The sequence below is a fragment of the Vicia villosa genome, linkage group LG1 (genome assembly GCF_029867415.1).
Source record: "Vicia villosa cultivar HV-30 ecotype Madison, WI linkage group LG1, Vvil1.0, whole genome shotgun sequence".
NCBI classification, from domain to species: Eukaryota; Viridiplantae; Streptophyta; class Magnoliopsida; order Fabales; family Fabaceae; genus Vicia; species Vicia villosa.
In genome coordinates, this window is record NC_081180.1 from 128,214,650 (window position 1) to 128,286,738 (window position 72,089).

A 72,089-nucleotide genomic window follows, 5' to 3' on the forward strand; every position below is an offset into this window, starting at 1 on the left:
TGTCGAGCAGTAAGCTACGACTAAATGTCATCGAGCATTTAGCCCCCACTGATGACCTCTTGCCACTCGGGCAAATACACCTTTTTACCGAGCATTAAGCCCCCACTGGTAATAATTGCCAATTCAGGCCACCTGTTAATAGCATTCCGCCATTAACGTAATGAAATGTTATGCTGTGCAAATATATGACTCTATTACACGACAACAACATCATCAACAATATAACACGGTCACATACTCACGTTACACCGTTTATATTCTATCCAAAAGGATACATCACCAATTAATAACATCGTTATCAATTATATCACACCATAATTACCACACAGGCATTAATAAGCACACATCACACATTCACCGTCAAAACATACTAGCCACATCGGCATAAATGATCGCATAATTGCATCACATCAATTAATATTGGCCATTGGCCCACAACTCCATCAATACATCATCAACAAGTTGTAATAACAACATTTCAACAATGATAATACATCGTTTTCATAACAACAATTACTTGCCATAAGGCCACACATCATGTTAATAACAAACAACCAAACATCGTCACATATCAAGAATGAACATTCATTAATACATAACACATATGAACATGATCTCATGTTATCGACAACTAATCACATACCTCGTACCAATACGATAACATTCACACAACACATCATCATGATTATCATGCACTAGTTCACAAAACCATTTATGAAAATCAACCACCCACTATTACATCCTACATCATTAACAATTACCACCAAGCACTAGGATTATTTACCAATCATATCGCGTATATAAACAATTATGTGTTTTTCATCAACAACACCTCATAACTAATTAATAACAAGCTAACCAAGCCTATACTATCATATAGAACATCCAACTAGCTTCCTAACACTTCGAACGGCGTACGAAACGGAGCTACGAATCAAAAGTTACAAGGTTTCAAAGTTTGGATAATTGAACATACTACACAACTCATCACTTGATCCTAATAAAAATAATGGGATACTACATACTATTAATCATTTAATTAGATAATAATATAGTTCATTGCGTTAGCTTTCCAACGCTTCGAACAGCGACAAAATCGGAGTTACGGTTCAAGAGTTACGAAGTTTCAAAGTTTTGGAAAAACAGAAAATGCTGTTGTCCGCTTCAGCTCCGCTCAGCGGACCTTCACAGAGATTTTTCTGCAAAAGAACCTCCGCTCAGTGGACCTGCGTAAACCCAGAAAAAACCAGAACGAACCAGAACGGTTCCAACCCTCTTATACCCACCAAAACCACTCCAAAACATCATTATAACACCAATACAACACATACAAACCATAGAAACAACCTAACATCAAACTTTTCATGGTTGATTCATCAATCTATCTCAAAACCTAACATTTTATCCACACTCAATCAAGCCATAGAAATGGAAAACAAACATGATCAATCACCATAACACAACAAGGATATCATTTAATCATCATACAATCATTCTCAAACAAACTTAGATCAAACAAAGACCACACAAGAAAATTGTGGAAATTGGAACAAGAAGAACAAGATTAAGAACAAGAACAAAAACAAAACTATAAGAATCATACATCCAAGATAAATTAGATTCACCCCCTTACCTTGCTATTGTGACGATCGGCAATCGATTCGGTTGAGAATCCTCCACTTTCTCTTGTTTTTCCTCTTTGCTCTTATTCTTCCTCTCTTCCCTTTCTTTCTCTTCTTTTTCTTTCCATCCCTTTCCCTTCTCACAATATTTCTTTCTTATAAAGAAAATATCTATCCCGCGGAAATGACCAAAATGCCCCTACGCTCAAATATCGTTCAAACGCCCCAAAACGCGGAATATTACCTTAATGATATTTCTAGTACCAAAAATATGAAAACCTTCAATTAAATATTAGTCCGCCATCCCGAACTAATACCGACTGAAACGACTCCAAAAACGGTAAAATTCCAATAAACGTCACAAACTTCCAAATTAAGCATATACTTATTTTTCCGAGTGTTACAACTCTCCCCCACTTAGAAGATTTCCGTCCTCGGAAATATCCCAAACACAAACGAACTTGGATACGCTCTCGCCTCCGACTAACCAACTATCAAGCCACGAAAGCAACGACACAATCAGCACCAACAACGAATCACTCTCGCTAAAAGCAAAACAACCAAAACACAACAACGATAACAAGATGCAATGCCCATACAATGCACTCATCGACTAACACCAAAACACAAGAAATAATCAAGACACAGACAACAACCCGGTCGCACAACATCCAAATAACCATGCCAAGACATAGTAGTCAAACATGTAACCAAAACATCTGGTGGTCTTATAATTCCTACCACATCCACTGTCCATAATTTGAACTCTAACAATTCATACACGCACATACGAACCGCGTCATTTCACGCTTCCGATGCGCACTCTGATTTCCCACAACAAACAGATTCACCAATTTCATAACCAACTTCCCACTCCTTCTAGTATTCACCAGAAACTCATTGTTCTCTCTTATCATACTCAACCTCTTAATATGTTGTGTCAGCTTGCACACCAGACAAAAGTCTTTGTATTATCCAATTCAAAGGTAAAAAGCTAATCCAAACACATCCTTGTTTCACAACACAAGCCCTCATAGATCCTTAAGTGACTAAATCGTCCTCTCAGTCTGACCATCCGTTTGAGGATGATACGCCAAACTCAAACGCAACTTCGTACCCAAAGTACCTTAAGAACCTTCTCAAAATTTCCGAAATAAACCTCGGATCTCAATCTAAACAATACCTTTTGAAACATCATGCAAACAAACAAACCAACAAACAATTTTATCAACATACCACTCGCCAGTACTTCCATCGGTTAATCCATTCTTATCGAAATAACGTAAGTAGATTTCGTCAATATATCCACAATGACCCAAATCGCCTCACAATTACTCGACGTCCTCGGCAAACCAGAAACAAAATCCATAGAAATGCTATTCCACTTCTACTCAGGAATGGATAACAGTTACATGAAACCAGACGACTCCTGACAAGTCAAACACAAATAAACAAATCCCTTCATATCCTTCTTCATTACTTTGCCACTAAAAATGACGTTCTCAAATCTTGATACATCTTAGTAGCATCAGGATGAATACTCAAATCACCACGACGCACCTCATCCCAAGTCCTCTTTTCAAATCCGAACATTAGGAATACAAACTTGATCATGACATCCCATGACATTGCTCTTATCAATCCGAAGATCACCATCTTTATCTTTGACTAATAAATGTCATCTTATCAACCCATTCAAATCCAATTTCCGACCTTTTCTAATCTCATCAAGAATACCATAAGTAAGCTTTCACATATAAAGCTCAACACTTGAAGAAGTCACTTTACGAACCAAACTCAAATCTCACAACTGTTTCAACAATCACAATACTCGAATCATCGACATAGACGTATGCAATGGTTTCTCATATTCAACTCGTTCTAATCAAATGAATACTTCAAACTCTTGTAGTCACTTACACACACAAATCTCGATCCGAATAATTAGCGCCTTCAAATTTCCCAAACAGAAATAACAACTGCCAACTCTAAATTTTGTGACAGATAAATTCTTTCAAAAATCTTAACTCGCATAAAAGCATAAACCTCCACTTACCCCTTGAACATTCACTTCACTCAACCAAAAACTCACATAAGGAAACTTTGCAAACAACTTCTTCTTCCCAGCACGGACAAAACAATTCTCAAATACTTAGCATGATCATCTTCACACTGATGATACCTATACCTCAAGTCAAACTTGCAAAACAAACAAGATCCAACCAACTTGATCCGTCAAAATATCAATCCTCGAAAGTGGATACTTTTCCTTAACTGTCACTTTTCTCAATTGTCTAAAATCGACACAAAGCCTCATAGAACCTTCCTTCTTAACCAACAAAACACGTGCACCCTACGGCAACACGCTCGAACGAACAAACCTCTTCTCAGGAAATCCTTAAGTCGACTCCTCAACTCTTTCAACTCAAAAGATGGCATCCGATACGAAACCCTCGACACAACAATAGTTCTAGGAACTAAATCCGTCAAAACAGAACTCCAAGACAGAATTCCTCCTTTCGACGATGAATCACTTAAACCTTCAAGAAACACTTATACGAATGCATAACTATCCGCAATTCCCACAATTGCTCTTTCTCAAGAACATCTAAAATCGTCGACAACATAAACAACGTCGTACCACCTTGCACTGACTCATTCACTTCCAATATTATCAAACTAGCCAGATAAGCCTATCACATCCAATACGATTTCGTCTACTATCAACAAGAGATTAAGGGTGATCAAGTCCTCAATTTGTCAATAGGTAGCCGACAATCATAATAGAGTATAAACTATCAGTACTAACATTAATAATATTCTTTTCCAACTTTTGCTCATAGCACAGAAGCACTATGATTCCATAATTCACAAATCTCTCAAGATCATCTGAACCAGCTAACACCGACGTCCGGTAGCTACGTACCAAAACACTTCTAACAAATCCCAAGAATAAAATTCCCGAGATCCTACTCAACTCTTCATACTCCTAATTCTCACTCGAGTTCCAAAACGTTTCCAACAACGTCAATAACTCCTACAACAAAGTCTACCACAATAATTTCCTTAATCATTGATCCAACAACGACACCTCACACAAGGCTACTCAAACAACAACTTCATAGTCCATCAGTAGCGTTAGAGCATCACAACTCTCTAAATTCCATTCCTTAGAAATAACCAAAATCTACTCCGAGACACTCCAACTCGATTAACAACCGAAGTCTTAAGTCCAAGTCGCCTTTACTTCAGAAAACAACAAATTCCAACAACACTAGTACTGCTGCCCTCAATAGCATACTAACATCTTGCAACTGGAACATATCCGAGAAGCATATGTTCTCCCCCACTTAGCTTCAAACCATTCCTGCATACAACTGACTAGAGGCACAATAAGTACTGACAGTGCTCCACACACTTATCACATACTGAGGAATTAAACAACATTAGACAACACTGGCCGGACAGACCGACCTGCTCTGATACCACTAATGTAACACCCCAATTCTACCCAAAGCATTTAGGCAAGAAAATATCAGAGTATTAAAATTTCATACAACACAATTAGGATGTTACACTAAGTAACCAAACAAACACCTAGAAAACAAACGGACATCAACGATGCCAAAAGCATACACACCTGCCAATAAAATGATACATAACACACGGAAGATATGAACATATATATATATATATATATATATATATATATATATATACGTATAGCTCTCACTCTCAAAGAGGAGTTTTCCAAAATAAAGTGTTTACAATATACAATGGCACGTTATCACATATACATGTTCAAAAGAGTCATATATAAATAAATAACAACAGACTCCCGACTACCCAGTGTTACATATCAGAGCGACCGACAAGACCAACTGGAGAACTACCTCTTCCAAAAGACTCCCAAAGCGGCTAATCTGCAGGATGCCACTCAAGCATCAAATCAGCAGAAGGGTGAGAATATAATTCATAATGAAAGCATGACAATTATAGTAATGCCAACAAGTATCATCAAGAATCATACAACAAAGTAATCCACTCATTCAACCACAATTAATATATAAGTAATGTGACACATGAATGATAACATAAAATATACAGACAGACAATGATGAATGAGACTCGACTATGCATATGCATGTGGTACCAAATCCGGAGTAAAACTCCTCCTTGTCATTATGACAAATACACCTTTGCCGAGCATTATGCTGGGACTTCTTTCCATCAGGAAAATACACCTTTGTCGAGCAGTAAGCTACGACTAAATGTCATCGAGCATTTAGCCCCTACTGATGACCTCTTGCCACTCGGGCAAATACACCTTTTTACCGAGCATTAAGCCCCCACTGGTAATAATTGCCAATTCAGGCCACCTGTTAATAGCATTCCGCCATTAACGTAATGAAATGTTATGCTGTGCAAATATATGACTCTATTACACGACAACAACATCATCAACAATATAACACGGTCACATGCTCACGTTACACCGTTTATATTCTATCCAAAAGGATACATCACCAATTAATAACATCGTTATCAATTATATCACACCATAATTATCACACAGGCATTAATAAGCACACAACACACATTCACTGTCAAAACATACTAGCCACATCGGCATAAATGATCGCATAATTGCATCACATCAATTAATATTGGCCATTGGCCCACAACTCCATCAATACATCATCAACAAGTTGTAATAACAACATTTCAACAATGATAATACATCGTTTTCATAACAACAATTACTTGCCATAAGGCCACACATCATGTTAATAACAAACAACCAAACATCGTCACATATCAAGAATGAACGTTCATTAATACATAACACATATGAACATGATCTCATGTTATCGACAACTAATCACATACCTCGTACCAATACGATAACATTCACACAACACATCATCATGATTATCATGCACTAGTTCACAAAACCATTTATGAAAATCAACCACCCACTACTACATCCTACATCATTAACAATTACCACCAAGCACTAGGATTATTTACCAATCATATCGCGTATATAAACAATTATGTGTTTTTCATCAACAACACCTCATAACTAATTAATAACAAGCTAACCAAGCCTATACTATCATATAGAACATCCAACTAGCTTCCTAACACTTCGAACGGTGTACGAAACGGAGCTACGAATCAAAAGTTACAAGGTTTCAAAGTTTGGATAATTGAACATACTACACAACTCATCACTTGATCCTAATAAAAATAATGGGATACTACATACTATTAATAATTTAATTAGATAATAATATAGTTCATTGCGTTAGCTTTCTAACGCTTCGAACGGCGACAAAATCGGAGTTACGGTTCAAGAGTTACGAAGTTTCAAAGTTTTGGAAAAACAGAAAATGCTGTTGTCCGCTTCAGCTCCGCTCAGCGGACCTTCGCAGAGATTTTTCTGCAAAAGAACCTCCGCTCAGCGGACCCACCTCCGCTCAGCGGACCTTCGCAGAGATTTTTCTGCAAAAGAACCTCCGCTCAGCGGACCTGCGTAAACCCAGAAAAAAACCAGAACGAACCAGAACGGTTCCAACCCTCTTATACCCACCGAAACCACTCCAAAACATCATTATAACACCAATACAACACATACAAACCATAGAAACAACCTAACATCAAACTTTTCATGGTTGATTCATCAATCTATCTCAAAACCTAACATTTTATCCACACTCAATCAAGCCATAGAAATGGAAAACAAACATGATCAATCACCATAACACAACAAGGATATCATTTAATCATCATACAATCATTCTCAAACAAACTTAGATCAAACAAAGACCACACAAGAAAATTGTGGAAATTGGAACAAGAAGAACAAGAACAAGAACAAGAACAAAAACAAAACTATAAGAATCATACATCCAAGATAAATTAGATTCACCCCCTTACCTTGCTATTGTGACGATCGGCAATCGATTCGGTTGAGAATCCTCCACTTTCTCTTGTTTTTCCTCTTTGCTCTTCTTCTTCCTCTCTTCCCTTTCTTTCTCTTCTTTTTCTTTCCATCCCTTTCCCTTCTCACAATATTTCTTTCTTATAAAGAAAATATCTATCCCGCGGAAATGACCAAAATGCCCCTACGCTCAAATATCGTTCAAACGCCCCAAAACGCGGAATATTACCTTAATGATATTTCTAGTACCAAAAATATGAAAACCTTCAATTAAATATTAGTCTGCCATCCCAAACTAATACCGACTGAAACGACTCCAAAAACGGTAAAATTCCAATAAACGTCACAAACGTCCAAATTAAGCATATACTTATTTTTCCGAGCGTTACAGGTCCTATTTATCATAGTGGCCAAAGAATCTATGAGAAATTGGATAGGGCCCTCAGCAATGATGATTGGAGAATTCAATTTCCGGAAGCCTGTGTTAAGGTGTTGGTTAGAGTGGAGTTCTCTGATCATCATCCTATTCTTATTAATCTTAAAGAGGATAATTTTGATCATGCTCCAAAGCCGTTTAGATTCGAGAATGCTTGGTTGCTGAATGTCTCGTACAACAATATACTTCACCAATCCTGGACGAAAGATACTCCTATTAGAATTAATCTCCAAAATGTTGTTGAAGGCATTCATAGGTGGAAATTTGATACCTTTGACAAGATTAAAAGAAAGAAGAAGGAAATTCTTAGAAGGTTGGAAGGTACGCAAAAAAAGCTTCAACTCCAAGACAATTATGGCGGGATGAGGAAGCTGGAAGCTAACTTACAAGAGGAGCTAAGTGGTATCCTTAATCAGGAGGAGCTTATGTGGCATCAAAGGTCGAGGACTATGTGGGTAGCTGACGGAGATCGGAATACCAAATATTATCACATGAAAATTATTGCTAGAAGGAAAAGAAACAAAATTCTTATGTTGAAGAATGATAATGGTGTATGGTTGGAAGACCAAATCAGCTTGCAGGAGCATGTCACAACTTTTTATAAAAGGTTATTTGATAGCTCTAACTCATTGAGTCCATGGAAGAAATCTACAGTGGGGTATCCGACTCTTAGCAGGGATAGTGTGAATGAGATGAAGGCTGATATTGGATATGCTGAAGTTAAAAGGGCTGTGTTTTCCATGAAGCCATGGAAGGCTCCAGGACCAGACGGATTTCCAGCAGGATTTTACCAAAAGTCCTGGGATGTTGTTGGTTCTGATGTTTATAAGTTTGTGAAGGAAGTGTGGAAGTGCCCTATGTAACACCCTTCTAAACCCCCGCGGAAATATAATATAATCAGAGTAAATAAACAGCAAGGATGCTACAATTATTAAATAAATAAAAACATCAGGACGATTGTCATGCTTTATTAGAAATTAACCAATATCAAAAAGGTGTTTAGCACAGCGGAACTTAATTCAGCAGTATTAGGAAACATCCCACACAAATACTCAATACATAAATCCATAGCCAAAATGGCAACAATGTACAACAAGTAACGCTAAGACTAGTCGATCCCAGTGTTACAATATCAGAGCATGACCGACACGACTCCACATAACCGGATAAACTCTACGAGTCATCCTCACCGATCGCTTAAATCGCTACTTCAATCTGAAATCATCAAAGTAAGGGTGAGACTACATCATAATTAAATAGCATTATAAATCATCAGATATAGAATTTCATAAGCAATTATCCACCCTACTTAGCATATTCAGATTTATCAATTCATACCAATCACAAGCACAAATCATTAGTATGCACCAATAACACAACACAATCATAACACCGGATTTCATCCTGACATGTCACAATTTATACAAAGACCATGCAGACTCTTATGCATGTGGTACCAAAATTCGTGAATCACATCACAGGACTTCTCTCTTTGATACTGCCCTCTAGTCGCTCACACCCCACATGGGCACACGACTACTGCCTCATCGCTCACACCCCACATGGGCACACGATGACTTCCCGCTAATCTCCGCACAATGGGAATTAGCCTTCCAATGCAAATGATTCATGAATGAATGCACACATGTCACATACTTATAACATCATATATCATCATCAATCCGATGCTTAACATCGCTTATCACATCTTACCAACAACGTCACGACAAGTATGCACATGTACATGCATCATTCAAAACAAATCAATCATCATCAATCATCAAAACACATGATAACAACATTTACCATGAATAACATCCATCTGCATCATCATTAATCAAAACACATGATAACCATATTTACCACGAACAACATCCATTTTCATAACAAGCAGAAGCAATCACATTATAACAACACACATCATTGCACATATTCAATTATGCAAACAACAATTCATTGCACCTCATCAACTATGCAAAACAAGAATAAACCACATTTTGAAGAAAACGATACTTTTCAAAATAAAATCAAGTTATTGTTGTTTTCTTTATTTCATATGGTAGAGCATTTAATTTAAGAAACAACGTCCAAAACGGCGTATAAAACGGACTTACGGTTTGAAAATTAGAAGCTTTTAAAGTTAGGACAGTTTTCAAAACGTGCTGCTGGAATTTGTACTGGAACCCGGTTCGTCCCACATGGGAACCGGTTCCTGGACCCAAAAATGCCATTTTTAACGTTCTAACACAGTGGAACCCGGTTCCTCCCACATGGGAACCGGTTCCCACGAACCCAGTAGCTGAAAAACATGGTTTTTAAGACTTTTATGCATCCCAAACACATACCAACTCATACCATTATAGAATTGATCATCGATAACATCAAAATACTCCAAATACATGATTCTAATGCACAAACAACATACCACAACACCATGTAACATTACTACATCATCAATTGCAGTCAATTCATCAAATCATACATGTCAGTGTTGGTATTTCACAAAACCTAACATCCCAAATAGAGATTCTAATCCCTTAATTCAATCCTATCATCGTCAAAATCATAATACTACATAATTAGAGTAATCACCCCTTACCTTAGCCAAAGATTTCTCGATTGGTCTTCTCCCTCTTTATTCCTCTTCACGTATCAGCTTCCCAATCTCTCGTCTCTTATGCTCTGCTTTTCACGTTCCTTTTTCCTTTCTCCCAATTCCTTATTTCCCTTATTTTATGAAAACTAAAATAGAGTATTATAATGGGCTTGCTTAGTTAACACCCCCTCTTCTGCTAACCACCACTCTAAGCCCAAAGCCAATATTTCAATAATTCTATAATAATTCAACCAAACACCAAAATAATTCTAATTAATAATTTAATTTCCAATTAAATTGAAATTAGAAAATATGGGGTGTTACAACTCTCTCCCACTAAAAGAGTTTTCGTCCTCGAAAACATACTTCTAGTGAAAAGTTCCAGATAGGAGTCCTTCATCTGACTCTCCCGTTCTCAGTTAACACTTTCTTAGTCGAACCTCAAAATTCATCTGACATAACCAACATAAGCATGCCTCATGCATTCAATCTCAGCTCTTACATCGCATTTGACCATCCCAAGGTGTACCACTCGCCATATCTCCCAAGGTTAACGACAATGGAGCATCAAGGTGCGACTCATACAATACGCCCAATAACTGAGTAATATAATTACACAACCATGGTATGACCACACCCGATCAATACTGCAGTAAAGCGTTCCATCTACCGAACGTACCAACCTTAGACACACTTTTCCATATGAGCGCTGAAATAGTACTTACACTCTTCACCAACTGCTTCCTTCAGGAAACTCGATAATGATATTCCTATACCATTGAATTTCAACTATCTGACTCCTCTCAAGTCATACCAGCAATTATCCAACATGTTACATTCCGCTTTTTCTGCATTATTTGATTACTCACTACAATCATCACTACTAATTAGATTTCTCAGTTTTATCCAATTCCAACTCTCTTTACTCATTCGTTCAAGAATCCTTCTTTATCATACATGGTATTAATCTACCACTTAGCAATACTTACACTCAAAACAAAGTCCTGATTTACTTCCTCTATGTAAACATTCCAACCATCAGAATGAGTACACACAAGTAATTATAATCACACTCATCATCCTTAATATACCATTGCTTGCAAAATAGCTCAAACTAAGTCCCACTTTTCTCTAAAAATTAAATCAACTCCGTCCTTCATAGAGTATAATTCCTCATTATATCTGGAAATCTACAATAACACTTTACAATAGTACAAAATTATTATAGCATCATATAGTATACACTCGTCGCCTTAACTTCGCTGAATACATACTCGTTAACTAACTACATCCACAATAACATACTCATCACCTCGGCAATTATTCAAAAGAGTACTAATTCTCCGAAATGACATCCTTTCATCCACTAGATTATAAATCCAACATATAGATCAATACACATCCTCTATGTAGGCTCCTGACATATTAATTCCTCACTGCCCACGAGTAATACTCATAACACTACTCCACATCACACTTTCGTTGCGCGATTATGATTACCCGTCTTAAATCATCATCCAATATATTGCACTCTTTCGTATTCACTTCTTCATAAGTTCACACAACATGGTCAGTGATTATTCTCACGGCTTAGTATCCATCATATCCTAAACCATTAAGGTAACAAACAAGCTCATCCTATCTATATGATTCCGTCTATTATAAACAAGAGATTAAGGGTGATCAAGTCCTCAATTTGTCAATAGATAGCCGACAATCATATTTAAGCATAAACCGTCGTTACTACATAATAGTGTCCTTTTCCGAGTTTGCACTCAAACTCATTAACATCGTCATAGCTCGATACTTCACCTTGAGCCTTTACAACTTGCACACTTCCCTTGCATTGGATCTTGTCGGTGAGACACCAACGTCCAAACGTTTTACACAACGCTTCATAGTCACTTAGCATCACACGCTTGTTAAGTACTTCCAAACTTCACAATCACTAATACACTCGTACATTACTATTTATCTCGTTCCAAATCAAAATCCTCATCTTAGCAAAAGACCGCGACAACAATCATACTCTTGGTTTCACTCTAAATCCCATGACATCTCTTGCGCCCAAGTATCATTCCACTCGGAATCTCAACAAATTATTCCTCACTCCAATAGGTGTAAGAAATCCTCTACAATTCTCCTTCTATACATGTCGTTGCTTTGGCATCATAAATACGACTTCAACCGTACTAAAACTTATTTCACCCTTTCTACTAATTCACTCATCACTAAAATCCATCGGTACTCAAATCATCTTTATTACCGAATATCTCATCAACTTATTCCTCAACAACACATCCTACTCAATTTTGTTTCAAACAATCACGGTAGTAGGCATTCCTATTCAACAAGTTTTGCGCTTCCTTAACCGACTTCAGAATATCTCCTCATAGGATCAAGAGTTATGGGTTTTTAAAGTAAAAACAATTTTCCAAAAACATACAGTAGAACCCGGTTCCTCCCACACAGGAACCGGTTCCTGGCTGCTTCCCATAACTCGTCTCTGATTTTTACTATGGGGAACCGGGTTGTCTCTCTCTGGGAACCGGTTCCCAACAACCCAAAATTCCCACGCCTCTGTTTTTATAATGGGAACACATTTCAAACAAGTTTTAAACATCAAATAACAACATATATCATGGTTATTAAGTCAGCTTCGCAATGCCCCAAACGGCACTTAAATCAGACACTCGAATCTCAAGATATGAATTTTCCAATCGTTGTCCGAAATTGCAACACTGACGCCATGCAGCGACACCTTAAATGATATTTCCAAAACTCCTCAAAAGGTATACTTAATTCCTAAAATTTCTTCTCAACAAACCTTTTAATTATTCCTTCAATCCGTTCAACTCTGACACTGACATCCGTGTCGTACCAACAGACAAGTCTACTTCTAAGAGCACGCGTAACCGCAACTTCACCTCTTTCCAACATCATACTGTCACAATTAAATATGTTACAGCTGCTGCAACCATTTTTATAACAAAGTTCATCTCTTTAGCTTTCCGACGCTTCAAACAGAACTCAAATCGGATGTCCAGAACTCCAGTTATGAATTTTCGAAGTTCTGCAGCTATTCAGCAATTTTCCTGCGTTTTGCTTACGAAAATTTCACTCCAAAACTCATTTCCTTCGACTCGATCACATTCCAAACAGCCCCTTATCATATCTCTTCACTTCCAAACATTCTTATAACTTGAGCAACACATCCCATTGCCGAAGTGCGATTTCAGAAACATTACGACAACAATCCTCTCTGCAAACTTGCAACTGAACCTCTTCCGAGACGCACAGCTACTCAACTGACAACTTCGCAGCCCATCAGCAGAGCTGATACATTACAACTTCGTAATTTCCCTCTCCTACAATAATCATCACTCACCTCTAATCATTTTCCTTCCAGATGTTCCAACTTAGCTACTAGTCAAGTCCTAATTTCAAGTCACCTTCGATTCGGAAAACAACAATTCCAACAACGCTCGCACGGTTGCCAACAACAGCCTACTGAATCAATCGTCTTACAACTGAAACATAACCGAGAAGCGAAGCTTCTCCCCCACTTGTTTCAAACCAACTTCCGCAACAAACAACCAAGTATCGACAGTGATTCACTCACATGTCGCGTACCAAGGGATAATATGCCGACAGTATTCAACTGTCGTGCAACTCAACTGACTCTACAATTGGCCGGACGGACCGACCTGCTCTGATACCACTATTGTAACACCCTTCTAAACCCCCGCGGAAATATAATATAATCAGAGTAAATAAACAGCAAGGATGCTACAATTATTAAATAAATAAAAACATCAGGACGATTGTCATGCTTTATTAGAAATTAACCAATATCAAAAAGGTGTTTAGCACAGCGGAACTTAATTCAGCAGTATTAGGAAACATCCCACACAAATACTCAATACATAAATCCATAGCCAAAATGGCAACAATGTACAACAAGTAACGCTAAGACTAGTCGATCCCAGTGTTACAATATCAGAGCATGACCGACACGACTCCACATAACCGGATAAACTCTACGAGTCATCCTCACCGATCGCTTAAATCGCTACTTCAATCTGAAATCATCAAAGTAAGGGTGAGACTACATCATAATTAAATAGCATTATAAATCATCAGATATAGAATTTCATAAGCAATTATCCACCCTACTTAGCATATTCAGATTTATCAATTCATACCAATCACAAGCACAAATCATTAGTATGCACCAATAACACAACACAATCATAACACCGGATTTCATCCTGACATGTCACAATTTATACAAAGACCATGCAGACTCTTATGCATGTGGTACCAAAATTCGTGAATCACATCACAGGACTTCTCTCTTTGATACTGCCCTCTAGTCGCTCACACCCCACATGGGCACACGACTACTGCCTCATCGCTCACACCCCACATGGGCACACGATGACTTCCCGCTAATCTCCGCACAATGGGAATTAGCCTTCCAATGCAAATGATTCATGAATGAATGCACACATGTCACATACTTATAACATCATATATCATCATCAATCCGATGCTTAACATCGCTTATCACATCTTACCAACAACGTCACGACAAGTATGCACATGTACATGCATCATTCAAAACAAATCAATCATCATCAATCATCAAAACACATGATAACAACATTTACCATGAATAACATCCATCTGCATCATCATTAATCAAAACACATGATAACCATATTTACCACGAACAACATCCATTTTCATAACAAGCAGAAGCAATCACATTATAACAACACACATCATTGCACATATTCAATTATGCAAACAACAATTCATTGCACCTCATCAACTATGCAAAACAAGAATAAACCACATTTTGAAGAAAACGATACTTTTCAAAATAAAATCAAGTTATTGTTGTTTTCTTTATTTCATATGGTAGAGCATTTAATTTAAGAAACAACGTCCAAAACGGCGTATAAAACGGACTTACGGTTTGAAAATTAGAAGCTTTTAAAGTTAGGACAGTTTTCAAAACGTGCTGCTGGAATTTGTACTGGAACCCGGTTCGTCCCACATGGGAACCGGTTCCTGGACCCAAAAATGCCATTTTTAACGTTCTAACACAGTGGAACCCGGTTCCTCCCACATGGGAACCGGTTCCCACGAACCCAGTAGCTGAAAAACATGGTTTTTAAGACTTTTATGCATCCCAAACACATACCAACTCATACCATTATAGAATTGATCATCGATAACATCAAAATACTCCAAATACATGATTCTAATGCACAAACAACATACCACAACACCATGTAACATTACTACATCATCAATTGCAGTCAATTCATCAAATCATACATGTCAGTGTTGGTATTTCACAAAACCTAACATCCCAAATAGAGATTCTAATCCCTTAATTCAATCCTATCATCGTCAAAATCATAATACTACATAATTAGAGTAATCACCCCTTACCTTAGCCAAAGATTTCTCGATTGGTCTTCTCCCTCTTTATTCCTCTTCACGTATCAGCTTCCCAATCTCTCGTCTCTTATGCTCTGCTTTTCACGTTCCTTTTTCCTTTCTCCCAATTCCTTATTTCCCTTATTTTATGAAAACTAAAATAGAGTATTATAATGGGCTTGCTTAGTTAACACCCCCTCTTCTGCTAACCACCACTCTAAGCCCAAAGCCAATATTTCAATAATTCTATAATAATTCAACCAAACACCAAAATAATTCTAATTAATAATTTAATTTCCAATTAAATTGAAATTAGAAAATATGGGGTGTTACACCCTAGCAAGATCAGTGAGATAAATAAGACGGACATTTGTCTTATCCCTAAGGTGGAGCATCCTCAAACTATCACTCAATTCCGTCCTATTTCATTGTGTAACACGATCTACAAAATTATTAGCAAGGTGGTAGTTAGTAGATTAAAAGATTCTATGGATTATCTTGTCTCCCCATATCAAACTGGATTTGTTCCTGGGCGCTCTATCCATGAGAATATCATCATAGCGAATGAGGTAGTGCACTGCATGAATAATAAGAAAGGAAAGAAGGGATTCTTTGCCATCAAAATTGACTTGGCTAAAGCTTATGACAAGCTTAATTGGGAGTTTATTTGGAGGATTATAAGTGAGGTTAGTATTCCAGAGGAAATGATCAATATCATTATGCATGGTGTTACTAGTGTTGAGACGAATGTCAACTGGAATGGTAATCGTAGTGAGTTCTTTAGACCTCATCGGGGTATTCGGTAGGGAGATCCGATATCCCCGTATCTCTTTATGCTTTGCATTGACAAGTTGTCCCATTTGATTGAGCATGAGGTTAATCAGAAATAGTGGAAGTCCTTTCATGTTGGTAGGAAAGGTGTGCATATTTCTCATTTAATGTTTGCAGACGACTTACTTTTATTCGGAGAAGCCTCTGAGAAAAAAATTCTTTGCATTAAACAAACTCTTGATACCTTCTGCAAGATGTCCGGTCAAGAAATTAGCAAGGAAAAATCCAGTATAGTGTTCTCCAAGAATGTGCCTAGAAGTTTGAGAAACAAGTTGGTGAGTGTTTATGGATTCAGGGAGACTAGCGGATTTGGAAAGTACCTAGGGGTTCCCTTAAATGGGAGAGCCCTCAGGAAGCAAGATTGTGATTATGTGACGGAACAAATTATGCATAAGTTAAATAATTGGAAGGCGCAGAATCTTTCTTTTGCGGGTAGAGTTACTCTCGCGAAGAGTGTAATGGAAGCCATGCTAGTGTATCCAATGATGACAAACCTTCTGCCGGCGACAACTATCAACCAGATTCAAAAGCTGCAGCGTGATTTTATATGGGGAGACACTGAGGATAAGAAGAAGTTCCATGCTGTTAGATGGGATACTGTTACTAAGCCAAAAGATATTGGTGGTTTAGGGTTACGGGATATGCACCTTATGAATGAGGTTTGTATTATGAAACTTGGTTGCAAGATTATTAATGGTGATAACGAGCTTTGGTGTAATATTATGAGATGAAAATACAAGGTTGATAGTAGCAGCACTCATCTTACAGCAAGAAGTACTGATTCAGCCCTATGGAAAGCCATTGTGAAAACTTCGGATAAGCTTCGAGAGCTTGGAGTTTGGAGGATTGGTGATGGTAAGATGGTTAAGGCGTGGGAAGATTGTTGGGTGGAAGCTGGTGTGTGTATTACAGACAGTATCGACCATATTCCCTTGGATGTTAATGAAGCTATGGTTTGTGATCTTATAGGAGAGGATGGTGATTGGAATTGGGGTATGATGGAGTGGATTCCGCCTCAAATTAAATTGAAGATAGCTGCTATTTTACCTCCTGGAGTTCATGAGATTCAGGATGCTTATCATGTTTCGAATGAAGATGATGGATCCTTTTCTATTGGCAAGATGTATCGGTTTCTTATTAATGAAGAAGTTGGCAATGTTAACAAGAATTGGGCTGAGATCTGGAAGCTCCAAGTTTCGGAAAGAGTGCGTAGTTTTATATGGCTTTTGTATCATGACAGGCTGCTCACTAATCTCAGGCTGAATGGTTTGGCTACGGGAACTCTAGCTGTAATCTTTGTGGACATGTTTGTGAATCCACCTTACATGTGTTTAGAGACTGCAAGTTCGCGAAGCGAGTTTGGGACACTGTTGTTCCCACTGATATTTCCCAGGAGTTTTTCACAGTGATCCTGAGTGATTGGGTGGAGCTGAACATGGGTGTGTGCAATAGTATGGCTAGCGATTGGAGGAAGTACTGGGCCTTTGGTTGTTATTTCATCTGGTTTTGGAGGAATAAGGAGACTCATAACCAAAGGTTTCTTAGACCGATGCATGAAAGAGAATTCATATTTGGTAGGATCAAAGCATACAAGGATGCTATCATGGTTAGCAAAAGCATTATGGACAGAAGATTGGAAGTTGAGAATATTAAGTGGTTCTGCCCAGAAGTTGGGTTTGTCAAGCTTAATGTGGATGGATCGACGGATGGCTCTGGTATCTCTGGTTGTAGAGGTATCATCAGAGATGCTTCGGGTACGTGGCGTGGTAGCTTTTCGAAGTTTATTGGCAAATGTGGTGCTCTCTTGGCAGAATACTGGGGAATCTATGAAGGTATTGTTTTGGCGATTGGTTATGGCTTTAGGAATGTTGAAGTTCACTCGGATTCTAAGGTTGTTGTGGATTCTATCCTTTGTAAACACCACAGTAACAATGGAGCATCCAGTATGGTGATTAGAATTAGAAGGCTTCTAGGGAATTTTGATGAGATTAAGCTTGTGCATGCTTACAGAGAATCGAATGTCTGTGCCAACTTGCTAGCAACGGTGGGTAGGAAGATGAATGGGGGTTTCATTAGTCATAATAATGTTCCCCTTTTTTTGAGTAAGGCTGTTGAGAATGATTTTAGAGGAGTCTCTGCTCCTAGGTGTTTGCTTGTGTAGTGTCTTTTGGGCTTAGGCCCTCCCTTATAGCAAAAAAAAAAAACTTGTACTTTATTTTTAAGCTTGTTGACTAATTCTAATATCACGGTCACTTGTAAATAATTCACAAACTTGTACATAATTCAATCAACAAAAATAAAAAATAAAAATATGTTTTAATCAGAATATTTAATTTATTAGTTTTAGAATTAGTCTAGTTGTATTATTTTTTAGTTAATTAATTTAGGCTATTTAAATTGGATTATTACAAATATAAAACACCAAAAATATTTTTATTCTTTTTTCTTTTAGAATTTAATATGTTTAATTTTATGTTTTCTTTTATTAATTGTAATTTATATTTGCAAGTATTTTCACCATCTTCTTGTACTTTAATTTATGTTTTATTACTAACACTTTGTCTTGATTGTGAGGTACGACGCTTGAGACTCTTGACTATTGTGGGCCTTCGCGAGTTTAATTAGGGCTGTTTACTTTCCGCACTTTATTTTTCCGTAAGGTTTTTATGATTATGTATCTGTCTCAAAGCCTTATAATAGTAATTAGGGTTTACTTTCCGCACTTTACTTTCTTTCTCTTATGACTGCTATTTAACTGTTAGATGTATGTTAATAGGATTGTATGGCAAGACTAAAACTGAACATAGCTAACCTAATTTCAAGATTAAATAATTGAATCAACTCACTCGTTTTACTCACTAGTACAAAAATGTTAATTTACACCCGTTTTTTATTAAATTTACACTCATTATTTTTAATAAAAATCGGGTGTATATCCACCGGGTGAGAAATGTCTAACGAATTTACACCCGTTTAAAACGGGTTTAAATACGTTCTAGTTTACACCCTATTTTAATTAAAATCGGGTGTAAATATGTTCTTAATTATTCCCAATTTTAAAAATATCAGGTGTAAATACGTTCTATATTACACCTTATTTTAACAAAAATCGGGTGTAATTGGGTGTAATTACGTTTTTAATTACACCCTGTTTTAATAAAAATCGGGTGTGAATACGTTCTTAATTACACCTTATTTTAATAAAAATCGGGTATAGATACGTTATTAATTACACCCTATTTTTATAAAAATCGGGTGTAAATACGTCATTTATGAATGAACAATTATATTATATTTAAATATATTTACACCCTATTTCATATACACCGTACACCATTTAGGTATATTTCATGTACAGTCATAATATTTCAAATACTATAAAAGCCTACACATAAAAATCATATTTTAACTAAGTCATAATATTTTTAATATTAACCAAAAAGTATACAAAATCATGTACAGTCATAATATTTCAAGTACTATAAAATCATAGACATAAAAATCATATTTTAACTATGTCATAACACTTTCTTCATATATAAGTTTTATTCTTCTTCTTCTTTGGCTTTTGTTTTGTCAACATTTCTATGTCTTTACCTCTTCAACCATTTGCATTTCTATGTTAGGATTCTGCTCTTTAAGATATTTCCGAGCACCAGTTATGGTACCACCAGTACCTATACCACTAACAAGTGCATCAACTTTCTCTCATTTGCCTTTCCATATCTCTGGGCCAGTGGTTTCATAATGCACCTATAGATACAATGATAAAACAAATGTGTCACCCAACGTTGTCAAGCATTAACTAGCAGAGTTGAAGAACAAATGAGTAGATACCTTTGGATTCGCAATGTTGTCAAATTGTTGAAGGATATATGCATTTGGAGTCTTGGCTAATATCTCTTCCGCTTTCTGAACTGCCCCTTTCATTCCCTTTGCAGGATCTGTGAGAACCAACTCAGCCCCAAAAGATAGAAGAATGGTTCTTCTTTCAAGACTCATTGTAGTAGGCATTGTAATGATAAGCTTGTAGCCTTTTGCTGCTGCTAGGAAGGCCAGTCCAATGCCCATGTTACCGCTTGTTGCCTCAATGAGGACACTCTTCATTAACACAAGACAATCAACATGAATCAAAATAAGTACCGCTGATAATATACATCAAATTAGTACTAGTAAGTGAATTTAAACAACTACTAATTTGTTACAAACGTCATTTTTAATGACCTATTTGATGAATTCTCATCTGTATCGAGTACCAACCTGGCCAGGCGTAATGAGCTCTTTCTCTTCCACATCAGTAATCATACTATAGCCAATCCTACATTTATAACATATATCGAGAGAAAGAATCAAAAGCCAACTCAAAAGCTTTATGCTCACAAAAGCAAGAACCAAAACTCAAAAAAACAGATACTAGCAGAACTATTGGAAAAAATCTAAACTGCAAAGTAAAAGCATATTCATGTAGGATATCAAAAGCTAGACCCGAAAAAGGTTAAAAGTACCGTTATTTTAACAAAATAGATAACATTAAAATGTAAGAATAATCACCTTGAACAATCATGGTTAGAGCAGCACCAAGAGAAGCATTTGGCCTTAGCATTGCGAGTGGCTATCCATTTGAATCCCCCAACTTTAGGCTCCCATGTACCCAAAGGTATTGAACCAATAGGAAGTTGGAGAATGGGCAAAGAACCAGCAGGGTGTTTAAAATGCCTGCATATACCTGAAAACGTATTCCAAACATCACTTCCAACTTCCAACCCATTTATCTATAGACAACATGCCTAGAAGCTTACATTTTAGAATTCTTGATAGGGAAGCAAGATGCAACAATTGGCGAAATGAACCATCCTATGAAGAAGAATGAATGATAGGAACCATTAATACATTGTTTTGCAAAACCTTCAAAGCCACGTCTTTTAGGCATTCATGGGGCCCAACCTGAAGATCAAAGACAAATAAAAAGTATAAACTCCAGTTCTTTTTTATAGAGGGGAAATCAAACAACAACGGAGTTAAGTACACAGCAAAAATGCATTTTCATCAACATTTAATGTTAAAAAAAACCAACTGCGAGCTGATATAACAAAAACTAACAGCATGTCAATCATTTGTAACAGTCATAGATCATTTCAGTTTAATGCAAATAATACTGCAACAACTCTAGGTTTTTCTCTAGTCTATATACCATGTGGCATTATAGATTAAGGCGCCTTCATCATGTGGCTTTGAAAGCTGCTGTCTTTTTGCAACGTTCCTTTACCACATGAATCAAATTTTGATTTTTGTAGTCCTTGTTGCTTGGATACACAGGCTCCTTAACTATGCATCAGAATCACACTACATTGCACATTTTGATTGATTTTTTGATGATATATGGGGTCGTGCTCCAATGATTTGTCGTTGTGGTTACAAATACACAATTGTGTTGATGCTTCTACAAAGTATACATAATTGTTGATAAACCCTGTACCAAGCACACCACACGTGTCTGGATCCATTTTCAATTCTTCGTGCCTTTCTTTAATACGTAACGGCGCTGCACGAGGGGATATGGGTTTTATGTGTGTGACTGTGACCAACCCTTACTATGCATGTCTTAATTCATTATTGTCTTACATCAGTAAGATCATAGAAATTCAACTCACCATAAGTAAGATTTTCTAGACTAAATCATTTCCTATTTTCAAAATTATATTTTGTTGACACTTAAAAAGTCTCAATGACCATTTTCGTTTCGGAGATTGCTCATTATTATTAACAACAAATTCTATCTTAACTAAATCCATTATCCAATGCTTATTACACTATCTTGTTTGTGCCAGTGTCTACTATACTTCATCATTGTTTATCTGTGCATAAAAAACTAATTCCCACACAACACTTGTGAAACACATTAATCATCCTAGTTCAAAACTCCAATTAGTATTAGAGTATAAAAACTATGCACGTAAATACAATTAGATCTCTCAATTTTGAAAAGTAATATATCAAATATCAAATATCATTATAAAAAAAATATAATTGGATGACAAGGTATTGAAAAGTTCATGAAAACAATTAAACTTCATTTTTTGTCTTTTTCATAAGGGTGGTACAAAAATTATAAAAATTAAAAAGAGAAACATATCATTGATTAATTTTGTAATAAAGACACCCTCCTCACGCGCCTCACAAACCATGATTTTCGTCTGCAAACAAACAAATCAACAAATAGCAAAATCCAAAAGCAAACCAGAATTTATAATTAAGTAAACAAATTAAGAAATCAAAGTAATTAATCAGTAATCACCTTCACGACGATATCGTTTTTCCTCGCTTTAAACGCAGCAGCAATGCGTTTCACAAGCGGATCATCATCGGAGGCTTCAACACGCGGAGGCCAAACGCGGTGATTCTTGTAGCAAAGAAACGCGTGGCGATCGTAGGGTTACACATAGGAATGACAATGAGCAATCTTAGATATAGGTATTATTATTTCAAAATTATAGGTTGTGCGTGCGATGAACGATCTATGTTTCAGAGATTTTGGTTTCAGAGATTTGTATCGTCTTTCCTCGCTTTAAACGCAGCAGCAATGCGTTTCACAAGCGGATCATCATCGGAGGCTTCAACACGCGGAGGCCAAATGCGATGATTCTTGTAGCAAAGAAACGCGTGGCGATCATAGGGTTACACATAGGAATGACAATAAGCAATCTTAGATATAGGTATTATTATTTCAAAATTATAGGTTGTGCGTGCGATGAACGATCTATGTTTCAGAGATTTTGGTTTCGGAGATTTGTGCGATGGAGATTTGGGTTTCAGAAAGGTTGTGCGTGCCATGAGAGTAGTGAAGAGAAAAGGTGTATGTTAATTTACACCCATTAATATCACAAAACTAGACAAATAACATTTAATAAAATAAAATATCAAATAGGTGGTTGGTTAATAGGTCAAGGATTAATATTTCAAATTATAAAATTAAATAATTTTTTTAATCTATTTATATTTACACCCGTTTTAAGTTTAACGGGAGTAATAGATATTTGATTATAATAATATTTTTAAATTACACCCGTTTTTTTTAAAAAAGAAGGTATATATTGTAAGGTGATAACACTTAAAAGGACACTTTATTTACAAAATTGCCACTGCAATTCTTATTTACACCCGTTTTTTATATATCGGGTGTAAATTTAAAAATTACATTGTTCTTTTTGCATTAGTGTTAAAACTAACATTTATTAAATAAAGGACTAAAGTGGAACTTTAAATTAAGTTAAGAGATCAAATGATTAAGTCTAAAATAGACGTTTTGTTCCAACGTTTGAATGAATCTTCCGATATAGCACCCATGTTAACAAGTGAGTTAGCCAACTCCATCGCGTCATTTCGCCATCCTCCAAAACCAATCCCTTTAATCAACAATAAGTAGGTTGTTTCATTTGGCAAGCATCCTCTCTGATTCATAGCAGCAAGCACCTCAATAGCATCAATGACTCTTTGCACCTTGCACAATCCAAGAATAACAGCATTGTAACTAGTAACAGTAGGCTGAAACTTGTGACTCTCCATCATGTCAACCAGCAACTCAATTGCCTGATCCACCAATCCATCTCTGCACAAGCAACAAATAAGTGAATTATAGGTGAACTCATCAGGATCAATGCCTTTGCTTAACATCTCCAGAATCATCCGTAACGCTCTAATTTTATTGTCGCTGCTCCACAATGCACCAAACAATGTATGATAAGAAATTACATTTGGATGACAACCCACTTTACCGAGCTTCTCAAAGATGTTCAAAGCCTTGCCAACATGTCCATTATTACACAGAGAAGCCAAGACTGAGTTATAGCAAACAATATCAGGCAAAAGACCATCTGATATCATGTTATCCAAATATTTTAAAGCCAAATTTATTTTTCCTTCTTTGCAAAAAGCATAAATCAACGTGTTGTATGTCACAGAATCCGGCTCACAACCTTTATCTGACATATCCGATATCAATCTCTTCCCCGCTTTCCATTTTCCTTCATTCAAAAGACTCTTCAACAGAATATTATAAGTATATGCATCAGGTCGAAGCCCTCTCGACAACATCCCAATAAAAATATTACAAGTAACAACATCAGGAGCCAAACCTCTCTTGTTCATTCTATCAAGCACCTTATTGGCAGCATCAACTCTATCAGCTTTACAAAAGCCGGTTATAACAGCATTATAAGCAAAAACATCAGGCTCACCGTGCTTCTCCAAAATCTCCAAAACCTGAATAGCTTTCTCGATTTTCTTAGAATTGAAAAAACCCTTAATCAATTTTGTGCAGAGAACAACATCAGGATTATAACCCCTATTAACCATTTGCTCAAGTAAGTAGAGAGACTCATCGTACTTACCTGATTTGCATGACCTGTCGAGAGCTTCCATTAAATTGGTGTCTCGAAAGTCATAATTTTGATCAAGTTTTGGCCTTGTTTCATTGACTCTGATTTGAGCTTGCTTGTTTCTTGTTCTTCGGTTATTAGTGTTGCCTTCGTTTAGAAGTGGGGTTGAGGAAGTGACGAAGTTGGGGTTTGAATGGCGAGAAGTGCGGTTTGAATGGGTTCTGAAATTGAGAGTGTGTGACCAGAATTCAGTTAAAAATGTTGTCATTGATAACGACGATGATGTTGTCGGTGGTTGTAGTCGGAGATTCATGGGATGAGATCGAGAGAAATTGCCGAGAGTTGTTGTTTCTATTCTGTAATCGTGAGATCGAGAGAGTGAGGCTGTGAGAGATTAGATCGAGAAGTCTTTTCTTTCTGTTTCACGATGAGAGAAACAGAGTTATTGTTGGAGAAGAGAGCAGAGTTTCAGAGAGAGATTGAGAGTGAGGCGAGGTATTGGTGTTTGTTGTTATGGTTCGAGCCAAGCAGAGCTTGAGAGAGAGGAAGACGCTGAGGAGGGCTGGAAGCAAAGAAGGGCGTATGGATAGAATCTAGAGCAGAGAGTGATAGCGATGAAGAGAGTGGCCGCTTTCCACTTAGCATCTAGGGTTTTTTTTTGTTGTTGTTGTTTCTTTTGTTCATCATGGGCTTAAGTGGGCATCAGGCCCACTTGTTTTTCTTTTCGCAACCCCCTTTGGTTGATTCATATGATTCTATTGGGCCAGCAATGGGCCCAGCGCCCAGCCTTTTAATTACACTATCATATTTCGGTTTTGAGCCCATCTTATTACTTTTATCTTAGTTTTTTTAGTTAGTTTCTTTTATTTGTTCTTATTTGTTTTAATTTCTTTGATGTCAGGTGAAAAATACAAAAACATGTTTTTTTTTTAGTTTAGATTTTATTTTCATATCAAAAATATTTTAATTAGCTTATTAAACTTGTTTGCTTGATTTTATTTTGCACATTTTTGCTTTTAATCAATTAATTAAATATTGTTGTAGTTAGTTGATTATTGTTAATTAAAATCGATTAGTTTACTAATTGATTTTTCTTAACTTTGGTTAATTATCTTAATCAATTTTTAATTAATTGATTAAATGATTAACTTGTTTATTTTCTTTTTAACTACTTGTTTGTATATATTCATCTTTTATATTTTCTTTTCCTTTTAAAATGTTTTGCTCGATTTTCTTTTCTTTTTAAGCACATGTTAACTCCGTTCCATGACAATTGTGTAAGTCTCCAAAGGATGAACAGCAGTGGAATGCGACATTTAACATCACACACACACACACACACAAAATCTTTTGAGCCGAACTACAACTGCTCTGATTCCTTAACAGGGATACGTAGGCATTGGGTCGCGGGGATATTTTCTTTCTTTTTCCCATGCTTCTTTTCTCTTCCTTTTTCGTGCGTTTCCTTTTAGCTTTAGGTTTTAGACTTTTAGATAACACCCTTAGATTTAGACTAACAAGAGCGGATCCCGTCGAGTACGACGGATGTGAGGAGTGCTAACCCCTTCTCCTTGTGTAACCGACACCCTTACCCTTTTCTTTGGGTCGTAAGACCTTTGTTTTTTTTTCCATATAGGTTTTACTCGATGTTTTACTTTCCCATTTTTGGGATAAATAAACAATCGACGGGGACTTCATTGATTTCATTTGATGATTTCGATCCAGTTGTTTCACTCTCCACGATGGCAACTGCGTCTGGACCGCCATGCGCAATGATACCTCGGTCCAATGCGTCCTGCCCAAGCATCTCTATTCGTTGGCATATCGGAAGGATATCAGTGGCACGATCATCCTTGGCCTACTGGTTCTCCAAGATCTCCTCGTGTGCTGGCCTAGGAGCTCCGGGAGCGTCGAGTGTCAGCAGAGGATGTAACACCCAATAGAACCATGTCACGTACCCCTCCACACAATGTCACTTCTTGGTTGCCTGCATACGCCGATACTCCTCCAGGACCAAATGATCTTCCCAGTCCTCAAATATAGCAGTGAGCTCCACTCGGGTAACTGTGTCGGGAGCATCCTCAAATGGTGACCTCGGTATCATCTACACACGTGCAAACTGCCTCATGCACCGCTCCGGTAGATACCTCACCATGGTGTTGGCCCCGCATGCCAACCATCCAGAGTATAATGCGATGCAGTCGAATGGGATAACAACACTGTAGTCGGTGAACGGCGTCCAACGGATGTCATTGTGAGTTGTGCGGTCGAGGTACACGCGATATGGTGGCACTGCGTTGTTCCCCCTTTAGATAATGTATCGGGAGGCCCTGGGCATGGCGTCAGTGTACGCAGGATCAATGGTGAAGCCGTGGATGCGGGGGAAGTAGGAAATGATCCAGCCCTGAAACACCAATACGATAATATGTTAAAAATAAATACGAACCGTGAATAAATGTGAAATAATTAAAAGGAAACTTACCATCAGGATTGTGGAAGATCCAGTCAACTGTCTGGTCCTCCAGTTGGAGGCTTCATTCGGCTTATAGTATAGGTATACCAGAATAGCTGACCCCTAGTTCTAGTGGTGAATGGTAGTCAGGTCCATGAAGTAGCAGAGATATGTCATGTCAATGTAGGTTGCACTCTTGTCCACAAAGAGTGCAGTGTCCACCAAGAACATGAACCAGCACCGCAGAGTGCAGGCACAATGATATTCTGTAAAAAGCTCGTCCTCCTTCTGCTTGGACTCAGTCGTCGCCACCAAGTGGCTCTCATACAGACCTCTCAAGCTGGAGAATCGGATATGGGCCCCACTCGTCGCCTGACACTCATAGTCATCCATGTTTGGGTCCACTCAATCGCCTCGACCCTCTGTATCCGAGAATGGTGCAGCAGCCTCCCTTTGACCGGCAAGTGGAGCAGGCATTAAACATCGTGCAAGGTGATCGTCAACTCCCCAACAGGAAAGTGGAAAGAAGACGTCTCCTTGTGCCACCTGTCATACCCCGAAATTTTCCTTCCATATTTTCATACTCAAGCTCCGCTGTAATCAATGGCTCAAGACATCTCATGAATTGATTGTATGCTCTCCCTCATAATCAAAGACCTTCAAGCTAGGGTTTTGGATTTATCAAAGAAGATGATTGAATCAAGGTCTCAAATGGGATTCATATCACCTCTTATGATTTAAATTACCTCCATGACAAAATTCAAGCTTCAATCCCAAAATTTGCTCGGTCAAATGCTCACATAGTCAACAGTTGACTAGTTTGACCTAAAAGTTAATTATGGTCAACATACAGTCCAAATTCCAAATTTTTGGTCAACATCCATATTTTGAAGTAACATTCATCATTTGATCAAGGTTTGATCATGATTCATCAAGGAAAGTTCAAAAATCAACAAAACACAAAGTTTCTAAATTAGGGTTTTTTGACCTAAAAGTCAACAGAACTTTGACCAACCATAACTCTTACATGGTACATCAGAAATTTCCCTACCAAAACCTATTTTGAAGGAAATTGAATTCTATACAACTTTTCCTCTCTAAAGCCAAGTCCAAAAATGCTTCATTTGAGAGATATGAGCCAAAACATTACAGGTCCTTTTTGAAAGTCAACCAAAAGCAGTTTTTGTCAAAGCCAATTCATCAAGATAAAATCTCCAAATGCAAAAAATGTCTGAAAGTGGCTTGTGTAGGACTTCTTGGGCTTTCCAAAAAGTCCTAGAACACTTTCATATCTTAAAATTTGAGGGAGATATGCTTTGTCAAAGTTGGTCAAGTTTTGGTAAAATATGTGAAGCAAATAAGGGTCAAATTGGATTTTTTTGCAAAGAAGCCCAATCTTTTATGATCCAATCTTGTTCCTCAAGTCATCAAAGATATCCAATCCAAATTCCACGAATTTATGAGTTTTATTTGATTTTATATTGATTTTTTTTCATTTAAAATGATATAAATCAAATAATTTAAATAAAAATCAAAGATTTGATTGGAGAGTTTTTTTTAACCAAATCCAATCACCAATTAGACATTATATGTGATCAAAATTCGTGCTAATGAAGATTGGAAAGATTGAATCAAAATGGGACCAATTTGGAAACCTTTACAAATCAATTTCAATCAAATTGCCAATCATGGATTCAAGAGGATTCAATTAATTTTTCTTAACCTAATTGGATCTCCTATATATGCACAAGCATTCCAGACCTAAAGGACACGAAATTTATCCTCCAAGAACCCTAACAACTCTTGAAAAAACTCAAAGAAAAGTCAAATTTGTTCTTGGAGTTGGAGATCGATTCAAGGTGTTTTGGAGATTCAAACACATTCCTGGAGTATCACTGATCATTCCCCACTCATCTTCGAGCTCTGAAGCGTCAAGAATCATCACTGGCAAGTCACGGTTTGCGTCCCTTTTTTAATTTTGATTTCAATTATTTACGCATCATTAACGTGATTTGGTTGCATATGTGTGTTTATGTTGATGCATATAATGTTTCTGAATGGTTTAATTGAAGGATGAATACATGGATAGGTTTACGCCATTGTTAGGTTTTAGAGCTTCCAATTGGGGCTTTCTGATTTAAGCAAAATTAGACAAAACCAGGGCCATCATCACGTTTAGGGGATCAAACCCAATCGATCCATGGTTTTATTTTAAACTTCTATGGCGTATTTCGTTCTTTAATTTTTGCAGGTGCTATGGCTACACTTGAAAATCGCCGCTACAGGCTATAACAACGGTTGTCCGTAGCTACATGTCTTTTACACGGATTAGACGACGGAGGGAGGAAGAAGATGAACGCATGTCGCTTCCCCATTGGCCCGTTCGCGCGCGCGTCCATATTTTAAAAGCTGGGAGATCCGGTGTTCCTCATCCACATGCGTACGCGTGTACCCTCGTGCCATCAGCCATCAGATCTTTCTTGTCTCAGATCCAACGCGCCTTAGAACGCAGGTGCACCATGAACCCTCCAATCTCGCCACACTGAATCAAAACGCTAAGTTTTTAAATTTGTTTTACTTTATTTTGATTTTTTTATTGTTTTCTTTATTTTATTTTTTTAATTAGAAAATCCTTTATTTAATTCTATTCAAAATTAATTTTTTTTTTATAAAAATAACAAATTTCATTTTAATTAATAAAAATAGTTTTTTAGAATTAATCTAAATTACTAATAATTTTAATTAATTTTAGTTTTTTCTTAATTTAATTTACTTAATAATTTTTAATTAGGCTTAATTAATTTTAGGTTTTTTCTAAATTTCATTTACCTAATAATTTTAATTAGGTTTAATTAATTTTAGGTTTTTTTAATCAAGTTTAGCTTTAAACTTCAAAAACCATAGATAACCCTAATGCGTGCGTAGGTAGGTATTGCACATTAACATTTGGTTTTTTTACCCATTAGGTTTCCCTTCTTAAAAGTATTTTGCCTTATAACCCTATTTTGTCAAACCCTAATTTTATTTTATTTTCATCGATTCTTCGATTTTCCCCCCCGCGTTTAATTATTTTTAATTGTGTATTGGCTTCGAGGTTGTAATAATTTTTAATTAGGTTTATTTTTCCGTACCTTTTGAATAATTATTGTAACTGCCCCAAAGCCCTGTAATAGTTAGGTTTTTTATTTTCGCGCTATTATTCTTCCTCTATTATGTAACTGCCCCAAAGCCATGTAATAGTTGTAGGTTTTATATTTCTGCCTTTTTCCTGGTTTGTGGTTTTGTAATTTCCCCTCCCTGAAGCCTTTTAATAGCATAGGTTTATTTTCTGCTTTTTATTTCCTGGAATATTAACAGTTAGAAATTGAATAGGATTATATGGCAAGACTAAAAGCAACTTAGCATAACCCTAATTTTCAGGATTAATATAAATCAATCACTATTGTTTCACACACTCACCTTTAGGATAATTCCTCTTATGCTGCCTTCGAATAATAGTCAAGTCCCTCGGATGTAGGGATACCTTAGCCTGCTGCATGCGAATAAAATCATCACAAAAAGATCTCGTCCCTTCGATGTTGCCTACGATAAATGATCTTGATGATAGTCCCTTTCGATTGCTAAGGTATCCTTACTAGTTGCCTTTTTATGACTATTCTCATTAACTCATAGGACTTCCTACCCTCCTTATGGTATGGATAGCCTTATGGTAAACGATGACCCTCAATGACCCTTAACATCCAATGAAAGGACTTCCTACCCCCTTATGGTATGGATATCCCCTTCAAACGAAAGACTTAAAAAACAAGAAAGACGAACTTAGGGTAGGTAGTTCTTAATTGCTTACTCAATACTTCAAAATTACTTTTCACACACCTCTTTTCAAAACAATTTCCAAAAGACTACACTTATTTACAAGTTAAAGTCCTTATTCAGAAATCTTTTCTAAACACACACTACACTTCTTTTCAAACATTACAAACAAAGTGAGCTAAGCAATTAAGATCCCAAGGATAACAATGGATACAAAGGGTGCTTACACCTTCCCTTTGTATAACCTACCCCCCGAACTCAAAATCTTTCAAAGGTCTTTCCTGTTCTTTTTGCCTTTCCAATTGGATAAAATAAAGTTTGGTGGCGACTCTTGCTATCTGCAACATTTTAAAAAGTCAGTTCTCCCACCGTATTACACCACCGCTCCACGAAAGTCCCCTGCATGTCGTGGCTCATAGTCGTATAGTCGAACATGCATAACCCGTCGAGCCCGGAAGCAGTTACCACTTCATTAAACCACTGAGCCTCTGGTTTAAACAGATCAAAAATCTTCCGTGTGTGGTTAACGGATTTTATCGTCAGCCTTTCCTGTTACAACAAAAACAAAAGAGATTGTTAGTTAGACTGTTAAGACAAAGTGGAATAAAAAACGGTTAAATTATAAAGTCGGTTAAATTAAAAAAAATAACTCTCCCTCCCAAACACGTCGAGCGACGTGGTCGTGGTAGGAAATCAGCAAGGAAGTGTCCCTAAGACCTCCCGGGAAGCCATTCTCCTCCTCCTCCGCGTGCGGAGGGTCAACATCAGGTATCTCCTCATCCTCCTCGTATCTCACCTCCTCCTCATCCTCTCGTACCTCATCCTGACGGGAAGAAGACACCCGAGCCAGCCGACTCCTCGATCCAGATGAGGAACCAGCCTCATCCATATGCACGGGTACTTGTACTCTACCCCTTCCTTGTGTCGATGCCAACTGTGTCGCCCGCTCGCGTCTAGCCGACGTTATTTGGGTCTCTCTGCCCTGTCTAAGTCGTGTGGGGTTGCCTGCCATTTTTCCTAAAAAAATAAAATCCATAAGAATGTGAAACAATCAAGAAAATACAAAAAAACATTTATGGGTTCATTTCAGAAGTGCACTTTTGAAACTGGCCAAGGAGGTGTTTTCGGAAATGCACTTCCGAAAGCCCCCTGCGAACTCCATTTTTGCAGAACCTCCACATGTTGCCCTAAGTGCTTCAAAATCATATTTTTCCTATCTAACCATACTCAATGACATATAATAACTTAAATATACTACATTGTACTAATTTCTAACACCCCTAATATCATTTTCAATCCTACATTTAAAGTTGTGAGAACTTACAGATTTGAAGTGATGTTGGTGGTGCTTTAGAAGTTGTCTTTGAATGTTGGAGAGTAATAGGATGTTGTTTTGAAGTAGCCTTTGTAGTGTGCTTCTGGAAATGTTTGAGAAATTTGGAAAGTTTGAAATTTAGGGTAAAATACAAATGGGGGAGGTTGTTTTGTTTAAACAGCAAAACGCGCGATATTTCAGAAATGCATATTTGAAACGTTGTTTTCGGAGATGCATATCCGAAATAATTTTTTTGAGTAAAAAAAATGTGTTTTCGGAGATGCACTTCCGAAATCACTTTTTTTAATTTCGAAGATGCATTTCTGAAATATAGGGGCATTTTGAGAATTTCGTCTGACCAAGAAGGTTGGGGGGTCTATAAAGAAATTGTCTAAAATATATTGGAGAAATTAAGATTTAATTTAAAGGCCCAAACTATTAGACCCAACCCAATTTAAAAGATATGTTGGTTAATACACTATTAGAAAATAGAAGTGCAATTAGGGTTCTAAAAAGAATCAATTTTGTCCTTTGAGCTACAATTTCTACAAACCCAGCTGACTCAACCATGGCAGAAAATGGAGGGTGTTTGGAAATCGGTGTTACCATTTTGAAACTGTAGATTAGTTGCATGTATAATGTTTAATACCCCTTAGTTAATATTTGTTTTTAATTTGCAGAATGGTCGGAGAAGTAACCGAAGGTGAAACATCGGGTGTTAGTAATGAAGAAAATCGAGTCGTGGTGGAGGGCGTGGAGGTTGCGGAAGTTGAAGAAGACGGTGATGCAATGTGTGAAGGTGTCGTCGAAGTTGAAAATCTGCGGCGATTCAGTATTTCATGTTGAGAATCCACAAATGCTTGGTGACGGGAATACAAACTTAGACAACGAAGTAAGGTATGTTCAGCAGCGTATTGCTCTTGTTAGGTTTGCACATAGTGCATAGCTGTAATTGTGTTAGATAATTTATGCAAATGTACATAGTTATGTAGTTTGAGGTATTGTTAGAGGTAATGTCTAGAGCGGTCGAATCATATGGTGGGTTGTGTTTATACAGTTGGTTATTTCATACATGTTATGTATGAAAAAAATATTTAGAGATGATTTGCAATTGGTCTATTTTAAATTTGAGTAGTCAATGAGGCAAATGGCAGGTTTATTTGATAATTTTCTATACATATATATATATATATATATATATATATATATATATCATATATATGAGAAATAGGATATTAGGGATGAATTGTTGATGGACTATTTGAATAGAGCTCTGGGGGTGACAATTGCGTGGAGGAAGTAACTGATGAGGACTCCATAGTTCGTCCAACCTTTGTTGTATGGAAAATGAAGATATTCACAACGATGATTGAAAGGAGAAAGCTTCTGGTAAGTATTAATTTTCCTTATTTCTAATGTATACATAGGCCATAATACATCGGTAAATTGCATTACAATTACTTATTTGGGTTTCTGTGTTTGGCATAATAGGTCATAGGTCTGACCTAGACCTTTAAAGTTTATCGTAGACGAGACTCGGGCCTTTATAAAGCCTAGCCTAGCCTATTTCCACTCCTATGGACAGAGAAATATGGAGTTGGGCGACGAATCTAGACAAAGGAAGATTAAACCAGATGAAGGGCCCTCGAACTAACAATTAGACAACTTGAAAAGGCAAAGCGTATACTTCTCTCCCTTTTCCCAAAGTCTCGCTCAATTATTCCATTACATAAATTAATGTAGGGTTTATGATACATTTGTTTACCTTCATATCGTACTACAACATATATTCCTAATGCATTTACCTAAATTTTGAATAAAATAAACACATTAGAGTTCCTATTGTTTCTTCTTTTAGATTTTAAAATTATACAAACACGCGCCTCATGTAAAGATATTTTTGTATTTTTTAAAACATCTGAAAATTTTAATGATGTGTGATTTTTATTTATTAATGAAAAATTTTCATTGTTATTAATATTATTATTTATGTTAAATCTCATTATACTTATTTGAAGTTTCAAGTTTAAATAAAATTCTGACATAATACAAGAAAAAGGAGAAGACTTATCTTCTTCTGATAAAAATTTAAGAAGGTTTTATCTCAAATCAAATAAATAAAAAATATTACAAAAATAACTACAAAAAATTGATGTAAATAAATAACAATATATATAAATAAATGTAATATTGATCAAAATAAAAAAAAATGTTTCACTTATAAATTAATTAAAAATAATTTTAGACCAATGTGTGAATTTGATTTTTTTATATGCTTGCTTTAGTGAATGAAAAGTAATTCATTGTCAAAATTTTACGTTTTCCACTGCTATTAAAATGATTTTATGTCATTTACTTTTAATTTTTTTTATTTAGTCTAATTATATATAATAATCAATATATTTTGTTGGTGGCTCTTTAATAGTGGTCTAGAACAAACATGTATAGTTTAGTTGGTGGCTCTTTAATAGTGATCATTATTCATTTAAGTTTTAATCATACAATATAATAAAATAAAATGAGTATTTTGGGGTTTGTCAATTGACACTCGTATTCTTTTCTTTATATTTCTGCTATAAAAGGAAATATTTTTATTAATAACAAAATCATTTTTCAAATTGATTTTTAATTTGTTTTTCTTTTTAATAACTATTTAAGTTCTCAAAATTGTAGAAAAACAAAAAACTGAAATGTCTCTTTCCTACTTTCAATGCCATTTTGAATTTTCACAATACTTCATGTATAGAGTACTCATAAGACACAACGGAGCTTGGACTACCCTTATATGATTTTCTTTCAACACATCAGAATAATTTTTATTTGGTCTTTGTTCACTAAAATTATCAATTTTATAATAATAATAATAATAATAATAATAATAATAATAATAATAATAATAATAATCAAATCTATCTTTAATTAATTTTTCAAACATACAAAATCTCTCTTCATTTTCTTTTCTTTTGTTCTCTTTCATAGTTTCATATCTTCTTTCTTAAACTTTTCTTTCATCTCCCTTATCTCTTCAATTCTGTATTTTCAACAACAATGTTGAAACTCAAATATTTCTTTCAATCTTCAAACTTTAATTTCCTTTATTTATATTTTTCTGAATCGTTTTGAACAATTCTGAATTTTATATCAATGATATTTTAAATATGTGAAATCAGTGGTGTTGTTTAGATCTGTTAAAAAGATAAGTGATGTTTTCAGATCTATAAAATCAAAGAAGGTATTTTTTTGTTACATCAATATATGTTCTTCTTCATGATTTTATCTCATCTTTATCTCACAATTTCATTTGTACGTTGATGAATGCAAGACGATTTCACAGCGACAAATCGCCCTCAACCGATAAAGTTCCAGCAACTCAACAAACATGCGGCGCCGACGCCTTCACAACCAATCAACGACAACACTGCATGACCCCTCTTCGTTTCGGCACCAGGCCTCCGGCCTTCACCTGCATCGTGCCTCGCTTGCATACACTACCGCATTCAAATCTTCTTCATGCAAGGACATCGTAGCTGTAAACTTTTTTCTTCATCTTCATGACTCTTCTGTGTATGGATGTGATTGTTGTGATTAATTTGAGTGAGACAAAGGTGGAAGTTAAAAGAAGCAGAGAGCATCGATGAGTATTGTGGATCTATTCTGATTTGTTTGCTTTTAGTTTCTATTCCTTTTTTATTTTGTTTTGTTGTTTGATTATAGGCGTTCTTTAGTGCCTCACTTTCACTCATTCTCTCAACAATTTCTCTCTTTGTTCTTCATAATACGATATTCTATAAAATGCATGTAAATCGATGTTCTTATAATTGTAATTGCTTTCATATGTTAGTTTTTTTGTCTGGGTTATTGTTGGTTTGAATCATTTCTTTGTCCGATTTGTTATTCGTTTTAAATCATAGTCTGGATTTCTTTTGAATTTCAAGTTTATTTGGAAGGATTTGATGATAAACTTGATTGGATTAAGGATATTAATATGTTAGATGGAGTTGTTAAGGACATTTAATATTTAGTATTCATCTTTTTCAGGTGACTCTTCAGGTTCTTTATTTCCGTTCAGCACACTCGAGAAACAGTGTCGTTATCAGGGCAAACAGTGTCCTCAATATGGTGGTAGGAATCATGCTCTCTTTCTTTAATTTTTTTCTTACTTATCTCCCAGTTATTTCTCCCCCTTTCTCTTTATATGTGTTAAATATTAGTTCTCCTTTTTCTTCTTCAACTTTTGTTTCAGGCAACAACCTGCTATGCTATGGCGGAGTCAAACATAGATATTCTACATAATACAAGTAACTACTACATAGAGAAAAATGAGAGTAAGATAGAGAAAAACAAGAGACATAAAATAGGAGATGGTTGCTATTAAAATTTAGGTTTGTTTTAATTTTTTAGTGAAATTTTTTCATGTTGTAATTTTTATTAATTTTTCCAATTTAGTTTGATTCTTAGTAATTGCTCTTTGTTATTTCTATTTTGTTGTTGCTGAGATGATAACTTAAGTTCTCGCTTCTTTACTTTGCAGTGGTTAAATTTTGGCATGATCAACTATTTATTATTATTATTATCTTTTACAAGAACTATTTATTATCTTAAAATACAAGAAAATATTATTATAAATGGTATGTGTAATTTGTCTCTATTATTTTGATAATAGTGTTTTATGCTAATTACACTTAAGCACACCTTCAGACTACAATTTTCTGTATAATTTTATTTATTTTTGTTTTGTTTTGAAGGTTTTATAGGATTCACAATTAATTAAAGTTTCAAGTAAAACCTTATAATTGAATATAGCCCCTATTTTTCTTCCTATAACAAAAATAAATATTGTTTTCCTATTTTTTATTTTGAGGATATGGGTGGCTAAAAATTAATCTACAACTAATGTATATTTCTGGTCAATATTGATTGGTGTACTTATTTGTTTTTCCCTTTTTGTGTATTTCATATTAGTACTTCAGGTAATGACCATATTTTTTATATGAAATGAAATACACAGTGAATCCTATATATTAAGTGAAGTACTAATGTTATTCTCATCTACGCTGTCATTACGTAATGACAGTGTTGTTTTATATTAACACATGAAATACACAACAAGAGCATAGAGGCGAATAACATTAGTACTTCAGGTAATGATCATATTTTTTATATGAGAAAACTACTATAAGATATTTGCACATAATTGCTTTATAAACTTAATATTTATATTCGAAATCAATATTCATGGTGCTTTGGAACATTAAATTAGTTAATTTTATTTTTAAGTGTACTTAAAAAAAAATGATGGTATGATGAATTAAAAAAATTAAAAGTTTGGTAAGACACATAAAATGTTTAATGCGGTAATAACAATTGATTGTGGCAGATTTATAATGAATTATTATTAAAATATAACTATTCATAGAAAGAAAATAAAATAAATATTAAGCAATGGAACTAACTTAATGGTTTGCATATTATAAAATTTAATCAATATCAATTAATTGAAAATAAACAAATCAATAATGATAACAATGATAATTGACTACTAATAAAGTAACAAACTAATAATGATAATTGAATGGTGATTATCTTTTTAATGTTTATATTCTTATAACTTTGTTTCGCCTGAATACAAAAGTTATTTTATTAATTATAACGAGATACAAATAATTGTGTTTTTTTTATATGATAGTGTTTATAAGATCAAGACCTACTTCTTGATATGTCATTTTGTTAATTATAAATTATTATAATGTTTATGGAATCCTATTTTTTTTAAGGGATCTTAATTTTTTATTGTAATTTTTACAGGTCATAATTTATTTATTTATAGCATTTTTTTGGTTTTATAAATTATATATGTCTATTTTTTATTATAATATCATGCGTAGATTCAAGTCAAGGTCAATAAAATGAAATTACTCATGTAATTTAGCACTTATTTTAGTTAATATATTTGGATCTGAAATATGATAAACTGCCTATCCTATAAAAATTATAGTCTGCAGTCCTATAAAAATAATATTCTGCAATGTTGGAAGGGAAAATATTGCCCGCTTATGTATGCATACTTTGTAAAGATCATATTTATGTAACAGTATTTATAAAATCTTAGTCTGCCAATAAAAATAATCTAATAACACTACAAAAAATATGCTCTGCAGCGACGTGGGAAACACGTCGCAACATGAAATATCACGTGGCAACAAAAAAGTAGCGACGTGAGCCACTACGTCGCAGGAGACAAAGTGGCAACTTGTAGCGACGTGGAGACCACGTCAGAAAGTAGCGACGTGACTCCCACGTCGCAACAAGGAAACATGGGGAACATCCATCTGCACACACAACAGGCGTGGCAGGTGTGGGACAGTGTGTTTGCTGACCAATGTAGCGACGTGTTTACCACATCGCTACATTAAATGCTTTTTTTTTTAAATTTATTCACGCTAGATTTGTTTTGTTTTATATATTTTTTATAATTAATTAATATATAATAAAATATATATAATAAAATATATATAATAAAATATATATAATAAAATTTATATAATAAAATTTATATAATAAAATTTATAAAATAAAATTTATATAATAAAACCTATAAAATAAAATTTATATATTAAAATCTATAAAAACTAATTTATATAATAAATTTGTATAAAATAAATTCATATAATAAACATTATATAATAAATTCAATTAATTAAAACTAAAAATTTAAAACTAATACTTTAATGAATTAAAATGTAGAATATTTTACATAAAAATAAATTAAAAATAAATAAAATACAAAATGTTTTCAAGAGGCATCATCCGGAAAATAATTATCCGGATTAAAATCATCAGCCACCCCGTCATCCTCCGGCTCTTGAGGAGGAGCATTACTGTAATTTCCACCTCCTTGCATAAACCGTCTCATCTGCTCCTCCATCTCAGCTTGCTTCTTCATAATGCCCTCCATCTGTCGCACATGCTGCTCCTCCATATCAGCCTGCTTCTTCCGCATCATCTCGATCTGGGCCTCACTTTCGCGTCTCGCCAATTGCCTTACTAATTCAGTTTGTTCCTGTGTCAGATTTGGTTGACGCGATCCACCCTCTCCATCCTGAAGTCTTTGAAACAGATTGCGGTCACCACGTCTATAGCTGGCCGCCAAATTTCCAGCACCAAAAAAGCAACCATTAGGTCCTTTTTCTTTAATAACCTCACACCAGATATAGTGATCAACATCCGCATTTAGCGGCTCCCCCTCTGCTGGCATGAATTGAGGATTATTTTCCAGAAAAATGGCAAGTCGCCTATCATAATCTTCCTGCACAGATATTCAATAAAAAATGTAAGTTAAATATTTAAATGCATATTTAATTAGTCAATTAAAATATATTAAAAAGTTGCCACGTGATTTTCACGCCACAACTTATGATTTGCCACATGATTTTAATGTGGCAATTTATCAATTGCCACATGAAATTCACGTCACAAATTTTGTATTAATTTAAAAAAAATAAACAACGTAAATTTCACTTACAAGATACAACTTCGTGCGCTCGTCGACAAAACCTCCCGATCTCCTTGTCCGGGTCCTCGAAATCAGCTCAGGCATCAATGGTTTTCTCCCCAACTCCTTAGCCTAAATAATATAATTAAAAATAATTAGTAAAATATATTATGAATAAAGATGTAACTTAAAAAATTTAAAATTTTTACCAATCGTCGGGCATGCTCGGCGGTGCTAATACTTCCAACTGTGTTGACACAACCGCCCTTTTCAGATGCCCTCATCTTCTTAAAAGTTTCTGATTTAGCCCGGAATTCTGGACTCCTCCAATATGTAACAAGATCATGAAAAACCTCCTCGCCTATCCAGTTAGGACGGATGCCATGAAGCTCATGATTCTCCCTTACTCGGCGCAGCATATCAGACATTCTTTTAGAGCATCTGGTGTTGAAAACTTTCTGAACACTTTTTTCACTCAAAGGATCCCACACACATTTCTCCTGCAATAAAAAACCAGATCCTCCAGTCTGCTGGAAGGATGAAGGCATGCCAGTATGGGAGAATGGAAAGCTGGGAGGGGGCACACCAGTATGTGTGAATGGAAAGCTAGGTCCTGCTGCCTGCTGGAAGGACGATGGCACACCAGGATGCTGGAAGGATGGAGGTACCGCTGAGTACTGGAAAGATGCAGGTACCCCAGACGGGAATGTGTGGGAGGAGAGTAATGGGGTAAAAGCCTGAGTACTGGCTAGAGACATAGGATCAACATGACTCTGAGGGAGGGGACACGCTGCTGTGTGAGGCGCGTCACATACTACTATCCTCGGACGTTGGGACTTCCTACCACTATCTTTACTCTTAGGTGGCATGTTACCTATTTTATTATTCACCAACAAAGATAATAAATTCATTAAGATCAATATATATTCATTAACACATAAATAGATATTCATTAACACATAAATAGATATTCATTAACACATAAATAGTTATTCTTTAACACATAATTAGATATTACTTAACACATAATTAGATATTACATTCAATGTTTAGTTATTCTTCATCTTCGCTATCCATATCATTCTCTTCATCATTCTCTTCATCATTCTCTTCGTCATTCTCTTCGTCATTCTCTTCATCATTCTCTTCGTCATTCTCTTAATTATTGTCATCGGATTCAAACTCTTCATCATTCTCTTCATCCACATTATTTTCAACCAACAATATAGATGCATCAACTTGATGTCCCTCAACAGTTGTGTCATTCAAACTTGTAATGTCTTCAGCTGCAACCACTTCATTAATTTGATCAACATCATCAACTTGATAGGCAACATCTTCTACTTGATCTCCGTTTTCAATATGACCTTGGGGTTTTGTTTTTATTACAACACACCATCCTCTTTTACGTGTCACAAATGAAGGATAAGGTACATAATAAACTTGCCTAACAATATTTGACATTATGAAAGGATCATACTCTTTGTATTTCCGGTTCATTTGAATCTCAACAGTACCGTATGACCTGTCTATTTTGGTGCCTCTACTTGGATCATACCATTCACAATAAAACAAGACAACTTTATTTTCTGAATCCAAGTAATGGTATACCAACTCGTAGATATGTCTAATAACTCCATAAAAGTCATCTTCACCACCATCTGTAACTCCTTTTACAAATACACCACTGTTTATGGTTTTTTTCCCTTCAGTCCATGCCTCAGTGTGAAACTTATATCCGTTCACGAAGTATGTGTGCCAATCATTTGCGCTTTGGATAGGGCCTTCTGCTAAGTTTCTCAAATGGAGTATTTCTGGAGTTGGTGGAAACACGGTAGACAATCTTTGCTTGAACCATAAGGGAAATTGAGCATGAATGACGCCGGATGTTGACTGTACACCGGTACTATGAAAATAGGCATTGTTAAATTCCCTACAAAATATACAGCATAAGTTAAATAAGTTTGGTATACAGACATTGTCAACAAAGGTAAAAAAACTATTGGGTAAACTTACTCAAGGTATTGTTTAACTTCAACGCAGTTGATCAAGACATGGACATGTGCGGATTGCATTTCTTTCTGGGTCAACCAATGCACACTCTTCTTTCCAGAAGGTCGACCTGGAAGACCGAATACCGATAAGGTGAATTGACTCCTCTGGTTGACATTTACCGGATTCCGTATGGTTCTAGGAGTTAACATCAAGTGATTGAAATAATGACTGCAAAAATGTGATGTTTCTCGATGCAGGTAATGTGCACATATAGAACCTTCAACTCTTGCTTTATTCTTCACTGATCGCTTTGAATCACCCATGAACCTTTCAAACGGATACATCCACCTATATTGAACTGGTCCACCAAGAAAAGCTTCATATGCAAGATGCACAGGTAAATGTTCCATGGAGTCAAAGAAACCAGGCGGAAATACTTGTTCCAACTTACAAAGAATGATTGCAATGTTTTGGTCCAACTTCATGATGTCTTCCACTTTTAAAGATGACGCACAAATATCTCTAAAAAACTGACTAATTTCAGTTAGTGGATCAAGAACATGTTTGGGTAGCGAGCCAAATGCAATTGGTAACAATTGTTCCATGAAAATGTGACAATCGTGACTTTTCATTCCATGCAACTTCCCAGTGTTAGGGTCAGCACACCTTGATAAATTTGATGAATAGCCATCGGGCATTCTCAAATCTTTTAGCCATCGACAAACAGCTTTAGCTTCTTGGGAAGTCAGAGTGAAACAAGCCTTGGGTTTTAATAACTTTCCATTCGGTAGAGGCCTCAACTCCAACTCTCTTCTGTTACACCATTTTTCCATGTCTTGTCTGGCCTTTTCATTATCTTTCGTTTTGCCTTTCACATCCATCACTGTGTTAAATACATTATCAAAAAAATTCTTCTCAATATGCATAACATCTAGATTATGGCGCAACAAGTTATCCTTCCAATACGGGAGGTCCCAAAATATACTTCTTTTTGTCCAATTGTGCGTGACTCCGTATCCTTCAATTCGGCATTCTTTGCCAGTATCTGTAAATTTTGGTAGCTCACTAACTTGTTCCCATATAGCCCATGGTGACAATCGAGGCGGAGGCGCATCTTTCACTCGTACATCTTTTTTAAAGTTTGTCATGTTTCTTCTATAGGAGTGATTTCGTGGTAGGAATCTGCGGTGACAGTCAAACCACGAGCTTTTCCCACCTTTATCCAACGTGAACCCTTTGTTGTTTCCCATGCAATGCGGACAACCCATTTTGCCATGCGTACCCCAACCAGACAACATGCCATATGCTGGAAAGTCGTTGATGGTCCACATCAATGAAGCTCGCATTGTAAAGTTTTCTTTACGTGATATATCATAAGTCCATTCTCCAATCCACAATCTCTTCAAATCATCAATTAAAGGTTGTAAATACACATCAATTCTTGCTTTTGGACTCGAAGGTCCTGGAATGACGCACGTCAAAAACATGTATGGTTTTGTCATGCACATCTCAGGAGGGAGGTTGTAAGGGGTTACAATAACTGGCCAACAAGAATATGCAGTTCCCGACCCTTGGACATATGGAGTAAATCCATCAGAGCATAATCCCAACCTGACATTTCTAGGTTCGGCGGCAAAATCAGGATGCATCCGATCAAAGTGCTTCCATGCCTCGCCATCAGATGGATGCCGCATAGTGCCTGGACTTGTGTTATTTGTGTGATGCCATGTCATTTGACTTGCACTGTGCATTGAAGCAAACATTCTTTTTAACCTTGGTATTATCGGAAGATAAAACATGGACTTTACTGCTACACGGTCTTGATTAGTGTTAACGGCTCTACTTGGAACTTTATATCTTGGACTCATACAAAACTTACATTCCTCCAACAACCCATCTTGAGTACCAAACTCATTGTCGTAGAACAACATACAGCCATTAATGCAACAATCAATCTTTCTTACTCTTAAGCCCAACTTCGACACCAACTTCTTTGCTTCATAAAATGTTGTAGGCAAGTTGTCTTTCATTGCAGTTGAGTCCAACATCATCTTTACGAAGAATTCCAAACACTTATCAGGAACATTCCAATTTGCCTTGGCGGCCAACAATCTCACACACATTGATAACTTTGAGTCAGACGATCCATCAAACAACGGCGTATTCATCTCATTCAACAACTGATAAAATTTTTGCGCTTCCTCATTCGGCATCTCTTCCCCACCAAAATCTTCAGGCTCATCATAAGTCACGTTCACACCAAAAGCATCCTCAACCATGTCACCAATCAGATTAAAGTTTTCCTCATATTCCACAGGCGGCCGACTACTTGAAGCATGAGAGTTGCTAGTCTCTGGTACGTTACTAGGCAGTTCTTCACCGTTAAACGTCCAAACCCAATAATTTGCTATGAAACCCCTTCTATGCAAATGAGCTGTTATTTCCTGTGGGTCACTAATTATTGGTCTACATTCACATTTAAGACAGGGACACCTAACTCCTCCTTCGCTTCGACATAATTCCTGAGCAAACGCCCAACTGATAAACCCTTCAACTCCTACTATAAAATTGGGTTTAAGTCCCATTCTTCCTGGAAATGTTCTATCGTACATCCAACTACGATAATACCGATAATATTCCATACTGCACATTTATACAATCATTGTCATTTTGAGTTAGTAATATTAATCAAGTTAATATTATTCTTAGACGTATACTAGTTAATATTTACTATTCTTAAAAATATTATTTAATAACAATACTACTAATATTTTTAACTACACATGTTATATTGAACCTATGTTAACCATAAAATTACTTTTTTATTAACTACATATATTAAAAATATTATTTAATAAAAATACTACTAATAAATATTTACTATTATTAAAAATATTATTTTTGATTCAACTATTAAACATGTACCAGATAAATAAATATTATCTATTAAAAAGTACTACTCATGTAACACCATAGTTCATAAAGATAATAAATATAATTTTTTTATTAAATATATAATAAATATTATATACAAAATGTAAATTTATAATATTTTATTTTTAATTTTTAAATATTAATAATATTTTTCAAACATAACTTCTATACATTCATTAAGATTAATATGTATCTTATTTTTAGTAATAATTTCTATTTTAAAAAACAATAATATATATTACATATAAAACATAGTCTATTAGATTTTTTTTAATAAAACTATTTTTATCAAATATATACAACAATGATGTACTTTTAATTGTAGTTTGTTTATATTTCTATTTTTCAAAAAATTAACTTATTTTATATAAACATAAAAAATTCAAAACTTATATGTATAAAAATATTCTCTTTTTAATATTTTTTTTTCATTATAATATAAATATATTATCTTTTTATTATAAACATAAAAAATTTAATTTCTATATATGCAAAAATAATTCTGTTTTAAAAATATTTTCTATATACTTTTAATTGTAGTTTGTTTATATTTCTATTTTTCAAAAAAATAACTTATTTTATATAAACATAAAACATTTATAACTTATATGTATAAAAATATTCTCTTTTTAATATTTTATTTTCATAATTCATAATATAAATATATTATCTTTTTATTATAAACATAAAAAATTTAATTTCTATATATGCAAAAATAATTCTGTTTTAAAAATATTTTCATAATTTTCATAATTCTGTTTTTTATTTATATATTTATACATTTTCGTATATATAAAAATTAAACTTAAAATATATAAACTTAGAATATATTTAGACAAAAAACAGAATATATACAAATTTAATTTATTAAACTTAGACCAAATAAATTTATTTAGTTACAAAAAACAGAATATATATATATATATATATATATATATATATATATATATATATATATATATATATATATATATATATATATATATATATATATATATATATATATATATATATATATAAACTTAGATATTGTGAAATAAAATTTATTTCAGTATAAATTCACAAATATACATTCACAAATATACAAAATAAATTTATTCCACACATATAAATTTATTCACAGATTTATTCCACACATATAAATTCACAAATATACAAAATAAATTTATTTCAGTATATCACAATAAAAATAAAATATAAAAAATTACTAAAATACCTCTTCTTCAAATCTCCTTCACTCTTGTAGTACCTCTTCTTCACAATTCTTCAATCTTCAAACTTCAATCCTTCAAAAAAAACTCTAAATTAAATTCAGAAATTTAAAAGTTCTAAAAAAATAAAATTATACAAATAAAAAATAAAATTAGTTACCTTTGATTGATATTTGAGAGAGAGTTAAGACAACAATGGGGAAGAAAAGGGGAGGGGGAGTTGGAGCAATGGAGGGAGGAAGAAAGGGGAGATGCGTGGAGTGGAGGAAGAAGAAAGGGGAGGAAGGCTTTTGCTTTCTATTCTGTTTCTGTTTCTGAATCTGGAACGCAAGGGTTTTGGTTTTGTGAAAAAATATATAAGGACATCAGCGACGTGATGACCACGTCGCTACTTTGCCAGGTGTTTCCCACGTCGCTACACTTAAACGGTCATAATAATAATGACACATCTGTAAAAGTGACAGAGTTATATTCCCAAGTAATACGTTGCGACGTGGGAGTAACGTCACTACTAAAATTCAAAAAATTTCAAATCTCCCACCAACTACAACGTTAAAGTTTGTATTTTTTTATTTTTTACTTTTTATTAGCGACGTGTTTCACATGTCGCAACATTTTTTTAAAAAAAGCAACCTCTGACACGTCTGATTATAACGTTGGATTGATTTTTTAATTATAAAAGTTTGTTGTGACGTGGGAAACACGTCGCAACTACCCACGTGTTAACCACGTCGGTACCTATGTCGCTGGGGAGGAGTTTTTTTGTAGTGTAATGAGTATAACAAACTCCATTATCAGAATTCAAACCTAGGGAAACAAAAGAGGTATCTCTTTATTATGATTTCCTAAAAATGAATTCTATAATATTAGAATTTTTGTTAGGAATATAATTAAAATTAAATCAATTTTTGTTTAAATAGTTTCTTAATAAAAATATTTTAAGTATTTTATTCTTTTTTTATGATTTTTTTTAAAGTCAAATTTTTAAAATTAAAACCATTCGAGTAACTTTTCATAAAACAATATTTGATTATTATTTTAAAATCTTTAACAATAAATATTTAAACTACAAATGTTATGTTAAATATAAAAAAACTTTTTGAAATCATATGATTTATTTGATAAATATGAATAATATTTTTAAATTATTATTATATTTAAATTTTGAACTGTAACACCCTTCTACACCCCCGCAACAATTAATAATTAAATCAGAGTACATGCAAACAAGGGTGCCACAATTGATAATAAAATAAACATTATCTGTCACTGTCATGCATTTACTAGGGAATAATCCTTCATAACTCATCAACCTCATGTTTACATAGCAGAATAGATTATCAAAATAGCATTTCATTATCAATACCACCAATCCTCAAAATTAATTCAAAACAAACAGAGTTATTAAATTAATTTCAAAACATAGCGTTCCCCAGTGTTACATCTATCAGAGCATGACACCTGACGCTAACTAAACAAAGACTCATGAGCTAATCCTCACCAAGTCGAAGCCACTATCCTCAATCTGAAAAATTTAGTGTAAGGGTGAGTCTCATCGCAATTAACAAATATTATTGCATCATAAATAATAACACATCATAGTTATATTAATCACCCAATGGTATTATATTCAGACAATTCCACAAATACACAACCAACACATCATCACTTCATAACACTGAAACTCATTCAATCATGTTATGAAAATCATGCATATGAATGAACTGACACTATGCATGTGGTACCAAACATCATCAATGAGAATAACCCACCAACCTATCCAACATCTTCAAGATACGGCCCTGCCAGCACAAATTCCACACAATGGCAATTGCCCTTCACTGAATCCCCTCATCATCAGGATTCAACCCTCAACAAATGATTAAGAATGAATGCAACATATATAACATACTTATACCATCATCATCATTATCATCATCATCATCATCATCATCAAGTATGTTTAAATATATATTAGCATCATTCAAATATCATCCAAATATCATCATCATACAATTCATAAATCATCACACGATTATCACTTCAAACATAGCATGTATTAACACATCTCATCACATATATGTACAATACATCATTCATCAAGAAATAAAATCATGTTTCAAAATAATTTGAGTTACACCTCATTTCATCATTTATACACATAGGTTATCTCATAAGGTTCATCGTTCTCGAAACGGCACTAAAAACGTACATATGGTTTGAAAGTTATGGCCTTCGGAAAATTTATTAAAAATTTGTATGCTGTAGGTCGACGCATAGAATTTTCTGTCCCCCTCGGGTTTGATCAGGTCGACCCATGAGTCGACTTATGCTGGCCTTTTGGGAACCTATAGGTCGACGCATGACTTTCATAGCTCGATGCACGCTGCGCTGATACAGAATTTTTTTCTGCGATTTTGACATCTTTCCTCCCCCAATCTCAATCAAATTGCATCATAACAGTCCCCACACCAAAACATCATCAAATAACATCACATAATACAATTATAACACATTTTAGTGGTCATCTAACACTAAAATCATTCGTCAATTCATCAATCACATCGATTCAACAGAACAACCTAAATCTCCCAAAACCCCAAACCCTAAACATACAATTCAATCATTCTAACTAATATGCCTAATCAATATCATCACTTAGGATACAATAAGAGAAGTTAACTGGAGATTCCCCACTTACCTTAGCCAAGTTCTTGATTTGGTCCTCTTCCTCTTTGGTTCCTCTTTCACGTTCTTCAGTTCTCTCCTTCAGCTTCCCTTCTTTTCACGTTCTAACTCTTTTTCCTTATTTCCTTTATTTTTTTAAAACATGAAATAATTAGTAACAGACTAACTCACTTAGCACCCCCACATTACTAACACCATCCGGCCCAATGGCCCTTAATCCATAATTCTCCAATAATCCCAATCTAAAATACTGATATTAATTAATTAATTTAAAAATTCAATTAAATTAATAAATCAGAATTTATGGGGTGTTACAACTCTCCCCCACTAAAAGAGTTTTCGTCCTCGAAAACATACCTCAAGTGAAGAGTTCTGGATAGAATCCTTCATATGGCTTTCTAGCTCCCAGGTGACATTCCCATCAGTTGGTCCTCCCCAAGCCACTTTGACCAAAACTATCTCTTTGCCACGTAACTGCTTCAGCTTTCGATCTTCATTCCTCACGGGTAAAGCCTCAACGGTTAAGTTATCTTTCACCTATACATCATTTATATGGATCACATGAGACGGATCCGCGACGTATTTCCTCAATTGAGACACATGAAATACATCATGCAAATTTGCAAGCATCGGTGGTAAAGCAATATGATAGGCAACTTCGCCTACTCGTTCTGAAACCTGGAACGGTCCAATAAAACACGGAGTCAACTTATTTGACTTCAAAGCCCGACCAATACCCGTCATAGGAGTAACCCTCATAAACACATGATCTCCCTCTTGAAACTCAAGTGTCTTTCTTCTATTGTCATGATAACTCTTCTGACGACTCTGAGAAGCTTTCATCTTCTCTTGAATCATCTTAATCTTCTTCGTAGTCTGTTGTACAATTTCTGGTCCGATCACATCACTCTCACCAGATTCGTACCAACACAACGGTGTTCTACATCTCCTACCATACAAAGCCTCAAACGGAGTCATACCAATGCTCGAATGAAAACTGTTGTTGTAGGTAAACTCAATCAAAGGCAGATAACTATCCCAAGCACCTCCTTTTTCTAGCACACAAGCACGCAACAAATCCTCCAACGATTGAATCTTCCTCTCAGTTTGTCCATCCGTCTGCGGATGATAAGCAGAACTCAATCTCAGCTTAGTACCCAAAGCCTTATGCAAACCTTCCCATAACTTCGACGTAAATCTCGGATCTGTGTCAGACACGATACTTGAAGGAATACCATGTAGACTAACTATCTTCTCAATATATAACTAAGCCAACTTCTCCATCGAATAATCCATTCTTACTGGTATGAAATGTGCAGACTTCGTCAACCTGTCCACAACGACCCAGATAGCTTCACAATTCTTAACAGTTCTCGGCAAACCAGAAACGAAATCCATTGATATGCTATCCCACTTCCACTCAGGAATAAACATCGTTTGCATAAACCCAGATGGCTTCTGATGCTCAATTTTTGACTTCTGACACGTCAAACAAGAATACACAAACTCAACAATCTCTTTCTTCATTCCAGGCCACCAAAACAGCTTTTTCAAATCATGGTGCATCTTGGTAGCACCAGGATGAATACTTAATCCAATACGGTGTCCTTCTTCCAGAATACTCTTTCGAAGCTCAACAACATCAGGAACACAAACTCGATCACCAAACCTCAATATACCATTCTCGCCGATTCTGAATTCAACGCCTTTACCTTGGTTAATCAAAGTCATCTTATCAATCAACTCAACATCATTTTTCTGACCTTCTTTAATCTCTTCAAGAATACCACTAGTCAGCTTTAGCATACTGTCATACCCAAAAATTTGCCCATCTCATTTTACTTCTCAAGCTCATATCAAAACTCAAGACTCAAAGGCACATTCTCCTAAACAATGGCTCAAGGAATTAGGGTTTTGAATTCTCTGAAGAAAATCAATGAATCAAAGGCTCCAATGCATATCATATTGCTTATGATGTTTCAAATTATCTCCATGACAAAATTCAGGTTTCAATTCCAAGGATTGACCACTCAATGGCTCAGAAAGTCAACAGTCGACTAGATTGACCTAAAAGTCAACTGTGGTCAAAGTACAGTCAAAATTCCTGATTTTTGGTCAATATCCTTATTTTGAAGTATCATTCATCATTTGATCAAGGATTGATCATGATTCATCCAGAAAAGATCAGAAATCAACAAATTCAAAAAAGTTTCTAAATTAGGGTTTCATAGGAGAAAGTCAACTGAACTTTGACCAGCCATAACTTTCACATGGAACATCAGAAGTTTTCCATCCAAAGCTCATTTTGAAGGAAATTGAATTCTATACAAATTTGTCTCTCACAAGCCAGGTCCAAAAATGCTTCATTTGAGAGATATGGATCAAAAGATTATAGGTCCTTTTTGAAAGTCAACCAAAAGTAGTTTTTTGTCAAAGCCAATATCATCAAGATGAATTCTTAAAATGGAAAAAAGCTTCCAGAGTAGATTGTAGAAGACATCTTGAGGTTTCCAAAAAGTCCTAGAACTCCTCCATATCTTAAAAATTGAGGGAGATATGCCTTGTCAAAGTGGGATAAATTTGAGTGAAAAATGTGAAGTAAATATGGTTCAAAATGAGTTTTCTTGCAAATGGGCCTAACTTTTCATGATCCAATCTTGTTACTCAAGTTATCTAGAGGATCCAATCTGAATTCCATGAATTACTTATGATTTTTTTATTTTTATATGAATTTTTAAACATTAAAAATCAATTTAATCAAATAGTTAAAAGGGAAAATACAAAGGGATTTGATTTTCTTTGATTCTAATTAAATATAATCACCCAAATATCCACTATTGAGTGCCAATTTCGTGGAAATTGAGATGGGAAAGATTTAGAGGAGATTGAATTAAAATTGGCTTATTTTAGAAACTTTCATATATCAAATCTTCCAAAACTTCAATCAAAGATTTAAAGAGATTTAATCCAAAATTGTTGACCTAACATGTTCTATTATATAAACCAAACAAGTCCAGATGTAAGGGACACGTTTTGGCAGCCTCAAAAGAACCCTAAATCGCGTTCCAAAAGCCAAGAAAAATCTCAAGTTCAAATTCGAGTTACAGGCCAATTCAATGTGTCTCATTGCTTCCAATACATTCCCTGGACATCACTGAAGCAATCCCAATCCTCACACGCAAGAAACACACATAGAATCATTACGTATACCCCCACGGTTTGCCATTATTTCTTTACTTCGATTAGCATGATACAAGCATCCATAATGACATATAATTGCATATATCTATTTGTTATGATGTGCCGAACGTATCTGGAAGTTTAATTTCGTTTTTGTTCTGGTATGAAGAGATTACCATTGTTAGGGTTAGCGTTTTTGATTTGGAGTTTCTCTCCCTGAGTAAAATTAGACAAAACTATGAAGTCCATCGTTTTTAGGAACCTTGGACGAACGCGTTGGTACCCTCGCGACAAATTTCTTTTGCACGCATGTGTTTTTGTGATTTGTAGGTTCAATCGCTACGAGCCAAAGTCGTAGCTAAAGCGTAGCAAAAGTTGCAGGCCTGGCTGATGAAGAAGATGACGTCGTGTCATCGTGTGATTGGTGCATTTGAAACTGAAAAGCGCGCGCTTCAGTTTTTGTTTCTTTGCTGATCCAGTGTGTCTCACATGCGCACGTATGGTGTGTCCTTGCCATCACAGCCTTCAGATTCCCTCCTTCTTCAATCCAACGCGCCAGGGAACGCAGGTGCATCATGGATCTCATACGCCTTTCATACTTGATCCAGCTGAGTTATTTTTTTAATTCTTTTTTATATTTTTAATAACATCAATGTTTTTTTTTATTTTCTTATTTCTTTTTTTAATAATAATTACTATTTACATCTTTTATTTAAAATATTAAACTTTATTATTTTAAAATCACAATTATTTATTTTATCGAAAGTTCGATTTTTACAATATTATTAATAATTGTTTTTATTCTTATTTATTTGTTTAAAATTCAATTCTTTTTCATAAATATTTTTAATCGATTAAATAATTAGGATTTAATCCAATAATTATTTAATCGGTATATTAAATTGAACTTTCGACTTTTGGGCATTATTTATTTTATTTTATTAACCATGGTTAACTTGTGCCCTAAATCAGGGTTTGCGAGGTTTATCATTAGATCATTCATACACTAAAAAATTTTCTTTTTTCTTTTTGCAACTTTTCAGGGTTATCTCAAGATCCTCTGACTACGTGCCATGCCAATCGAAAAGTTAAGTTTTCTGAATCCCTATTTAATTTAATGTTATTTTATCTTTTGCCTTAAATTAAGGTTTATCCCACGTAGTCAATGAACTCCTCCTACACTCACCCCTATTATTTTCCTTTTAATTTTCAGAATTGATCGAGGATTCGAGGAAGATCAAGGAACTCAAGGAGTTTTGCTAATTATTGTTCCCTCTTATTTTCTGCCTTTTATTTTCCTGCCTTTATTTTTCTGCCCACAGATGTTTATTGTAATAGCGTAGGACTTTTATTTTTCTGCCTTTAATTTCTGCACTTTTAAACCGCGTGGTTAGTAATCGTAGGGAGTGCAACCTTGAATTGAATTAGGATAACTAATTACAAGATAAATAATTGAACTTAATCACGTGATTGTTGCACCCACACACCTTTAGGGTAATCCCAGTTGTTGCCTTTGTTGCCTGTTGCCTCTAATTATACTGAATAATAGTCAATTCCCTCGATTCCGAGGATACCTAAAGCAAGGTTGCCTAAAGAGATTGAAAATCGTCTAGTCCCTCGAAGTTGCCCTCGGTAAAAGATGATTGTCCCAATTGCTAAGGTATCCTCGCATGATGCCTAAAAATATTAAATGACTATTATATCCTTCCCTTAGACTACCCGCCCTCTTTATGGTAGGGACAATCTTATGGCGAATGATAACTTCGATGACCCTTCAACATCCAATTGAAAGACTTCCTGCCCTCTCATGGTATGGATAGACCCTTTCACCCGAAAGACTTAAGGAACAAGAAAGACAATCTTAGGGTAGGTGTTCTTAAATGCTTGCTCACATCCAATTCAAAATTCAAATGCTTTTCCCACTTCTTTTCAAAAATCGAATTCAAAAAGACTACGCTTATTTACAAGCTAAAGTTCTTCTTCAGAAAATCTTTTCCTAAATCACACACAACACTTCTTTTCAAACAATTCAAACAAAAGTGAGCTAAAGAAATTAAGAGCCCATGGATAAACATGGATACAAAGGATGCTTTAAACCTTCCCTTTGTATAAATTACCCCCCGAACTCAAGATTTCTTTTAAAAGGTTTTTCCTGTTCTTTTAGCCTTTCTATTAATTTGGATAAAATAAAAGTCGATGGCGACTCTTGCTTACCGCGACATTTCTATTAAAGTCAGTTCACCGTATTACACATACCCAATTTAACACTATTAGGAGTATCTTCACACACCAAACTCAAGCCTCTGAATTGTTCTATCAAATCCAATTCCTTCACCATTTGCATAGACATGTGCAAAAACTTCCTACTCAACGCATCAGCAACAACGTTTGCCTTACCAGGATGGTAATTCAAACCAAAATCATAGTCTTTAAGGAATTCTAGCCACCTTCTCTGCCTCATATTAAGCTCTTTCTGATCGAAGAGATACTTCATACTTTTATGATCACTAAACACTTTGAATCTCGAACCATACAAATAATGATGCCACAACTTCAAAACGAAAACCACAGCTGCTAACTTTAAATCATGAGTCGGATAATTCCTTTCATGAACTTTGAGTTGTCTCGGCGCATAAGCTACCACTTGCTGATTTTGCATCAATACACCACCTAAACCCATCATTGATGCGTCACAATATACCACAAATGATTTTGTCGGATTCGACAAAATCAAGATAGGAGCGCTAGTCAACCTCTTCTTTAACTCTTGGAATCCTTCTTCACATTTCTAATCCCAAATACATGCTTGACTCTTTCTTGTCAACTTAGTTAACAGAAATGCTAACTTCGAAAATCCCTCGATAAACTTTCTGTAGTAACCTGCAAGACCTAGAAAATTATGAATCTCCGACACTAATTTCGGAGCTTCCCACTGAGATACCGCTTCTATCTTTGTAGGATCAACAACAATACCATTCTTAGAAATCACATGTCCAAGAAAACTAACTTCTTCCAACCAAAATTCACACTTCAACAACTTCGCATAAAGCTTCTTTTCTTTCAACAATTCCAACACAACTCTAAGATGATCCGCATGCTCTTCCTTACTCTTAGAATATATCAGAATATCATCTATAAACACTACAACAAACTTATCGAGATAAGGATGAAAGATTCTATTCATATATTCCGTGAAAACACTAGGCGCATTAGTAACCCCAAACGGTATCAAGGTATACTCGTAATGACCATACCTTATTTTGAATACAGTTTTCTGAATATCGTCTGCTTTCACACAAATCTGATGATACCCAGACCTCAAATCCATTTTATTGAATACGCTTGCTTCGACCAGCTGATCCATCAAGTCATCAATCCTCGGTAATGGATATAGATTCTTGATAGTAACCTTGTTTAGCTGTCTATAATCCACGCACAATCTCATCGAACCTTCTTTCTTCTTTACTAACAACACCGGCTCACCCCACAGAGAAACACTAGGATGAATGAACTCCTTCTCAAGCAACTCTTCTAATTGACTCTTCAATTCGACCAACTCGGATGCCGACATGCGATAAGGTGCCATCGACACAGGACTCGTCCCAGGAATTAATTCGATCCCAAACTCCACTTCTCTCTCAGGTGGTAACTCTCTAACCTCTTCGGGAAAAACTTTTAGAAAATCTCGTACTACTGGTAATTCATTATTCACCGCTTTCCCTTTCACCTTCAGGGATGCAAATAATATGAACATTGCAGCCCTGTCTTTAACCGCTTCATTTACCTGCTTAGTAGTCATCGCCAAATCATCGACACTACTCTCTCCAGGAAAGATAACCGTCTTCGTAAAGCAATTAATATGAACCCGATTGAACTCCAACCAGTTCATTCCCAGAATAACATTAAGTTGTTTCAAAGGAAAACACACTAAGTCCATTCCAAATTCTCTACCAAAAATATCGACCGAACAATTCAAACAAGCAGAAGAAGTAGTTACTGAACCCGACGCAGGAGTATCAATAACCATACTTCCATTAATATTAGATATTTCTAATCCCAATCTTTTATCACAATCTAACGAAATAAACGAATGTGTTGCTTCAGTATCAATAATGGCAATTAAAGGTGTGCCATGGATAAAAACACGTACCTTTAATCAATTGATCCTCCGGAGTAGTCTCTGACCCAGACAAAGCAAAGACCTTCCCACCAGACTGATTCTTCTTCGGTTTAGGACACTATGGGTTAATGTGACCTTCTTCACCACAGTTGTAGCAAGTCACAACCTTCTTCCTACAATCAGCAACAACATGGCCCACTTTATCACACTTGAAACACTTCTTTTGATCAAGCTTGTAGTCATTCTTACGATGTCTAATTTCGCCATAGTTGTAGCACCAGACAAAAGCACTAGAGTCTCCCCCACTAGGCTTCTTCCAATCACCAGCTTTAGGATTTCCTCTATCATATAACTTACCTCTATCCATAGGCTTCTTACCTTTCTTGTCAACCAACTCGCGAGAGTGAGATGACTTCAGCTTAATGTTATCCTCTTCGAAGATCCTGCTATAGTCCACCAAATCAACAAATCTCCGAATCCTCTGATACCTGATACCTTGCTTGATCTCATCACGAAGACCATTCTCAAGTTTGATACACTTTGAAAATTCACTAGCTTCATCAGTGTTGTAGTGAATGTAGTACTTTGCTAACTCAACAAACTTCAAAGCATACTCTGGTACCGTCATATTACCTTGAGTCAGCTCCAAAAAATCAATTTCTTTTCTGCCTCGGACGTCTTCAGGGAAGTACCTTCTCAGGAATTCTCTCTTGAACATAGCGCAAGTAATGGCTACACCAGCAGCTTCAATTTCATCTCTACTGGCCATCCACCAGTCATCAACTTCTTCGGACAACATATGCGTACCATACCTCACTTTCAGATCCTCAGCACAATCGATGACTATGAAAATCCTCTTGATCTCCTTCAGCCACTTCTGAGCACCTTCAGGATCATGCGTGCCCTTGAACAACGGAGGATTGTTCCTCTAAAAATTCCCCAATTTCCTGTCAGCACCAATCCCAGCTCAATTGGCATTTCCTCCCAGCACACCAGTAATCATGCCCAGAGCCTCAGCGATAACATCGTCATTTCTTCCACCTCTTCTAGCCATTGCTCTATTTAAATCAAAAACAATTTAGTCAGAACATAAGTATCGACAGTGTTTAACCCACACTAGTCATATACACAGGGAAGACTGACACAAGACTCTGGTCACAACAACTGACTATGCTCTGATACCACTATTGTAACACCCTTCTAAACCCCCGCGACAATTAATAATTAAATCAGAGTACATGCAAACAAGGGTGCCACAATTGATAATAAAATAAACATTATTTGTCACTGTGATACATTTACTAGGGAATAATCCTTCATAACTCATCAACCTCATGTTTACACAGTGGAATAAATTATCAAAATAGCATTTCATCATCAACACCACCAATCCTCAAAATTAATTCAAAACAAACAGAATTATTAAATTAATTTCAAAACATAACGTTCCCCAGTGTTACATCTATCAGAGCATGACACCTGACGCTAACTAAACGAAGACTCATGAGCTAGTCCTCACCGAATCGAAGCCGCTATCCTCAATCTGAAAAATATAGTGTAAGGGTGAGTCTCATCACAATTAACAAATATTATAGCATCATAAATAATAACACATCATAGTTATATTAATCACCCAATTGTATTATATTCAGACAATTCCAAAAATACACAACCAACACATCATCACTTCATAACACTGAAACACATTCAATCATGTTATGAAAATCATGCATATGAATGAACTGACACTATGCATGTGGTACCAAACATCATCAATGAGAATAACCCACCGGCCGATCCAACATCTTCAAGATACGGTCCTTCCAGCATAAATTCCACACAATGGGAATCATGCCCTTCACTGAATCCCCTCATCATTAGGATTCAGTCCTCAACAAATGATTATGAATGAATGCAACATATTTAACATACTTATACCATCATCATCATCATCATCATCATCAAAATCATCAACGTCATCATAAAGTATGTTTAAATATATATTAGCATCATTCAAATATCATCCAATTATCATCATCATACAACTCATAAATCATCACACGATTATTACTTCAAACATAGCATATATTAACACATCTCATCACATATATGTACAATACATCATTCATCAAGAAATAAAATCATGTTTTAAAATAATTTGAGTTACACCTCATTTCATCATTTATACACATAGGTTATCTCATAAGGTTCATCGTGCTCAAAATGGCACTAAAAACGGACATACGGTTTGAAAGTTATGGCCTTCGGAAAATTTATTAAAAATTTGTATGTTGTAGGTCGACGCACAAGTTCCATAGGTCGACGCATAGAATTTTCTGTCCCCCTCGGGTTTGATCAAGTCGACCCATGAGTCGACTCATGCTGGCCTTTTGGGAACCTATACGTCGACGCATGGCTTTCATAGGTCGACGCACGCTGTGCTGATACAGAATTTTTTTCTGCGATTTTGACATCTTTCCTCTCCCAAACTCAATCAAATCGCATCATAACAGTCCCCACACCAAAACATCATCAAATAACATCACATAATACAATTATAACATATTTTAGTGGTCATCTAACACTAAAATCATTCGTCAATTCATCAATCACATCGATTCAACAAAACAACCTAAATCTCCCAAAACCCCAAAACCTAAACATACAATCCAATCGTTCTAACTAATATGCCTAATCAATATCATCACTTAGGATACGATAAGAGAATTTAATCAGAGAGTCCCCACTTACCTTAGCCAAGTTCTTGATTTGGTCCTCTTCCTCTTTGGTTCCTCTTTCACGTTCTTCAGTTCTCTCCTTCAGCTTCCCTTCTTTTCACGTTCTAACTCTTTTTCCTTATTTCCTTTATTTTATGAAAACATAAAATAAATAGTAACGGGCTTACTCACTTAGCACCCCCACATTACTAACACCATCCGGCCCAATGGCCCTTAATCCATAATTCTCAAATAATCCCAATCTAAAATACTGATATTAATTAATTTAAAAATTCAATTAAATTAATAAATCAGAATTTATGGGGTGTTACATGAACTGTCTTATTTATTTGACACATCATTATGGAAAACAAAATTTTATTTTTGGATTTATATTTTTAAATTGTTGAATGACTATTTAGATATTTAATTATAGAAAACAAAACAAATTTTTATAGATAGTATATTAAATTTTTTTAATTAATACTATATATATATATATATATATATATATATATATATATATATATATATATATATATATATATATATATATATATATATATATATATATATATATATATATATATATATATATATATATATATATATATATATATATATATATATATATATATATAAGTTGTGTCTAAGATGAACCATCAAACAAATGATTCATGAGTGAACCATTTTTATATACCATCAGATTTGCTTAAAAAATAATCATGGATTTAGATCGGTTAATAGTGAGAAAAAAAGAACATGTAGGTATTTTCACACAATCCTTACTTCATCCTCTTTCAACACACTCACCTCTCCCACTTTTCTCTAATTTTTATTTCATTGTTCACGGCCCTCCCCCCTCTCTCTCTCTCTCTGAAAGTGAGAGATTCGTCCATGATAGACTCACACCACCTCTGCCTAATGAGACTAATTGGTGGAATGCCAATGATTTCAAATACAACACAAATCTTTATTTATGACAAAATTTGCTCTTTTCTTCTGCTAAATATTGGGTAAAATAAAATTGTAATTAAGAATTTATTGACATTAGAAATCTTTAATTTCATGGTTGCCGGTTCTTTAAATCATAGTTTTTTCATAAAATTTTGCTTGACTCTTAAATGGATTCCATCACTCTATTTCGTTATCATTCAATTATTTTGAGAAATAAAATTCAACTTGAATGAATTAATAATATACTGAAGTTTTATTTTAAATATATTCACAAAACACATTGATTTCACTAAACTCATTAGTCATTGTCGTGGTGAAGGTTAATTGTGTTGCAAATTATTAATGATAATTAATAATATGATTGTGTTCCAAAATGACAAGGAAAATATGTTATGATTTGAATTTTGAATTCGAAGAGTGGTAACTCTTCATGGAATGTTGCAACTGCTGGTGAACCATGTTGTGGGCCAAAAGTCATAACTCTTGGAAAAGAAATTGTTTCACCAAGGGTCGCTACCTTGTGAAACAATATCAGCATGGCCTATAAAATCATAACTTTGGATTCAGAATTCTTAATCAGAAAAATTGCAAATCCTCTAGAATAATTCCAGAGCACTCTTCGCTACATTCGAGTTTTCGTCGGTCTTGCGCAAACTCGATAAGGCTGAATTATCCTGGGTATTCCTGCGTAGAAACTCCAAGACAAATTGGGAGTGCTTGAAATACTATAAGGAAAGTGATTTCGTTCACGATTCTAGCCTCGATTCCATTTGATTGAAATTAATTTTCTAACAATCTTATAGTATTTTTTTAAATAATGGCAATTGAGGCTTCCATATTAAAATTCAAGAATCAAAATCGAAATCATGAATTCGGGTACGTTTTTTATTGCCTTTCATATAAATCAGAGTCAAATGATTGATATTTTAATTTTTTGTTTTCATGGTTAATTGATAAAAACCGTAACTTAAATTGAAAGTATCTATAATGGAAATTAAAGTATTATTATATATGGTCATTTGTGTTTCTGAACTGTGGCTTCATTATTTATTCTGGTTAATATTTTTGTTCTAATTATATACTACGATTTGCGGTATTATACTGGAATTAAAAAAAAAACTTTGAGACAATCCAAATTAAAAAAATTGAACCGAAGCACTGCTTAATTGATCCGAAGCACTGCTTCATATGACTTTCTGAAGGCACTGTTTTAAAATTCACGCATTGATCTATCAAGGTATGTGATTTTAGATATAAAGAATTTTGTTATATATGTACATAGGTGGTTTCTATATAACATATAATATTTTATTCTTCTATCCAATTAATCCAATTGAATTGTCAAATCTAAATTTTGAATATATATTGTTGTAATGCTTTTATTATATGTTTTGTTTCAAAATTATATTGTTGAAACTGATGCTTATATACAAGTTATGTTAAGCATTTACTAAGTTTTATATTTTTCGAAATAATACATGAAATTAGATTCTATCAATTTGATTTAATTTCATTGTCAATTACGACAAAGAAAAAATTGTTTGAATTTTTCAAACTATGAAATTGAATTTTGATTTGTACTCTATGTGAATAACATGTTGGTGTTAAATGAGACTTATTATTATAAAGATCATTCAAAGATGGATCTTAGAGTCTAATATAACTATTGAATTCCGAGATGTGGGATTTGAGAATCTTATCGCGGAGGATAAGGAATTCAAAATTCCCACAAATAAGAACCTTGTGAAGAAGGTTCTCTACGGATTGTTGAAATACAAATAGAAAGTTCATCAATGATTGTTGAAAAACAAATCGAACTTAGAATTGGCAGAAAGTCTAAAAGGCTAAGGATTTAGGACCGAACAAAATCAATTGTCGGCATATTTCTTGTATTCAATAGACGAAAAATGTGAGAATTTTGTTCGTAAGATTCCTATTATTCTTCAAGTGGAAGATGATCATAAAGAGTTACAATGAAGATGTAATTTCAAGGGACTTCTCTTGGAATGATGTTATCCAAGATGAAATGGAATCAACAATGTCAAATCACACTCCTTTGGATGCAAACGGATGTTTAGAAAAAGTATCATAGTGATGGTACATTAAAACATCTACAAGGATTGATTAGTAACCAAGGGTTTTAGACAAAATAAAGATGTTGATTATTTTGACACATATGCACTAGAAGCAAGCATAATGAAAATTATAGTTTTGTTTGCATTAGCTTCATCAAATAAATGTCAAAGGACATTCCTAAATAGAAATCTCAATGAGGAGATTTATATGGAGCAATCAGAATGTTATATTGTTCCTACTGATGAACAAAAAGGTGTATAAGCTTGTTAAATCCTTGTATGGATTAAAACAAGCACCGAAACAATGACATTAAAAGTTTGACTTTGTCATTGTAAGATTCTCCGATTAAGGAGGAACCACACAAATTAGGGGGAGAATTTTCAATATTATCAAAACAAGAATTCAAAGAGTTTGTCATCATCAAAAAGGGGGAGATTGTGAAGAATACATCTTATATTTAGTTTTGATGAAGACAAAGGTTATCAAATAAGAAAAGGATCTAAAGTGTCATGTACATCAATGATGTGGTTGATCAAGAAGGTTGAACATAGAAGTTCAAGAGAAGATTTGAGAGAAGTGAACATAACTAAGGTACTCATTGCAATTCATACTATTTATTTTAAATTGCTCATAATTTAATCTCTCACTTCATCTAAAAACCTTCTTGCATCATCATGCATGATTATCTAAAAAGCTTCTTCATCTAATTCTTGTGATAAGTGTTTGTACACAAAGTTGTGTAAGAATATTGTGATATTTCTTTGTCTCTATGTTGATTACATGTTGATCATTAGCAACGAGGTGAATGAAATCTTAGAAACAAAGAGGTTTCTAGCTTCCACATTCAAGATGAAAAATCTTGAAATAGTGGACACTCTTTTCGATTAAAGTAAAGCGAAAGAGTGGGGGTTGAGAAAACCACATTCAAGATGGAAGATCTTGGATAAGTTGACACTCTTTTGGAGATCAAAGTAATTCAAAAATAGTGGGGGTTATGAACTTAGTCAAAGACACTTTGAGAAAGTTCTTGATAAGTTCAAACTATCACGTTTCAAGAAAGTGAATATTCAATTTGATATTAGTGTCAAAATGATGATGGAAGAAATGTGGCTATATTAGAATACGCAAGTGAAATTGGTTTTCTAATGTAATGTACTAGACCTGACATAGAATTTGCACTTAGTAAATGAGTAGATTTACTAGAAATACAAATGGTGAGCATTGGAAGGCCATCTCAAGAATTTTGATTATCTTTTAAAAACCAAAATCTTGACCTCCGCTATGGTAGGTTTCCTGCCATAGTAGAAGGATATACCAATATGAGTTGGATATCGAGTAGTGGAGATCATAAATTTACAACTAAGTGGATATTTACACTAGTTGGGGGTGAGATTTCTTGGAAGAGCAAGAAACAAACATGTACCACTCTCTTGACTATGAAGCCATAGTGTGTGGATCTCGCTTCCACTGGTCAAGAAGTTGAATGGTTGAAGGACCTTCTGTTGGAAGTTCCATTGGCTAAAGACAATGTTTCAAAGGTGTTAACACAATGTGATAGTCAAGCCAATTTATCAAGAGAATTCAGATATGTGTAAAATGAAAAGTCTGGGCACTGAGGCCTTAGATATTCTTTCGTGAGAAAATTGATTAAAGATGTAATCATTTAATTCACATATATACGATTGATCTATAATTTGAATGTTTCATTTACTAAACTATTGGCCAGGGATTTAGTAAAGACAACCTCAAGAGGTGTGAGGTTGAAACTCCTTAAATAAGTGTTCTAACTATGATAGCAACCCAATCTGAAGTTAATACATCTTAACCTAAGATTCAATGGGTAACAACAAGTCGTTGATTTGGAAGATGGTGCAACATTTTGTGACAATGTTGACTATTACATAATTGAGGGTTGAGTTTTTAGAAACTCTTAATGAAGTTCTATATCGAGGAGGATATGTATCTCAAGAAATAGATACAAACTGAACTTCACCTATATGAATTTCAAGATGGTGCCGTCTTAAAGTGAGAGTTGGAGTTTCTCTCATGAAAAATTCATGAAAACAGGAAAAGCACATGGCCATAAATAGTGCTAGGCGAGATATGTAGGCGAAGAACCTTTAAAGAGTGTGTGTATAGTAACGCCGGTCTGATCACATGGGATAACGGTTCAAAGCATAGCTACCTAACGTTCCGATTAGGCTTTGCGTTGTCTTTACTAAGGTTAAGTTCAAATCGAAAGATATTTAACTGTATTAACACTCTTTTGCTTTCTATATTCTGGAATTAGACTTGTCATTATTAGAACAAGTGGGGGATTGTTGCAAATTATTAATGATAATTAATAATATGATTGTGTTCCAAAATGACAAGGAAAATATGTTATGATTTGAATTTTGAATTCGAAGAGTGGTAACTCTTCATGGAATGTTGCAACTGCTGGTGAACCATGTTGTGGGCCAAAAGTCATAACTCTTGGAAAAGAAATTGTTTCACCAAGGGTCGCTACCTTGTGAAACAATATCAGCATGGCCTATAAAATCATAACTTTGGATTCAGAATTCTTAATCAGAAAAATTGCAAATCCTCTAGAATAATTCCAGAGCACTCTTCGCTACATTCGAGTTTTCGTCGGTCTTGCGCAAACTCGATAAGGCTGAATTATCCTGGGTATTCCTGCGTAGAAACTCCAAGACAAATTGGGAGTGCTTGAAATACTATAAGGAAAGTGATTTCGTTCACGATTCTAGCCTCGATTCCATTTGATTGAAATTAATTTTCTAACAAATTGATGATGCTAAGACAAGGACGGTGAAAGGGCTTTGTAACGATGGATATAGAGGATTGAGAATAGTGAAAATGAGAAGAGTTTAGAAGAAAATGAAAGAAAGTGTGATCTGGTAATTATGGTGTATGATAAAATCTACATGTTAGATTAATCTAATGATCCTTATATATATATTAACAATTAAAACTTTTTTATTAATTAAATTGTAAATTATACATTAATCTAAAATATTTTCTTCTCATAAATTTAAACTCGTGTTTCGCACGGGCATACACACTAGTTTGTGCTTTAATATAGTGGTGTAGAACAAACATGTATAGTTTAGTTGGTGGCTCTTTGTTTCTTTAGAGTTTAGTCTATGTTTGAGAGTTTGAAGGGGAAGGAAGACGAGTACTTTGAAAAAATTGAAGGATTGGGTGATTTTGGTTGAGAGGGTTTTTAAAGGATTTGCTTTTATTCATAACACTAAAAATTTCTTAATATGGAGAACTCAAGATTCGTATTGAATGATGACTTTGGAGGATTTTGGAGGACTTATATAAATTTTCAAAATATCTTTTATGTTGTTATAGTATTCAAAAAATTAAAGAGTTGTGCTATGTGTACACCATTGCACTTTACACCGTATACAAATACACTTGTTATAATGCTGCACAGATACCAAAGTGGAAAAGAAATGAATAAAAGAATAATGAATATATATTTACCGTATATATTACAATGTAAGTGTAAAAATAATTGTAAGAGTAGCATTTCTCAAAATTAAAAATATAATAATAATATACACTCTTTTATCATTCTATACAAAATTATTTTTTCAAAAAATGTCAAATATTTTTTTATACTTTTAAAAAAAATCGTTTTCCGAAATTTTTCCCTCCAAACTCCCAAACATAACCTTGATATTTTAACCACTTCAATTCTTACTTTCTACTGCTTATTAGTTTAGGTTTTATTAAATTGTTCTACTATAATAGTTTTGAATCACTTTTATCATAGTTTATAATCTAATTAAATGTTTAGAAGAATAATATGTTCGATAATTTATTAAGAACGTATTTTTTTTAAGTTTCATTATCATTGTTAAATTCGTATGAATGGTTTTTTTTTTAAAAGTTTCGACAATTTTCATTTTTATAATTTTCATATTATTTAATTATTATAAATAGTTTACATAATTATAAATATTAATACAATTGAATTTTAAAATAGACGCAACAAAATTTAAGAAAATGAAAACAGGGCTAAAAATTATAATTAATCTAAAAAATAATAAATATAAAGAAATTGCCGGACCGCTCTACCCTCTGATTTACGGTCTAACCGATCCCGCCGGTCGAAATAATCTCGATTTTAAGACTGTCATAGACAATGTTTTGTTGCTGAGAGACTTAAGCTTTCTCTGTAAACTCTTTTTTTTCAAAAATCTTATGGTTTTGACCGGGAGTATAAAGAAAAAGAGATAGGGAGACTTTAAAAAAGGAATGATAAAATGAGAAGAGTTGAAAGATTTGGAGAAATAAAAGTTACTATTCATAATATAAAATTGAATCGAAAAAAAAAAAACTTTAAACACTAAACAAATTGGGAGCAAGCGTTAAATTGATATTCATTAAACTGAATGGAACAACAATCTTTTCCAACATCTCAATAACCTGAATAGCTTTTTCGATATTCTTTGAACTGAAAAAACCCTTTATCAAATATGTGCCAAGAATAACATTATCTTACCGGCTACCATAGAATGATTGTAACTCTAACACTAAACATGGTTTCGGGACAAGTTGTAACCCTAACTATATAGATGCTCTTGCTGGTACACTGATAGTAGTCCCAGTTTCACTAAGGTATGTGACTAGAGTTAGATTGTCAGTTAACGAAAAGACAAATTTAGTAGCACATAAATAATAAACACTTCAGTTTAATCATTCCAAAAGCAAATATTTTACATGATTTTTCAAATAATAGCTTCAAACTCAATACTTATGATAGGTACTAAGTATAAATTGCATGGATTAAGGAGAACAAAAAGAGTTCAGGTAAATGAGAACACAAATTAATTTTAAGATTTGCATTCAGCAGAATACATTCCTCTCGGCAAATTAATTTTAATAAACATCCAGCTGGAGTGCCACCTATGCACAAATTAACGGAAGTTGACAAAATTAAACGGATAGGACCAATGTAACTAACGGAATCACATTTGAGGGACTTAAAACTAACGTTTATTAAATAAAGGACTAAAGTGGAACTTTAAATTAAGTTAAGGGATCAAATGATTAAGTCTAAAATAAACGTTTTGTTCCAACGTTTGAATGAATCTTCCGATATAGCACCCATGTTAACAAGTGAGTTAGCCAACTCCATCGCGTCATTTCGCCATCCTCCAAAACCAATCCCTTTAATCAACAATAAGTAGGTTGTTTCATTTGGCAAGCATCCTCTCTGATTCATAGCAGCAAGCACCTCAATAGCATCTATGACTCTTTGCACCTTGCACAATCCACGAATAACAGCATTGTAACTAATAACAGTAGGCTGAAACTTGTGACTCTCCATCATGTCAACCAGCAACTCAATTGCCTGATCCACCAATCCATCTCTGCACAAGCAACAAATAAGTGAATTATAGGTGAACTCATCAGGATCAATGCCTTTGCTTAACATCTCCAAAATCATCCGTAACGCTCTAATTTTATTGCCGCTGCACCACAATGCACCAAACAATATATGATACGAAATTGCATTTGGAGGACAACCCACTTTACCGAGCTTCTCAAAGATGTTCAAAGCCTCACCAGCTTGTCCACTGTTACACAGAGAAGCCAAGATCAAGTTATAGCAATCAATATCAGGCAAACGACCATCTGATATCATGTTATCCAAATACTCTATAGCCAAATTTACTTTTCCTTCTTTGCAAAAAGCAGAAATCAACGTGTTGTATGTCACAGAACTCGGCTCACAACCTTTATCCAACATATCTGATATCAAACTCTTCCCCGCTTCCCATTTCCCTTCATTCAAAAGACTCTTCAACAGAATAGTATAAGTATATGCATTAGGTCGAAGCCCTCTCAACAACATCTCATCGAAAAGCTTCATAGCTTCATCAATACTCCTCCCACAAAGATTCCCAATAAGAATAGTATAAGTAACAACATCAGGAGCCAAACCTCTCTTCTTCATATTCTTCAATACATTCTCAGCCTCGCCAATTTTACCAGCACGACAAAACGAGTCAATCAACGTGTTGTATGTCACAGAATCCGGCTCACAGCCTTTATCCGACATATCCGACATCAAACTCTTCCCCGCTTCCCATTTCCCTTCATTCAAAAGACTCTTCAACAGAATAGTATAAGTATATGCATCAGGTCGAAGCCCTCTCAACAACATCTCATCGAAAAGCTTCATAGCTTCATCAATACTCCTCCCACAAAGATTCCCAATAAGAATATTATAAGTAACAACATTAGGAGCCAAACCTCTCTTTTTCATTCTATCAAGCACCTTATTGGCAGCATCATCTCTATCAGATTTACAAAACCCGTTTATAACAGCAGTATAAGCAAAAACATCAGGCTCACCGTGCTTCTCCAAAATCTCCAAAACCTGAATAGCTTTCTCGATTTTCTTAGAAATGAAAAAACATTTCTAAGTAGAGAGACTCATCGTACTTACCTGATTTGCATGACCTGCGGAGAGCTTTCAGTAAATTGGTGTCTCGAAAGTCATAATTTTGATCAAGTTTGGGCCTTGTTTCATTGACCCTGAATCGTTCTTGGTTGATTCTTGTTCTTCGGTCATTAGTGTTGCCTTCGCTTAGAAGTGGGGTTGAGGAAGTGACGAAATTGGGGTTTGAATGGCGAGAAGTGCGGTTTCTGAAATTGAGAGTGTGTGACAGGAATTGGGTTGAAAATGTTGTCATTGATGGTTGTTGCGGTTGTAGTTGGAGATTCATGGGTTGAGTTTGGACAAAATGTAGTGTCTCAGAATGGATAAAGGGAAACTGAGCTTTGAAATCCAACACAAATAAATTAAGACCTTAATTATTAGTTTAGTTTATTTTTCCATTTTTACTTAATGAATTGGATTAGATTTATTAGATATAATTTATATAAGAATTTTTTTTTGAAAAAAATACGTTATCATGAACGTGTAAATTTTAAAGTATGCATATTTATTTTAAAATTTTTGAGAAAATAAATATAGGTGTAACACTAAAGTTTCTTAACATACGAGTAGAGTTAATTAAGATATGGCTATGTATTTTATAAATAAGAATATATAAAATTATCATTTTTTTTATAAACTATTAGACCCAAAATATTAAAAACATAAAATATATACAATGGGCAATTTAGGATTAGTATTTAATAATTCATTTAGATATAGTTTAATTGAATTAATTTATAAATTAATATTAAGATTTTATTTATTATTCGTTTTGATCAAATTAATCAGTCGCGATGGGTAATAATCGATTATTTAATTAATTAAATAATAAAATTCAAATAAGGATTATTCTGCTAAAGGGTTTTAACCGTTTCTATTGGTTACGATGATTAGCATATTTTTATCAATTTGTTATTTATTTTAATCAAATCTATTGATTACGAGGAGTAACGATAATTAATAATTTAATTTAAAACACGTTTATTTGCTAATAGTGATAATCGAATCTATCGATTAGAATAATTAGCAATTCTTTATTAAATATGTTAATTATGGTGATTAAACGTATTAATCATCGCGATTAATAGAACATATTAAAATCAGGGTTGTACGTCATTCAAAACACATCTTTTTCACAAACTACGGATTTTCAAAACTACGATAAGGTGATTCAAAATACCTTGCGAACTACGAATTTCAAAATTACGATAAGGTAATTCAAAATACCTTCAAACAACCTCATATTAATTCTAAGGCGTACAACTCTGCCCTGAACTACGTAGACTCTGATCCTCCATAAGGAGGTACGTAGGCACTTGGATAACCAAGGCGAGTCCCTTCCCCAAAATCTCACTTTTCACCCTATTCATTTCCTTAGCTATAAACCCTAAACCTTAACATCTTTAGCCACAAACCTTTGCCTTAAATCTAAAACCTTAGGAAAGGGTTAAGGGTGCCTAACACCTTCCCTTGACCTGAATATAATAACTTACCCAGATTTCTTGACTTCGTAGGGTTTCCTATTCGCCCTGGTAGAATAGGTGGCGACTCTAAAATTTTAATTTTTAGGACATGTTGCAACACCTGGATAAATCAATTCTTTGTGCGCATCACGCAAATGAAACGGTTTTCTGAAATAGCATCATCCATATATCAAGTGAGTTAGCCAACTCTAACACATCATTTCACCATCCACAAATTATTTCTAAAGTTGTACTCACACCAGCAACACAACACAACCCTTGCAAATAACACCTTCTCTTATAACTGCATTATAAGCGAAATCATCAGGATCACCATGCTTTTCCAACATCTCAATAACCTGAATAGCTTTTTCGATATTCTTAGAACTGAAAAAACCCTTTATCAAATATGTGCCAAGAATAACATTATCTTACAAACATATACAACTGTAAATTTAATCTCTAGCCACACAGGGCGTTGAAAGACAGAGATGATGCAAACCAACCGAAAAAAAGAAGGAAATTTCTTTACCCACCTCCCAACTTTCTTGGTTAACTCTGGTGAAAAACCAAATATACCCCTTACTTCGGAAATGCAAGAAAATCTTGTTTTCGGAAATGCATCTCCAAAAGCGCCTTTTTTTTTCAAAATTTGTCTTATTTCAGAAATGCATTTCCGAAAACATGTTTACCTACCACGAGCACGTCGCTTGGCGTATCTGGGGGGGAGAGGTATTTTTTATAATTTGCCCGACTTTATTATTTAACCGTTTTTAATTTAGCCGTTTATTCAACATTTTCTTAACGGACTAATTAACATACTTTTTTTATTTGTTTTTGTTGTAACAGGAGAGACAGACTTTGAAACAAGTGAACCACGCCCGGAAGGTTTTCGGTCTCTTTAAACCATCGGCGCAGTGGTTTAATGACGCGGTGAGAGCTTCAGGGCTTAGAGGGCTGTGCATGACGGGGTATACCACCATCAGCCACGGCATGCAGGGGGCCTTTGTGGAGAGGTGGCACATGGAGACATCTTCTTTCCACTTACCGGTTGGGGAGATGACGATCACCTTGCACGATGTGCAGTGTATTCTCCACTTGCCGATCAGAGGGAGGCTGCTGGACCATTCCTAGATCCAGAGGATCGAAGCCATTGAGTGGATGACGCTCTATCTGGGTATGGAGCCAGATATGTCTGACTATGAGTGCCATACGACAAATGGGCCTCATATCCGGTTCACCATACTGAACGCTTATTTCGAGAACCACCTGGTGGCGGCGGCCGAATTTGAGGAGGCGGAGAACGCCCTAGTTGTGGAGGATCATCGTGCCTGCGCTCTCCGGTGCTGGTTCATGTTTGTGGTAGGCGCTGCAATCTTTGTGGACAAGAGTGCAAGGTACGTCGACGTGACCTACCTCCGCTATTTCATGGACTTGACTACCGTTCACCAGTGGAACTGGGGGTCAGCTACTCTGGTATATCTATACCAGAAGCTGAATGAGGCCTCCAACTGGAGGACCAGGAAGTTGACCGGATCCTGCACACTCCTTGTTAGAACAAGATTTGTTCTGATCAATATTCTTAGTTTTGATGATAACAATGTATATGAATTTTGTATAAGACAATGTGGTACTCTAATCCTACGCATTTTCCATTTCAGGAAATATATATAGAGTATGCACAAATCAGCGTAAGAAGCACGGACTCAGAAGGTTCAAGTATGCAACATCAGAACATGCTCTCGCAAGACATCAGAAGATGGTCAAGCAGAATCAGAACATGGTCTACTGAGGCATCAGAAGAACTTGAGTTCAGAAGCAGAAGCACTGAAGTTCTTATGGTATCACGCTAAGAAGCACTTCAAGGTCAGAAGACAAGAAGATGCTCTGCACCAAGCTGTTTGACTCTGATATATTCAAACGTTGTATCTACAAAGATCAAATCAGAA

General features: G+C 35.0%; 2 protein-coding genes and 2 pseudogenes across 2 annotated transcripts; all 4 read right to left on the reverse strand.

The window, feature by feature from the left end:
• Positions 1-20,471: 20,471 nt before the first annotated feature.
• Positions 20,472-21,095, reverse strand: LOC131616635 (cysteine synthase-like; annotated as a pseudogene).
• Positions 21,096-23,975: 2,880 nt separating this feature from the next.
• On the reverse strand, positions 23,976-25,905 carry LOC131644168 (pentatricopeptide repeat-containing protein At3g04760, chloroplastic-like). The gene has a single exon (XM_058914593.1). The coding sequence runs from the start codon at positions 25,572-25,574 to the stop codon at positions 24,162-24,164; it is 1,413 nt and encodes a 470-aa protein (XP_058770576.1). The 5' UTR covers positions 25,575-25,905; the 3' UTR covers positions 23,976-24,161.
• A 6,144-nt stretch (positions 25,906-32,049) lies between these two features.
• On the reverse strand, positions 32,050-40,761 carry LOC131653720 (uncharacterized). The gene is made up of 5 exons (XM_058923994.1): positions 40,543-40,761; positions 40,364-40,465; positions 39,790-40,147; positions 32,244-32,543; positions 32,050-32,075 (listed from the first exon to the last, which is right to left on the reverse strand). Exons 1-5 carry the CDS (start codon positions 40,759-40,761, stop codon positions 32,050-32,052), a joined length of 1,005 nt encoding a protein of 334 aa, XP_058779977.1.
• Positions 40,762-67,039: 26,278 nt separating this feature from the next.
• On the reverse strand, positions 67,040-69,045 carry LOC131644167 (pentatricopeptide repeat-containing protein At3g04760, chloroplastic-like; annotated as a pseudogene).
• Positions 69,046-72,089: the final 3,044 nt, after the last annotated feature.

Bases quoted from the DNA above. Each gene is read 5' to 3' on its own strand.
- LOC131644168 (XM_058914593.1), bottom strand. From the start codon at position 25,574: ATGAATCTCCGACTACAACCACCGACAACATCATCGTCGTTATCAATG.
- LOC131653720 (XM_058923994.1), bottom strand. From the start codon at position 40,761: ATGTCTGATATGCTGCGCCGAGTAAGGGAGAATCATGAGCTTCATGGC. The intron at 40,148-40,363 runs GTAAGTGAAATT...ATATCTGTGCAG, and splicing joins AGCGCACGAAGTTGTATCTT to GAAGATTATGATAGGCGACT. The intron at 32,076-32,243 runs GTCTTAGGGACA...TTGTTGTAACAG, and splicing joins GGAGAATGGCTTCCCGGGAG to GAAAGGCTGACGATAAAATC.